Source organism: Ctenocephalides felis, unplaced genomic scaffold (genome assembly GCF_003426905.1).
Source record: "Ctenocephalides felis isolate EL2017-DRISC unplaced genomic scaffold, ASM342690v1 CF-g0.4_SCAFFOLD_00188, whole genome shotgun sequence".
NCBI classification, from domain to species: domain Eukaryota; kingdom Metazoa; phylum Arthropoda; class Insecta; order Siphonaptera; family Pulicidae; genus Ctenocephalides; species Ctenocephalides felis.
In genome coordinates this window covers 1-54,215 of record NW_020536342.1, presented here as the reverse complement: position 1 = coordinate 54,215, position 54,215 = coordinate 1, and the positions used below count along the sequence as shown (strand labels likewise).

The following is a 54,215-nucleotide window of genomic DNA, read 5'->3' as shown; positions in this document are numbered from 1 at the left end:
ATATGTAGGTTACGTGGTCACCGGAAGTGCTTACTGTTGGATTTGTAAACAGGTTGTAAACAAAAAATTAGTATATAAGAGTTAGACAAAAGTTAGACAGTCAGTCAAGCTTGGAGTCAAACTTGGAGTCAGACTCGGAGACAGACATAGAGTTAATCATACATAGTAATTAGTAAAATGTAGTCTTTGCTGATATGATAACCAAAAGGTTATAACAAATATTAATTGTAAAAATAGCGAATAATAAAGTATCATTCAAAGAAAGAAGTGTGTTTACAAATTACTATCAAATCGCTGTTCGTCCTAAAGGCATTTCACACTACCAGTGGACTCTGGGGAGTCCACATCACAAATATAATATTTCAACAACTATTCAAGTATTCACCGCTCGGGTCCAGCCTATCATTACAATTCCTGGTCGTACTGGTGATCCAGAACATACATCTAAAGGCATCACAAACCAGCCCAGGAGACTTTACAGCATACATCAAAGTATGGGCTAAATCATCTCTTTGACAAACTGAAAATAAACTTGTTAATGTTTTTGGAGGTTAACTGGGTCAAATGGACTACAGAAGGGTGTCTTTCATGTATTGGAAAAGAAAAAAATCGCCAAATTGCTCCATTGTTACTTACGTAGCGACCCATCTGATACTCAGAAACTTTATAATTTGTTTTAGCAACAGCGAACATGGCCATGTAATACCTTTGTTAACATATTTGCATATATATTTTATTAACTTGACAGAGTTACAAAATTCTACTTTGATGTGTGCTTGAAAAGTTTTGGATAATATTAGGAAGTACGGCACAATCCATCGGTTGTCAACATAAAAATCTTGTCCTTTTACTTTCACAACTACATATTGCCCACCATCCGCAACTGATTGCCTACGATTCAGCGGATAACCATCATTTCCAGTTATGGTTTCAGCAGTTAGATTTCTCGAGTTATTGTTGAAAACTCCGCAAAGTCCACATATTATATGTTTAGTAATTATTGCTTGCACATTTGGATCAACATTTTTATTAGGAATCTGAGCTGATATGACTGAATCAATATCTTCAGGCCTCATTTTGTCAATTAGCCAGACTAAGATGTGCGCATGAGGAAGACCACCCATTTGCCATTCAACAGAGTACATCCAGCAACGTACTTGGCCATATATATGATGCTTTATTATCAAATTCAACAAAGATTTTAAGTTTTGTTTAAAAAATCTGGCAGTAATATCATGACTATCTCCTAGAGTTTGGTCGTGTATCTATTCTTTCTTAATTTCTATCCATTGCGGGTTACCTGTGAATGTAATGAATAGATCAAGGCGACCATATTTCCTAAAGTATGTCATTGCATCTTGTGCGTATTCGTGCATGTGGCGCTAGGGCTCTCAATGTAGGTGGCCGCCAAAATTGTTATTTTTACAGTTTACATTGCATTCGCATTTCCATTGGCAATAATAGCATCACAAAGATGCATGTATTCTTCAGATCGAAGGCGCTGTTGGTTCAAACGGATGTATGTTAGTCGCTCAGTCTCAATTTTGAGGTACATGTCAACAGTAAACTGTTGAAAAAGTCGTTGACACATGAAAATGTGGATTATTTCACAATCACCATCAGCCTATGAATAAAAACTAGCATTAGCAATTTCAATTACTACTTTAGCCATGTCATAAAATTTCGAATGAACTGCGCATCTAATAATTTCGTTTTGTATACACGTCGGATTACTATTGTCGTAGAACCTATTTTTAATTTCTTCGACTCTTAAAATAAGTGAAATTAATTTTCTTCAAATTTCGGAATAGTATCAATGCATTATTATTATTATTAAATTTATGAAAATTTTGAACCGACATATTTGATAAAAAAAATTGGATAAATTTTCTATTAAATCGCTATTTTCCATAAACTAATTCACGTACATGGAATTATGTTTCAATGGAAATTAAAAATAAAATTAGCTACTATAAATTCTTCAATTAATTAATAAAAATTTCAAATGTAAAAATTGCTTGCTTATCTCTAGCGATTGAAGGATAGGGAGGATTGGCAATTTTAGTATCAATTGAAAATTTTCACTTACCAGTTCAGGATTCTCGGCGAATTTCTCTTCGCATTTTCACACACAATATTTTTCACTTTTAAATCAATTAATTAATATACTTCACTTTTGCATACAAAATAATGTGAATACAAAAATATTCACTTTTTACTTGCAATCACTTTTGAAATATTTTCTTGAATGTAAATTCTGCGTTAGACCTTTCCAAAATCAATCCCACAATTCTATTATTTGTGATTTATTTTTGGTTCCGAATTCTGAATGATAGAAATCAATGGAATTCTGCGATAGACCTTCCCGAATTCTATCCTACCGACTGCGCCAATTTTGTACCTGGTATTCGAGAATATAATAAAAAAACTTTATTTCTTAAAATTTCAATCTTTTATACAAATTACTTCAATTTTATAATATTATAATATAATGAAATATCTGGTATGTAACTGGCAAAAAATATATAGAGTAATCCTCCTTGAGTATAGAGATCTCGCATCATATACAGGTAGAAATATGCTCTATCAGCAAGGTGGTTCTTGTAACTAGATGTAAGGTAAGCAGTGTCGGCGGGATGAATCTCGTAACTATCGTTCAGCTTGCTCTGAATATGAATGCTGAGGAAAGAAAACGACCCAAAATACAAATAATAAATACAAACACTGAATGAAATTAATTGAGAAATTTATTCACAGTATTATTCACAAAATACACACACACAAAAATCACACGGAAAAACCAGTGAACATGGCAAATTATTAAAGTTTGCATACAGATTATTATATTCACATTATTTCCTACTTAATTATTGCAGGCATTATACAGAAGAGAAAAGCCACAGGGAATCAAAAGTTCATGTACGGGGTGTGATGAAGATTGTAAGTGTAGTCGGTTTGCATATACAGCAATTCATTTTATGGATTTTGCTACAAACCAAGACAAACTACTAATACATCACAGGTAAAATATAATTTTATTGATTTTTAATTTAATACCATGTGGACATGGGAGACTGACATTATAATACCGCATCTATTCATAGTCGTCTTGCCAAGTTAGTCGGACATTTTCACAGTACTTTACTAAAATATTTTGTACTTCTTTTGCGTGGTATTTGTCGCTTAGAATGAAGAGATTTTGATGTGTCTGTAGTACTGTTTCGCCATGAATCTGGTATAATATGTCTATCTTCTTCACTATCTAATGCTTCTTCTGGACAATAAAATAGTTGAGATGAGCAACTACTGCGCAAAAAATTGTGCATTGAGTATCATAATTTCGGTTATATCCTTGGCTGCTAAAAATTTATGCAGGAACACTTGAACATTATTCAAAACTTTATATATATCGAAGTCCTTTGATCAGCTTAAAAAACCATTCTGTGTTATCGCCGTTATTTCAATTTTGTGAGCCGTTTCAGAGGGAGAAATAGTGACCTTCACTGTACTTTTTCTGAAGAGGTACTAAAGCAGGTATAGCTGGTATTAATTTTGGTTTTGAGTTTGTGTTTTCTCTTTTCTTTAAATAGTTCAGTAGTGTTGGACAGTTTTTATAGTTGGCTGAATGAGATCCATTGCAGTTGCAGAATGTTGGATTGGGGGTATCATTTTTCTTAGACACCTCAGGCCAATTTGATGAATCTCCGTGCACTTTACTGCACATATAATGGGCACTGATCACTTTTTGGATTCTTTTTTCGGGTTTTAGAATTAAAATATACACGCAAATATTATATATTATTCCGTTTTTTGTCGAATTCATCTGAATAACTTTGACTAACTCCAATTGTGATTTTTTGAGATCCGCTTTGATGTCCGTTGGAGTGGCCCCTCAAAATCAGTATTTCAGATTGCGCCAATTTAGTCGTCACTCGTATTTTGCGGGAGTTTTGTCTTTCTGACAACGTTTTTAGATGTTGCTGCTTTGGATGATAAAGTAGCTCTTTTCTTTGTACTTCCTTCGAAGTTATTTTTCTGTGCCCTATTTTTGATGATTGTTTTGGCGGTTTCCATTAGTTCTTTGGTTTCCGTATCCGGATCTGAATCTGTGATCGATAGGCTGCAAATCTATTTGATAATTCCAGTTTAGATGGGTCGTCGGTGCTATTATTTGAATTTATCAGTTGTCGAAATTCGTTGCTTGTGTACGCTCTCTTATTAATTTTTTTCTTCCTTGAGCGACCCATTTTTTGAGACTGTTTTAATGGGTCGATTAATTGCTCATCGCACAATTTAAACATTTTGCACTGTCTTCCGCTATAGAGGGAATATGTATACGGGATTAACGGGATTAAGTAGTGTCACGTGAGATTTAATTATTTATAACATGGTTGGGCTGAAGACACTCTCATCCATTAAAGACGGGAAACCATACTTTTTTTTAATTTTACAATTTGATGGTCACTCTTCAACGTCCATCGATTCCACTCACCGAGCAAACCCAAATCATTCCCATGTTTAGTGCTAAATAACGCCAAACTATTCAGCTTATCTTATAACATATTAGTTCTTATGTGAGTTTTAATTACTTTCAATTTCGAAAAACTACGTGCACCACTTTGCTACACAAACAGGTAAAGTTATGAGTATTCAAGGCAATTTAAAAATTAGGGAATGCTAAATTATCGTACACTATATGATTAAGGATATCAAATTGTTTTCGGATATTACAATCGATTGTCTGAAAAATATCACGAAATGCAAAAAATTCTATTGAGTTTATATTTCTACTGTTGCCGTCCTTTAAAATAACTTCTAAATCACTGCAATGCTTTCTTAAAGCTCTGTATTATTTTCCTGTAATTCATTTAAAAAATCGATTTTTTAAAATCGATCCTTAATTGTTGAAAGCGATCGTTTGTCGAACACATTTCAACATCTAAAAGCACCTAAAACACAATACTTTTACATTTATCTAATGGAAATCTTGGCGATTCGTCGGAGAGCTTATAATCCAATGGTCGTTTTTTTCTTTCGTTGTCGCACTTCCGAACCACCTTTAAATTCTTGTTCTCCATCCACCTCTTTGCTCAGTTATTTTGCTGTTGTTAGAATATTCTTATAATATTTCGATGATCTTGCAAAAATATTTTTAAATTTTCCATAGATTCTAATGTAATATTGTGTAATATTTGTATTACAATTATAAATTCAGAGCTTCGTGTTGATATCCTTTAATGAAATTTTCATTGTTTACAATGTTACTTTACATTGTTAACTTTACATTACTTTGATATTGTAAACTTTACAATATCAAAAAGCTTCTCCTTTTTTTTTTTTATTTCCATCTAAATTACAACTGCCTGAGAAGGCATTCAGTAATTGTTGTGATTAGTTATTAAATAAGTTTTTAAAATACTACCCATTGGTAGTATTTTAAGTTAGTATAATAAATATGAATATATGACAATAATTGCAAGCAGATAATAAATATAAATATGTGAGAATAATTACAAGCACTATACTAGATATATAACTATGCTAAGTCTAGTGGATCTAATCTTCTTAGTCTCTTGACAGTGTTCGCAGAAAGTAGGTCCTTTGCTAGTTCATTTGGATGGTTCTCCAATCTTGACTTATATTTCGCAGCAAATCTGCTAATTTCTTCCGCTATTGTTTGTATGTTGCAGTCCTGATGAACGAGCCAATTGGGTACATACCTGGGAGCCTCCAGTATTTTTTAAGGATCTTGTTTTGAGCTCTCTGTAGGATGTTTATATTAGATCGACTGGCACTACCCCAGACTGAAATGCCGTAAGTCCAGATTGGTTTTAAGACGACTTTGTATACAAGAAGCTTGTTGTAGGTGGATAGTTTGGACTTCGGACCCAACAGCCAGTAAAGTTTTTTAAAATTCTCTTCAAGCTGGAAACGTTTTTTCATTATGTGATTTTTCCACGTAAGCCTTCTGTCCAAGTGAAACCCCAGGTATTTTACATGTTCAACCTGAGGTAGTTGAGCCCCATTGATAGAGACGGGCGGACATGTTTCCCTTCTTAACGCGAAGGTGATGTGAGATGATTTTCGATTGTTAATTTCAAGTTGCCAAAATTTGTGCCACATTTCTACTAAATTTAGATGCTGTTGCAGGGCGTTAGACGCAGCTGTAGGGCATTCGTGTTTCGATAGAATACAGATATCATCTGCAAAAGTGGCGATGTTGGTGTCAGCTGTGGTAGGCATGTCTGAAGTAAATAATAAAAATAATGTGGGACCCAAAACGCTTCCTTGTGGTACGCCTGAGTTTATTTGCTTCAGAGGAGAGTTGCAATGTGATATATTAATAAAAAACTGTCGGTTTGCCAGGTATGATTGAAGTAGTCGGTATAAATTAGCTGGAAGGTTTGTTTTTATCTTGTAGAGGAGACCGGTGTGCCACACCTTATCAAAAGCCTGTGAGACATCTAGAAATGCGGCTGAGCAATATTTTTTTTCTTGTAAAGATGAGTTGATTTCCTGGACTACTCTGTGAGTTTGTTCGATTGTTGAGTGGAGTTTCCTAAAGCCGAATTGATATTGCGGAATTGTGTTCTTGTCACTCAAAATTGCATGGATCTTCTTAAGCAGTAATTTTTTAAAAATTTTAGACAAGATGGGTAGTAAGCTAATTGGCCTGTAGGATTCCATCAGAGTGGGATCTTTACCAGGTTTTGGTATTAAAATTATTTTTGCAATTTTCCAGGCACACGGAAATACTTTTAGTCTGATAATGGAGTTGAACAGAATGGTTAGAATACTCAAGGCTTTTTGTGGGAGTTGTTTCAGCATATGTATCGTGATTTGATCATGCCCAGGGGCTTTGCCTGATTTTGACTTCGTTATTTCAAGTGCTACTTCAGAAAGAGTAAAACGAGTGTCTGAATGGTCGCCGTATGTTGGAGAATCTTTTAGATTATTGTGAATAAACTCTTCTTCTTGGGTGCTGCATTGCTGCGGCAGAGGGTGAAAAATTTGTTCGAAAAAGTTGGCAAACGAGTTGACTTTATCCTGTTCATTTTTGACCCATGTGTTGTTTCCTTTTTTAATAGCTGGAACAGGAATAATTGGTTGATTAAAATTTCTGGTGACTTTCCAGAGTGAGTAGTTTGTGTCTGAAGTAGCTGATAGATTTTTCAGTTTGGTTTCAAAGATCTTGTTGTTGTGTTCTCGAAGACAGGTTTTTAGTTCTTTGCAAGCTTTGTTTAATTTTGATTTGTCCATCGGTGATCTTGTGAGTTGCCATTGTTTCCGAAGTCTTCTTTTAATAGCCACTTTTTCTTTTATTTGTATTGGATAATCAATGTTGTAATTATTGTTCGGCGTGGGAGTTGAAATTAGAGCAGATCGTTGAAGAGATGTTGTTAGCAGGTCAACAGCAGCGTTGAGGTCACTCTCAGATTTTAATGGTATGTTGCAATTTAGATTGTTGTCTAAATACTCTCTAAATTTGTTCCAGCATGTAAACTTAGTAGTCAAGTATTTATTTAGATTGTTGATGGGTTTATGATTGAGTATATTCAAGAAAACGGGAGAGTGGTCGGAGTTTAAGTCCAGACATGTCGAAGATTTCAGCGAATTTCTTGGAAAACCTCTGGTGATGTAGAAATCCAGCAAATCTGGTATTCTTTGAAGATCAGATGGCCAGTAGGTTGGCTCGCCAGTAGATATGGGTAGTAGACTGAGTGATGCAACCGTATTGTAAAGTTCGCGTCCTCTGGGGTTTATGAGCCTTGATCCCCAGTACGTGTGCTTGGAATTGAAGTCGCCTCCAACAATAAATGTGTTGCCCAGCGCGTTGAAAAATGACTCAAATTGGCTTTTCAGGATTGTGTGTCTGGGGGGGCAATAGATTGATGATATAGTTATAAATTTATGAAGAAATTGTACGGAAATGTTTGTAGCTTGCAGAAAATGTTCACAAAAAGGTTCCATGATGTGGTGATTTATATTTGATTTTATTATTATTGCTGTCCCACCGTGAGCTTTATCGTCAGGGTGATTTGTATTATAGATGGAATATTGAGGTATCTTTATATAACTTCTGCTTGTGAAGTGTGTCTCTGAAATGAGAAGTATGTCTATGTTGTGTTGTATAATGAAATGTTTAACTTCTTGTAAGTGCTGTATTAAACCATTGGCGTTCCATGTGCAAATTTTAAAATTTGTGTCCATTATTTGTTATTGGGAAGAACGGTTGTCAGAAGTTTGAGCATGATGCCTATTTGGTCTACTAAGGTCTTTATCATAGATTTTAATTCATGTATGTCATTTTGATAACTTACATTTGTTTGATTGATGTTTGTAGATGATTCATGTTCTTGAGGATTTTGGTGATTATTTGCGTTTTGTTGGTTGTTAACTATTTGAGAAAAGGAAACATTTGGCCGTATTAGTGATGGTCTGCTACTTGTAGTAGGTTGTTGTGAGATTTCTTTTGTTCTTAGTGGTGGGAATCGCCGATGCTTTTCTGCTTGATATATTGGGCACCCTTTATAATTAGCTGGATGGTTTGAATCGCACAATGCACATCTTACGTTACTGTTAATTGGGTCCTTCCATGAGCAATCTGAAGTGAAATGATTACCGGCACATTTTACGCAACGTGGATCTTTTGTACAATAGTTTCTAGTATGTCCTAGACATTGGCACCTGCTGCATTGAGGAACTTCTCGAGAATGGCGCATGGGTTCGATTATAACTTTTGTTTTATATAAAAATTCAGTTGCGTATATTTTATTATTATTTTTGTCTTGCTGCAGTTCAACAACGAATATGTTTAGCGGAAGTTTAGTAGTACGCTGTCTTAGGTTGTAAATTCGTATGACCTTATGCCCAAGATCTGAGATTTCTTTTGACAAGATTTCGATGTCTGTACTGTGGTGAAGATTTTTGATTACAATTTTAAATGCCCTTTTTGTTTTTTCCTGGTATGAGTGAAGTTGAGTACCTTTGTCTTTCAATAATTTGAGGACAGTATTGTATGTGTGGGAATCCTTAGTATTAATTTTAACTTCCTTCAAACCAACGGTCTTGTATGAATAGAGTTTCTGAACATTATTTTCTAGCAGTTCTATTAGAGGTTTTATATCATTGACCCCATGCACAAAAATCGGTGGCGGAGTTACAACTTTTTCCACTGGAGGCGCTGAAGTTGAAGGCTGTTCGTCCATTTTGTCGTTTTCCGGAGCAACTGATTGTAATACATTATAATAGTTCTTGGTTGGTATCGGATCTAACCAATAATTTTTTGTGGTTGCCTTTTTTGTGACATTAGCGGTTTGTGCAGGTTCATTTTGCTGTCTTTTTTTACTCATGGCCAGTTTCCACTCTTGATATTGCGCGTTGAAACGCATGTCCCTGAAAGTTACTGGATATGGTTTGTGCGATTGCAGATTATTGTCACTTGGAAGCATTTCGATATCTTCTGACGTTTGCGAAGAAGTTCGCTGTTGATTCATTTGTGGTAGAATATGCGTTTCGACAAATTCTGCGTTAGTTGTAGAATCATCTTGAAGAATTTGTTGTGATTTAGTGATAAAATTTTCAGAAGTATTATTCATGATTTAAAACTTTGAAAAATTCACTGGTTGAATAACATTTATTTGACACGATGAAAATAATATTATAATTATAAATGTCACTGTGTTTATAAACAACGCCATGTCCCCCGCAATGGGGACACGTGATTGGCTGTATAAACTACGCAATGCGGGCACTGTCGCAGGTACTGACACAGGTAGAAAACACTATTGTTTACACTATCACTTGTTATGTAAATGACTGGTATCGGCTGAGCGATGTGAATCGTTCGAAGTCTGAACGAAGACTGTGAAAAAAAAAAAAAGCTTCTCCTAATTGATATCGGAAGGACCGAATTGCATTAATATGGCTGTGTCTATAGGGGTACTACATCTGGATGAGGGATCTGATAAAGACAGTTAGTGAGGTATATATAAATTTGAGTACTTAGTAAAATGCATTGCACTCACCAGTGAAAAACCAATTTTGCTTTTTAGCAAGAAAAACTGCTAGATCTTTTATGTGTTGATTCAGCCTATTAGCGTTACAAAAACTAATCTACTAATTACGGTACGGCAAGTTCTAGCAATTTGCCTTAAGGTACAATGCCATGCACCACTAGTTTTTCGATAAATTCTAGTGTAGACAAAAAGTAATTTACCTATCATAAGTGGGGACTACTATGATCGATGAGGGAATATAAAAAATAACAAACGCTAAACAATATTATTTATAGGTTAAACCCGTTGCACACGACGCCAGATTTCTTGGCTAGTGCATGCCACACTTTATCCTAGCATCGATAATATATACTATAATTTACGACCTTGCCAGCCACATTTCCCACTTATGCCAGCTATTCACAACGGCAGTATCCTTAACAAATTTCTTTGTATAACCATTTGCCTAGCAATGTCGGAAACAGATTTCAGAACAACTTCTGTTCTCGTTTTTTCTTGTAAGTTTTCAAAAATTTCAAAATTTTCAAAAAATTGTTTTAATTAAAAATGTTCAAACTCGAATTTTTCTAAAAACTAAATATTTTCAAAAAAATTCAAGATTTGCTCTAATTTTTTTAAAATTTTAATTTTTCGAAATATTTCAAAATTTAAGTATATTTAAATTTACATAAAACTTTTTCAAGACAAACTTTCCATAACCTTCTTATAATTTTATAACAATATGAATAATCCGATAAAGATATTGATTTCAGTATCTTTCAATGCTTTCACACATAGTTATCAAATCTGTTAAGTTTTTTTATAATTATTAGAGCTATTTTCATTCCATTTTTTAATTTTGAGTTTTGATGTATTACTTAAGTCATTAAGAATTTTTTATCAGGTGAATAATGTGAAGTTTGCCATCTTATTTTTGTTTACCGCTTTGCTGCTATCAATCTTTTAATTTTAAGACTAATAGTGGAAATTTTATTTTTAACTACTATTTTTATGTTTGTTGTTAAGGATTTGACCGCATTTTCATGATTTGTTAAAAATTATCAAGTTCAATATCATTGTTCAACTTGGAGTATGTAAATTGACTTTTAAGGTAACTTTTTTTTTCAATAATACTTCGATAAAATTCCCAGTAAGTATTGGTATTATGCAACGTCGGAGCTTGATTGAGTGGTTGGATGATAAATAAAAATATAAATAATTATGAGCCATGATCCCAGAAACTATGAAGGAATCCAAAAGGTCAGGTATTCTTGCTGGATCCAGTATGTAGGTGTTCCTGTGGAAATAGTTGTATAATTTTGTTGTTGAATAAATTTATTGAATTTTTAGTCCACGTGATTCACTAATCGTGACCACTTGTATGCTTGCTGTTGAAGTCTCTTTCAACTACAAATCTATTACGCACAGTTTCGAAAAATTCTTGAAAATGATGATTTTTCAAATTATGCCTCGGCTGAAATTACAATGTCATGTGGTAATTGTTTTACTTTAACCGAAGTTAGTTTAGACACAAGTCACATACATATAATATTATTCACTTATATCTTTACTTTACTTTCATTAATAAACCTAAATATGTGAGGATAACAATTTAAATTCTGTAATAATGATGACAAATTGAAGGGCTTGATTAGCGTTTTTGTGGGGTGCAGTTCCTCTAACAATTTTGTCATTTTTTCCTCAAATAGACTGCATTCTAGTATTATGTGTTCAGTTGATCCAATTGGTGCTCCATATTGACACGATTCTGATACTTTTACTCCTAGCCTTTTCAGATGTGCGGGTAAGTTGCCATCGTTAAATCTCAATCTCGTTAATGATACGATTGTACTTCTGTTTCCATTTACAAATTTCCGGAACCATGATTTCTTTTACAGCGATATGGTCCCCTTGTCTTCGACGAACTATTCCATTCTTCTTGCTATTTGTCAAATATTTTTTGTTCAAAATTAATCATATAGTAGTTATTCACTGTGGCTGCGTGGATTATTGTTCCACCCATTTTGCTATAGTGTACGCTTTTTTGTTGCTTCTAATACCAAGCTGGGATCTTATTCATAATAATTGATATGACATAACCATATGACCGTGCTCCAACAGATTTATTTAGTATAGTATATAAGTCTAGTTATTGTAGACTTCATATTGTAATGTTCAATTTGTGAAAATAGATTTTTCAGTTTGTCTAAGCAGCTTTTGCTATCAGTGACAATACCCGCTTTAGTGAATTTGATACTTTCGACGAATTCGATTGCTTTTTTTATGGCTATTAACTCTGCTGGCCAAACTGAAACAAAGTCTGGGAGCTAATATCCTATTCTGATATTTGTTTTTCAAAAAATATTGCACAGGCAGGTTTATTTTTTAAGTTTTGACCCATCTGCTAATATAAACGCCTATAGTTTGTAGGTGTGGAGATCATTGCATCTATACATAATCTCAAACATTTGTATTGGATTTTGCCTAGCTTCCTGCAATGTGAGGAATTATTGAAAACTAGACTTCTAAAATCGAATGGTGGTCTAATTAATGTTTTGTATAAGTTTAGAGCTGTTGTAGGGTGAGCTCTCTACTATGCTATATTAACAAATCTATTACCTATATTCGCAAAATATTTTTTGTTTCAACTTTTTTGATGACCTGATCTATATGTGCTTTAAAAGATAATCTTCTGTAGAAAGTGACACCCAAGAATTTAAAGGTTTCTTGTATTTTAATTCTGTGATATTCAGTCGTTAGTGATTCCTCTAGCTTTCTTCGCCTTGAAAAAACTCCTATTGAGCTCTTTTCATCTGATAATTCGAGTCCTTGCTTTGAGAGTCATCTATATCAGATACTTTTTAGAGATTTTCATAATAGTTTCAAATTTTGTTTACATTTTTATGGGTTGCATACCAATGTATAGGCTGCGACGCGGCGCCAACGCGCTTAAATATTTTGTCTAAGTAACATCGGCGTAGTACGATTGCTATAAAAAAAGTTAGTTTTCGAAAAAACATAAGAATATAAAAAAAATCAAAAACTGATTTTTATGAAATTTTGACGAAATAACTCCAGAACGCACGAACCGATTTCGACAATTTTGCATTCGTTGGAAAGGTCTCGGGCTCCGCAAGGTTTATAGCTAAGAAAATTAGTTGTGCATGACATCGTGCCTTAATGCAAGCTGCTGGAATTTTACGCACCGTAATTAAAAATTCGAGTAATGACATTAGTGAGAATTATCAGAATTATGCTTGGTTAAGTCAACGAGCAATTCTTGCCGCAAAGAATAATGATGTACACGCCCTGAATTTCACCATTCAATCAAAAATTGCTGGCGATTTGGTGACATACCAATGATTCTGACTGGTTTTCCGTTTGACTTCAAACGATTGCAATATCCAGTTCGCCTTGCGTTCGCAATAACATGTCGCAAGGCCAAACGCTTAGTGTTTGCGGGATAAATTTCATATAGATTATTTAGAAAATCATTGTTTTTCACATGGGCAGTTATACGTTGCCTGTTCACGAAATTGGAAAACCATCCGCTTTGTTTGTGTTAACGTCAGACCAAAAAACAAAAAATGTGGTTTACCAAAGATCACTTCCATAAATGAGTAATTTGCGGATTCACTTTCATTTACGTAGAGAAGTTCAACTAAAAAACACTTCATTTTTGTAATCAAAATGAATTCGTTACTGTTGTATAATAAAATCAAATTTTTCCTTTTAAAATATAAAACAAACAAAAAATTTCTTCATCTTTCTCACGAAACCATCTGGTGGCGAAACGGAGTTCGTCGGGTTTGCTAGTAATTTATAATATGATCATATTCATGAACACTTAGTGTTGAATTTTTTGCTACCATATTCAAGTGATGCTAAGTAAGAGTCGATGATTATGTCATCTAACCACTCATTTTCATATAAAGTAAAAAAATTATTCAATTTAATGGCATATTTACCAAAAAATTCTATAGTATACAATATATCCCTATTATACATGAAGCTTTTATATAGAAATGAAACTCTATAGCTACGTTAACAATTATTGTTAGGATACAAACCTATTTTTAGATATGTACTAGAGTCAGCAGAGTTATTTGATTAAGGAAAAGCATTTTTCCTACATCGGTAAAAATTGACCGGATTATTAGATTTTTTGTTCTATGTTTCCTTTGCATCTCTAATATCTACTGTCGTGGTGCTATGGCCCTTACTTAATTTTTCGGTTACTTTATTTACTGTGTTGGTTTTTTCATTTTTTTAAATATTGTTTTCCATGCTTAACTTTTTTTGACTTGCATTTCTTCTTCTTTGTCTAATATAACTTTTATTACTAAATCATTATTGTAAAGCGTCATCAAATGTTCAATTGTATCTATGAAATGTGACGGTTTCATATATTTATTACCATGGCAGATATTGTTCTTTAATGTATTAAAAAATAATTCGACAGCAGTATTTGAATACAAATGTTTTCTGTCATTATTTAGCATTAGACCTGACCACAAAGGTATAATTGGAATATACCTGTCCTTTACATAATTTAGGAAACCTGGAAAGCAAAAACGATTAGTAAATCCTTCTTTCGGCATAATCTTTTCGGCTTCGCATTTAATATGAAGGAAATCTTTATAAAATAGACTATTTCGTAAAAGATCTCGACATGGTTCACGATCATTCATTTCTGAAACATCAGTATCAGTCAAGATTGTCTTGTGTGACACTGAGTCATTATTTTAAAATAGATTTATTTCCTTGATTGCTAAATCTATTTGTACATTATAATATTTGCTACCTAAAATCCACACAATATGAGTGAACATTTTTCGAGCATGGTTTAAATCTCTACATCTTTTACCTAAAAGAAAAATAATTGACCTACAGCTAACGATATTATTTCCTGATTACCATTTGCATGATATGACAGTCTCTTTGTGAAATGACTGCAACATAAATGCAATGTTGTTTTCTGTAAAAAATTTAAAACTAATTATATACTTGGTTACAAAAGTAAATCTTTATTTCTTTAATTCTACAATATATTTATAATATACAAAATAAAATCCCGACTAGCAAGTGTACCGGTCAATTTGATATATAATAATCATATCAGTATATAAATCCCGCCTCTTATATAGGTAACAATTGATTATATAACAGGTACGTTCTTGTGACGATTTGCATGCGGTCGTATGCAGTCGTTTGCAGTCGTCGTCTGCGGTCGTATGCAATCGTATATAGTTGTATGCGTACGAGATGGATCCCGTAAGTAACTATTATCATTCAAATATATATATCACTTAGTATTATAATCAATCAAATTTGTATTATTGCAACCTTGGATTAATGCATGAATGCTTGCATAGCTGTGGTCGCAAACCACGCGTTTAAAAGAGATACAATTTGCTTTTTCGGTGAAATTGTCATTTCCCGTAACATCATAAGGATAAGGACTAGATCCACATTGTCGTCGGGATAGAATTCATTTTTCTTCCTTTCTTCAGACTTTGCCTGACGCATGCAAACTTGTGAAGGTAGATTGTATACTTTACCAAAATTTTCATATGATTCAGGAAATTCTGTTATCATATCTTCGAACTGCTCAAGACGACATGCTGCCGGTTTTTGATGTTTAAGTTTTTTTTTTAAATCATCTCTGTCTTTTCCTCTTAGTTGCCTACACCTAAGAATTGGATTAGTATCTGTACCATGATTAAGTATACCTTCAGGTATGATTAAAATTTCTTTAATCATTTTTTGATGAGGATCAACTTTAATGTGAGCATTAAATATCATGCAATTTCCAACTTTCTTCACTTCCTTTTTATTGCGTATCTTATAAATATTATGCCTTGCCTTACCTTAATATATTATTCCGGTCCGCGTGAAAAAACTCTATCTTAATACTACTTCTGTATAATCTTGATTATAAACGCACTGAACGTACTAATTACATTAAATTAATAATATGATTAAATATAAACTATTATTGGAAATTATCAACTACGTTATAATATTAATATTATATCTATTGATACGTCTCAGCGCGTTCTCAAATTCCAAATGAGCTAGTCTCGCGACTCAAGCCCGGCATGGGATCGCACACACACACAACACACGCGCGCAAACAACCACGCAGCATCCATGCTGCGTCCCCACTGCACGAATCCGTGCGGCGAATCCTGTTCGCGACGCACGCATGCGTTGGCTCTGTGCGCGACGCACACTGCGAGCAATTTGACGTTTAAGTAGATGTTTCGTTCGATGTAAGTTGGTGATTGCGAGTACAGTTTTCTGTTGTTGTTTTTTTATATAAGTGTTAGTGAAAGATTTGTTGAGTTATTAAAGCATAGTTAGTGAAAGTAAAGGTGGATGTTATTAATAACGATAAATATTTTAATAACATTTATTTATCTTGTATTTATATTTCAGCTTAGAAGAAAACTGATCGGTTTATGTTCAAACGTTTGATTTTCGGTCTCGAAATAAACACTTTATTTCCAGGATTGGTCTTTACAATGGGTGATCGCAGGCCAGACCCTAATATCATTATGATGACATATTGGCTCCTGAACGAAAATTCTACAAAGTCTTCTGCGAGAAAACGCCGTTATTGGATGGCGCCTTTATTTAAAACCCGAAATGATGTCCTCAGGCCACTAATATCCAACGAAAACACTGGTCATTTCAGAAATTTTATGAGAATGTCAGTGGAAGACTTCCAAATACTTATTGATATGGTAGGACCCAAAATTGGAAAAAAAGATACGTCATTTCGATGCTGCATATCTGTCAAGGAGCAATTGGCTGTTACTCTAAGATTTTTGGCTACTGGGGATAGTTACGCAAGCTTACAGTATTTGTTTCATATATCAAAGCAATCGATTTCAAAAATTATTCCTCGCGTTTGTGATGCTTTGATATCATCGTTGAAACAATACATAAAAGTAAGAATTATTATATATGGGCATATAATCCACACACACGCACACACACACATATATATATACCATATATATACATATATATATATATGTGTGTGTGTGTGTGTGTGTATGTATATACTTACATAAAAATAACAATTTATTTAAGATGCCAGAAACGGCAGAAGAGTGGCTTGAAATTGCCTCAGGATATGAACGACGCTGGAATTTCCCCAATTGTATTGGTGCAATAGACGGCAAGCACATAAGAATTGATTGCCCCATTAATAGTGGCTCTGATTATTACAATTATAAAGGGTTTTTCAGTATTGTTTTGTTTGCTGTGGTAGATGCTAACTACAATTTTATATTTGCAGACATAGGATGCCAAGGAAGAATTTCCGATGGAGGCGTTTTTAAAAACGCCCTCATATCTCAATATATTAACGATAATTTGTTAAACCTCCCAGAAGCGACGCTACTCCCAGGTAGTCTGCAGAAATGCCCGCATGTGTTTATTAGTGATAGGGCATTGCCTTTAACCACTAAAATTATGAAACCATTTGGGGGGTTTCACAGCAAAAATACAAAGGAAAGAATTTTTAATTATAGATTAAGTAGAGCTCGTCGGGTTGTAGAAAATGTATTCGGAATAATGTCCTCAGTTTTTAGAGTTTTAAGAAAGCCACTATGTTTGCAACCCGATAAAGCTCAGAAAATTGTATTCGCAACAGTTTTCCTACACAATTTTTTGAGGGCAAGTAAAACTTCCAACTTATTGTACACGCCGGTTGGATCCATAGATAGTGATATAATGGGTCACATTGTCGAAGGTGAATGGCGAGCAAATCACGAAACGGCACTAAATAATTTTGAACCAGTTGGAAGGCCAGCTTCTGCCTTAGCTAAAGATGTAAGAGAAGATTTTGCTAACTATTTTTTAAATGAAGGCGCAGTGACATGGCAAAATATGTACCAATAAAATGAACTTCTCTTATATATATAGAATATAAATTGTATTTTACAAGTGTAATTACAAAATGTGCATTAATAAAATAATATTTCACTATAAAACTATTTAATTAATAAATATTTACTGAAACATATAAACTATGGGCTAGTGTCCGGAAAAGTTATAAATTCGCTCAGGTTTTGTACCAAATTATCAGTAATTGGGTTCACCATTTTTGCTTTTCTCTCTTCAATGACTTTATTTTTTGCTTCACATAATACATCCATCAATTGTTTCTCCACATTCATCCTGACGTCCGGATCGAACCACTCCAAACTTTCGGCAATATATTGTACAGAATGGTTTTTTATGGTAGGTGGTTGTGGTTGTTGCAGTTGTTCCGGTTGTTTAGGTTTATTACATTCTGTTATATACTGCAATAATTGCGTTTTTATCAAAGTGTCCTGGTCATCTTCTGGCCTTTTTTTCTTTTTTTTTGTGGTGATACAAAGTCGTCATCTGATGATAATGTAGTTTCGCTATTCTGCAAAAAATGATACCGTGCAATTACATAAAGAAAATAAATGATTGAAATGATATATTTTTTTGAAGTGAAACTTCTTTATATGTGCGATTAGGGTGTAAATCAGAGTTAAATGCAACGAAAGTGCGTTACGACTAACCAATTCGTCATTGAGCAACGGAGTCGTTATTCGAAACATGTCGCGTATGTATTATCGTCTTGTACGGCAACTATGTGGATTACGGTATATCGAATGTCAACGCTACTATCATTAAGGTTATGTTGTCGACATGTAACTTTAATGAAAATAAACAAAAGCGTAATACAGTATCACTTGCTAATAATTATAATGAAAAACATTTAAAAATGTCGTGCTGTTTACTCGTAAGAAACGTAAGTTTTGTAGTTTATTATTCATAGTTGCTGTATTATATCTTTGAAGTAACTTCAATCGCAATTATTTTTATAGGCAAGATAAATTTCACTGTAGTATTTATTGCTGTAGATATGTATGTGTATAGGTTGTCTTTAGCTAATCAAGAAGAATATATACATCAGCAATTCCATAAAAAATAATCGTTGATATCGAAGGGATATTATAACAACTAATGTAGGCATCAGTGATGATATTGTTAACTCTGGTTAAAAAGGAAAGGAGTAGATATAGAATGTGACAACGATGATGAATAAAAATGAAACTATACTTAATATTAAAAAACGGAAAGGAATGGATCATTACTCAAGTCTCAAGGTAAAATCTTTGACAAAATATTATAAGAATACAATAAAACTCATAATCAACAGAGCTTTTCTGTTTGGCATTATTCAGCAGTTACCAGTATCAATGGATTGTTTACTGTTTCTAAAAACAAGGCACAAAAATGCCTCAGAACAATAGTACAAAAGACTTTCAAGCAGCAAGACTTTCAACAACAAATAAGTTTTAATTTTTTTTTTTTTTTTTTTTATTTTATTAATTATAACAATCAGAGTCAGAATGACTCTATGAGTTACAGAGATGGCATAATTAAAATAATATATAATAAATCAAAAAATTAAAAGTAAATAAAAAATAATAATAATTACAACTCATAATATAATTAAAACTAAAGGTGAAATTATAAAATAAACTAAATAATCCGTGAAACTGTTCCAATGAACAGCTCATTATTTTATGTCAAGTCCATGGGTATTATTCTCTTCAACCTTCTAGTAGACGGAGTCATAAGTAGAGGTGCTATAAGTTGATTTGGATGGATTTCTAGCTTGGAGTGATACAATGAACTTCTGCTGGTAATTACATCCTTAATAAAAGAAACATTGAGGTCGTCATGGATGATTTTATTGCTTACGTACCAGGGTGCGTCGGTGATCTGCCTTAAGATTTTGGATTGCATCCGCTGCATTAAGACAATATTGGACATGCTGGCGCAACCCCAAAGCTCTATACCGTATGTCCAAATGGGCTTTATTACAGATTTGTATATCAATAGTTTGTTTTCAAGCGATAGGATTGATTTGCGCCTCATTAGCCAATTCAGGTCTGCAATCTTCTGTTTGATATGCTTTATTTTAGCCATAATGTGGGTTTTCCATGTCAGTTTTCGATCCAAGTATATTCCCAGATATTTAACATTATCAGCTGGTGGAATTTTCAGGCAGTTGAAGTATACTTCAGGGCATGTTTGTTTGTTCAAAGAAAATGTAATGTGGCAAGACTTGCTCTCGTTAATAACAATGCGCCATTTTCTCGTCCATCGCTCGACAGCATATAAATGTAGCTGGAGCTTGATAGATGCAACGATAGGGTTGATATCAGAGGAAAGTATTGCAATGTCATCAGCGAATGTAGCAATTGATGTAGTTGGCAATGAAGGAAAATCGCTCGTAAATAGTAAATAAAGGAACGGACCCAGTACACTTCCTTGTGGAACGCCGGCACTTATCGGAAAAGAAGTAGAAGTTTCACAATTAACTCTGACTTTGAATGTTCTGTCTGTAAGGTATGACTTAAGAATTTCATAGTAGGATGATGGAAGGTTATATTTTATTTTTAAAAGTAATCCCTCATGCCACACTTTGTCAAATGCCTGCTTTACATCCAGAAACACGGCTGAACAGTATTCCTTGGCTTCGAAGGAGTTATTAATAATATTAACAAGTCTGTGACACTGTTGTGTTGTCGAATGTTGCTTACGAAAGCCAAATTGATGGTCTGGTATATTATTTGATTCTGATAATATATCTTGAAGTAAAAGTTTTTCGAAAATTTTTGAGGTAATAGGTAGAAGGCTAATAGGCCTATAAGATGAAACCAAATATGGATCCTTTCCAGTCTTTGGAATCATTTTAACTATAGAGGTTTTAAAGGATTTAGGCCAGAATTCCAGTCTTAATATAGCATTATATATGTATGTTAGACAAATAATACCTTTTTTAGGCAATTCTTTCAACATCCTCGACGAAATTAAGTCGATTCCTGGAGATTTTTTGTTTTTAAGTTTGTAAATTTCCCTGACAACCCTTCTCAGAGAGAAGAATTTTTTATTATTTCTAACAGGAATCGTTCGAAAAACCATGTCACAATCAGGAATTTGATTATCAGAAGATAAATTAGGCTGAAACACAGAGGATAAATACTTGGCAAAAACTTCAGTTTTATCCTTATCACTTCGTGACCAAGTCGAGTCGTTGTCAGCATCCCAACGAATTGGCGGGTTTCGCACACATGGTTTGAGTCGGTTTTTTACTGGTTTCCAAATAGAATTATCGAAGCGGTTAAGGCTGGCTACATAGTTGGTGAAATTAATATTGCTCATCTCCTTCAATCTATTCTTCAGCTTATTACTGATATTGTTAAAGTAGGTTTTATCTGATGGTAAATGGCTGTTATGCCATTTTCTTCTTGCTCTCCGTTTTTCAGCGATAAGCCTTTTGATTTCTAGGGAAGTAGATTGTCGATTGGATTGCACAGGTTTAGGCGTAGAGGATGAAGCAGCTTCAGTCAAAATGTTGTTGAAGTTTTCGATAGCTGTATTAACATCAGTTTGCGTTTTCAATCTCATTTGCAGATTGATTTTGTCCTCAACTTTTTTGCGATACATATCCCAATTTGTTTTCGCAGTGTGAAGGCATGGTGCTCGAGAAATATTAATTATAGATGAGCAGATACTGGCAATTACAGGAGTGTGGTCGGATGAAAGGTCAAAATTGGTTTCTATTTCAGTGTAATTTGTATTGATGCCATGAAAAATAAAGAAATCCAGTAGATCTGGTTTCTTTTTGGGATCTGAGGGCCAGTAAGTTGGAGTACCCGTCGACAGCGTTGCATAGTTATATTGGGAAATTACACTGTATAATTGTCTGCCCTTGGGATTAGTCAATCTTGAGCCCCAGAGAGGGTGCTTGCTATTGAAATCACCTCCCACTATGAACCTGGGTCCTAAAGATGAGAAGAAATCATAGAATTGAGAGCTGGTAATCGCATGACGTGGAGGGCAATATACTGCAGATAGTATGATGTTGCATGTAGCGAGTTTGACTTGGATTGATGTAGCTTGTAAGAAATCCTTGCTATATTTAGGAACCTCATAGTGAGATAAGTTGTATTTAATTAGTATAGCTGAACCACCATGAGCAGAGCCATCTGGATGCGGATTGTGATAAATGTTGTAGTAGGGAATGTACATATTGGAGTAATTAGTAAAGTGGGTTTCACTTACTAACAGCACGTCAATTTTGTTTTCTTCCAGAAAAATAATTAGTTCGTTCCTATGTTGTAGAAGTCCATTTGCATTCCAAGCACATATTCTAATAAATCTAGCCATTGATACTAGTTTCTTTTATTGATTAGTGTTGATAGCATGTTAATTATCATACTGTTCTGTTGCATTAGCTGGTTAAACATTGCTTTAAATTCCACTAGAAATTGAGAGATAGCTGAATTTTGATTTTCTGAATTGTTGACTGGGTTATGTGATTTTATAGCTTGCGCATACGATAAGTGCTCGGTGTTGGTGAGTCTGCCAAAGCGAGACCTGTCTGCGTAGCTTTGCGAAGCGGTAGGCTTGTTTTGATTGACAGAAAATTTACTGTTAATTCTATTTTTAGAATTAACTATCTGTTGATAAATGACGCAACCTTTGTAATTAGCTGGATGAGATTGAAAACAGTTTGCACAGACTGCTGGAGATTCACGCGACTTGGAACAAATTGAAGTGGGATGATCATCACCGCATTTTACACAAATAAACGGTCTATTACAATAGGATTTTGTATGGCCGAATAATTGGCAGCGACTGCATTGGGAAATTCCTGAATTATTAATCGGTGGATGAAAATGAATTATTTGGTTCAATATCTTGTTTATTTTGAAAATTTCAGTATTATTTTTGTCAGGTTCCAAGTCAATGTAAAACATATCAAGTGGGTTTTTATTTCTGTGATGCAACACATTAGTGATATTTCTAACTCTATGTCCCTTGGATTCAATTTCCTGCTTTAATTCGTTGATATCAGTTTTATAGTGGATGTACTTTAGTACAACACGATATGCCCTTTCCGATTTGATTTGGTATGTATGAAATACGATATCTCGAGTTCGAAGAAATTTGACAAAATTACGGTAATCTTCAACAGATTGAACGTTAAATCTAGTAACTTTATCTGGCAAAGTTTTAATCGTAAAAGTATTTTTTGTTAACACAGATTTCAGATCGTCTAACATTCCTTTAAAATCGTCAACTCCGTAAATAAAAACGGGAGGCGGCAATGCTTTTTTAACTGAAGCAGAGGTTTCAGTAACAGGTACTGGTTCTTTATTAGTAAGGACACTAAATCGATTACCTAATGCTATCGAATTATCAGTTTGAATATTCAAACGTCTTCTTTTAACGCCGGCAATCGGGACAATTTGCCATTTGTTTTTATTAGAATTGTTAGTATCCGTTTCAACTTCCATAACACTAGTTGAAGGTATGGGAGCATTAGTTGTTATGTTTGTTGACGGTGCGGGAGCATTAGTTATTATGTCTGTTGATGAACAGGTTGAATTTGCAGACTGATTGCGTAGATGTTCTGTAATAAATTCTGAGCTGGTATGTGAGTCGTCGGCAATTACATTTGCCGACTCCACAATTAAGTTATTCATTGCGAACCCCAAAGGGGTCCACAATTAAATTGTTGTACACTATGACACTCTTTGTATTAAACACTATTTAGTTTTTGTTCAATAAATATTACAATCACTTTATTATAAAAGTCCGTATGAACAATGTGTTTACATTAATTTTAATACACTGAAATGTACCCTTGCGGGTACATTCGATTGTTTTGATTTATAACACTTCGGTATTATGATTCAACTGATAACAATACCTTTTACAATAACGCACGAATTATACCTGAACCTGATAAGGTACGAAGTGCACTGCACGGTAGCTCGAAGCGAACTTTGAAATAAGTTTTAATGATATTTTTATTATTCTTACTATTATTCAAATATCAAAGCATACAATCCCTTGCTTGTCTGATCAAGATAAAGTATTATAAAGTTGTACATTTGGATAAATGATGAACGAATTGATATCTAGTCATTACTCTGTTACGCTATATGAGTAACATAAATATAAAACTATATCGAGTATTATAAAACTTATTCATTAGCAACTGCTTTACATTTCTAATGAAGATTGAAGTCTCTTAAATATTATATAGTATCTCAGTGATACTATTACTTATTTCTGGAGATGTCTATATCAAATTTTACTCGAAAGAATATCTAACATTGTTGATTTTTAGACAATAAACTAAATTCAACAAATAATAATTTATTCCAATCAACTTTCTCGAAAAATTTAGAATTATCTTAGCTTTAGTTCTCTCAAATCAACCATATAATATTCGAAGTATAATAGAAATGAATTTATTGTTTTGAAATAGTAGTATCGCATATACTAAGAGTTTTACTTCAATCGCGTGTGTATCTTACGCGCCTTCTTTTTTTCTTTACCTGTTGTACTTCAACTCTATTGATAGAGCCCTTCGGAGCATCTCGTTCGTGCAAAAAGGAAAAATAAGGGTATCCTAACCAATCTGAGTTATAAATTTCCTCAAAACCTTAAATTATACAATTTATTAACTCGAATGTATATTTCACTTAAGTTGTATAATTTGCAATATATTATTTATGATCTATGTTGAATTATACGAACATTCCGTTTTTCGAAGGTAGGTATTGATTACAGTTTACGTTCTCACTATATTAAAATACAATTGTAGCGTATTGATTAGATGAAATGAAATTAATATAATTTATGTCAATACATATGTTATGAATATTCATTGCAAATCGTCTTAATTGATTTTTAGTGAATCTCAATTGCTATAGATTAAGTTGATGAAGTGTAAGTTTCAAAAAGTTTATGTAATTTGCCTTTAGGCAAAATGCCACTTACAACTTGTGTATATTGATATAAAATCATGAAATATTGTCATTTGTTTATGTACAAACTAACCTTTGCCGGTGCCGAGCGAATCTTTAACTTTTTTCCTTTCCCTTCTGTAGGACCCCAAAAGACTCGTCATCTTTTGTTTTACTTCGCTCATAGTTTTTTGGAGCATGTTTGCGATTTCCTCCCAAGCATCGTCTTTGAGCTTCTTATTGCGATAATGCGGGTTTTTAGGGTTCCACAATAAGTTTTTCTCCTGGTACATCCTAATTAGAAAAATAACATCTTCTCTAATCATATCCATTTTAAAAATTGTAGTAAGTCAAATAGCTCAATGCCTTCACTGTACAACTGAACTTATACCATAGCACAGATCACATTACGTACAAGTTCAAAGAAGTAACGGATACGGATACAAAATGCAGGCTGACCAACAATTATCAGTTTTGAATAAAAATTATTAGATCTGTTCTAAATATAATTCCAAATGCTTGTTCAGAAAAGACTTTGAACAAAAATTCAGTCTGCATGTTAACAAGATTTTGAGCGATAATTTACGCTAATTGCAAATAATACAATATTACCATTTCTTGGAAACATTTAATTTATTTTTAATTATGAATATATCATGCGTAATATAATTAGTAAGAGTATATATGTATACTAGCTGACCCGGCGAACTTCATATCACATAAATAATCATTAATAAAATTTAATTAAATCTTGTATATGAAATAATTAACACATTTGGTTATGAATGCGAAGCTTTCATATATACTATATTTTAATTCTCAAAAATACCTATTTTTTATATTTCATATATAAAATATTTTATACATTTGCTTATGAATCGAATGTTTTGGAATCAAATGAAAGGCCTGAAATCAAATCATAAATCCGTTGGGATCATAGGTATTCGCGGGATCATCTTGTCCCTTGTATTTTTTTAATGATTTTTGCCCCAATTACATTATTTATTAGCTTTTTTACAACCAATCTTGTTCCATTGCATAGTATGGGCTGATTTAAATTACGTAGCATGATAATTGATCCTACTTTCAATTGTAAATTATGTGGTGGCAGCCCAGGCAATTTTAATGAATTTAGAAATTCTGTAGGATAGTTGAGTATGTCATCCTGATTTGTAGCGGTGTCTACAGATTCATAAGTAAAGCATTCTCCTGGAAGTAAACTTTGTATTGTTGCATTGAGATCATCGGCATCTTTGTTTTTCGCCGCCAATATTGCTCGTTCGCTCAGCCAATTGAGATCGTGTTATTAACCCGTTCGAGGCATTGCGACATTACCATTTCCAATATTTAGTCTGCTTTGAAATACGCGTTGTTGCAAAACCACTCGCATGTTTGTTGTTAACTGGAGTTTCTTAACATGACGCCACAGATTTGATGATTTTAAGCTTGCGTTTAGTTCGTCAGCAACACTTGATTGTGGTATAACTGGAAGAGTTTGGCGAAAATCACCTGACAACAAAATCATTGCTCCACCAAAAATATTTTGATTGTCACGTAAATCTTTCAATGTTCTGTCCAGTGCTTCCAGTGACCTCTTGTGGGTAATTGTACATTTATCCCAGATAATCAATTTGCATGTCTGAAGTATCTTGGCCATGGCGCTAGTTTTTCTGATATTGCAAACTGGTATTTCATCGATTTGCATATTAAGAGGTAACTTCAATGCTGAATGTGCAGTTCATTCACCTTCTAACAATGTTGCTGCTATTCCTGATGATGCCAATGCTAGAGCTACGTCATTTTGCGATCTGATCTTTGCCAATAGCAATGATAACAGGAATGCTTTTCCAGTACCACCAGGAGCATCAAGAAAAAAAAATCCCTCCAGATCCGCTTGTATCAAATCATCATATACAATCCTTTGATGATCGTTCAACTTTGGAACAGCTGTGCGAACTATTTCGGTCAATGTTTCAATATCATACTTTGGCTCTCTTCTTAACTCATGGTTAAATGCATATCGAACACAACGGTTTGGTGCTGTCAGGCCCAAATATGATAATACTTTATTTGCTATCAATAAACACATATCCTCTATCATGATCAAAGTTTTATTATAAATTTCTGCAGTAATTTGTAGTACCGGATTGAATGTTTGACAACGTGCACTATATAAAATATCATTAGACATGTCATCTCTGTATTTGAGCCACAAATCTTTCAGATTTGAGGGAAAACATGTTGGAATTATAATCGCAAACAATGTACACACATGATGCGGAGATGAGGATATGATGTCGTCCTTGAGCTTATTATCCCAATGGGAATCGTTTCCAAGCAACTGTAACATGTGACATGCTTCACGGTACGTTGCACATAGATATTCATCAACCGTTTTCAATTGTTGAAATAATGTCGGTCTAGGAACATTAATAAATAATAACCTAAGGCAGTATCACTCATCATTATTTGGATGTACTGTATAAATGGGCCCTATAGCACATGTAGCAAACACATTTGGATATCCTTCAACCGGTGTTCCTTTTTTACGACGTTGAAACGACTTTGATGAAGTGTTTCATGTGTAATAGCGCGGCATATCAGCTGAACTGTAATAACAATTCGAATCATTATTTGTTTAATAATTACAAAACGCGTTGCTAGTTATATGTAGGTTACGTGGTCACCGGAAGTGCTTACTGTTGGATTTTGTAAACAGGTTGTAAACAAAAAATTAGTATATAAGAGTTAGACAAAAGTTAGACAGTCAGTCAAGCTTGGAGTCAAACTTGGAGTCAGACTCGGAGACAGACATAGAGTTAATCATACATAGTAATTAGTAAAATGTAGTCTTTGCTGATATGATAACCAAAAGGTTATTAACAAATATTAATTGTAAAAATAGCGAATAATAAAGTATCATTCAAAGAAAGAAGTGTGTTTACAAATTACTATCAAATCGCTGTTCGTCCTAAAGGCATTTCACACTACCAGTGGACTCTGGGGAGTCCACATCACAAATATAATATTTCAACAACTATTCAAGTATTCACCGCTCGGGTCCAGCCTATCATTACAATTCCTGGTCGTACTGGTGATCCAGAACATACATCTAAAGGCATCACAAACCAGCCCAGGAGACTTTACAGCATACATCAAAGTATGGGCTAAATCATCTCTTTGACAAACTGAAAATAAACTTGTTAATGTTTTTGGAGGTTAACTGGGTCAAATGGACTACAGAAGGGTGTCTTTCATGTATTGGAAAAGAAAAAAATCGCCAAATTGCTCCATTGTTACTTACGTAGCGACCCATCTGATACTCAGAAACTTTATAATTTGTTTTAGCAACAGCGAACATGGCCATGTAATACCTTTGTTAACATATTTGCATATATATTTTATTAACTTGACAGAGTTACAAAATTCTACTTTGATGTGTGCTTGAAAAGTTTTGGATAATATTAGGAAGTACGGCACAATCCATCGGTTGTCAACATAAAAATCTTGTCCTTTTACTTTCACAACTACATATTGCCCACCATCCGCAACTGATTGCCTACGATTCAGCGGATAACCATCATTTCCAGTTATGGTTTCAGCAGTTAGATTTCTCGAGTTATTGTTGAAAACTCCGCAAAGTCCACATATTATATGTTTAGTAATTATTGCTTGCACATTTGGATCAACATTTTTATTAGGAATCTGAGCTGATATGACTGAATCAATATCTTCAGGCCTCATTTTGTCAATTAGCCAGACTAAGATGTGCGCATGAGGAAGACCACCCATTTGCCATTCAACAGAGTACATCCAGCAACGTACTTGGCCATATATATGATGCTTTATTATCAAATTCAACAAAGATTTTAAGTTTTGTTTAAAAATCTGGCAGTAATATCATGACTATCTCCTAGAGTTTGGTCGTGTATCTATTCTTTCTTAATTTCTATCCATTGCGGGTTACCTGTGAATGTAATGAATAGATCAAGGCGACCATATTTCCTAAAGTATGTCATTGCATCTTGTGCGTATTCGTGCATGTGGCGCTAGGGCTCTCAATGTAGGTGGCCGCCAAAATTGTTATTTTTACAGTTTACATTGCATTCGCATTTCCATTGGCAATAATAGCATCACAAAGATGCATGTATTCTTCAGATCGAAGGCGCTGTTGGTTCAAACGGATGTATGTTAGTCGCTCAGTCTCAATTTTGAGGTACATGTCAACAGTAAACTGTTGAAAAAGTCGTTGACACATGAAAATGTGGATTATTTCACAATCACCATCAGCCTATGAATAAAAACTAGCATTAGCAATTTCAATTACTACTTTAGCCATGTCATAAAATTTCGAATGAACTGCGCATCTAATAATTTCGTTTTGTATACACGTCGGATTACTATTGTCGTAGAACCTATTTTTAATTTCTTCGACTCTTAAAATAAGTGAAATTAATTTTCTTCAAATTTCGGAATAGTATCAATGCATTATTATTATTATAAATTTATGAAATTTTGAACCGACATATTTGATAAAAAAAATTGGATAAATTTTCTATTAAATCGCTATTTTCCATAAACTAATTCACGTACATGGAATTATGTTTCAATGGAAATTAAAAATAAAATTAGCTACTATAAATTCTTCAATTAATTAATAAAAATTTCAAATGTAAAAATTGCTTGCTTATCTCTAGCGATTGAAGGATAGGGAGGATTGGCAATTTTAGTATCAATTGAAAATTTTCACTTACCAGTTCAGGATTCTCGGCGAATTTCTCTTCGCATTTTCACACACAATATTTTTCACTTTTAAATCAATTAATTAATATACTTCACTTTTGCATACAAAATAATGTGAATACAAAAATATTCACTTTTTACTTGCAATCACTTTTGAAATATTTTCTTGAATGTAAATTCTGCGTTAGACCTTTCCAAAATCAATCCCACAATTCTATTATTTGTGATTTATTTTGGTTCCGAATTCTGAATGATAGAAATCAATGGAATTCTGCGATAGACCTTCCCGAATTCTATCCTACCGACTGCGCCAATTTTGTACCTGGTATTCGAGAATATAATAAAAAAACTTTATTTCTTAAAATTTCAATCTTTTATACACAATTACTTCAATTTTATAATATTATAATATAATGAAATATCTGGTATGTAACTGGCAAAAATATATAGAGTAATCCTCCTTGAGTATAGAGATCTCGCATCATATACAGGTAGAAATATGCTCTATCAGCAAGGTGGTTCTTGTAACTAGATGTAAGGTAAGCAGTGTCGGCGGGATGAATCTCGTAACTATCGTTCAGCTTGCTCTGAATATGAATGCTGAGGAAAGAAAACGACCCAAAATACAAATAATAAATACAAACACTGAATGAAATTAATTGAGAAATATTCACAGTATTATTCACAAAATACACACACACAAAAATCACACGGAAAAACCAGTGAACATGGCAAATTATTAAAGTTTGCATACAGATTATTATATTCACATTATTTCCTACTTAATTATTGCAGGCATTATACAGAAGAGAAAAGCCACAGGGAATCAAAAGTTCATGTACGGGGTGTGATGAAGATTGTAAGTGTAGTCGGTTTGCATATACAGCAATTCATTTTATGGATTTTGCTACAACCAAGACAAACTACTAATACATCACAGGTAAAATATAATTTTATTGATTTTTAATTTAATACCATGTGGACATGGGAGACTGACATTATAATACCGCATCTATTCATAGTCGTCTTGCCAAGTTAGTCGGACATTTTCACAGTACTTTACTAAAATATTTTGTACTTCTTTTGCGTGGTATTTGTCGCTTAGAATGAAGAGATTTTGATGTGTCTGTAGTACTGTTTCGCCATGAATCTGGTATAATATGTCTATCTTCTTCACTATCTAATGCTTCTTCTGGACAATAAAATAGTTGAGATGAGCAACTACTGCGCAAAAAATTGTGCATTGAGTATCATAATTTCGGTTATATCCTTGGCTGCTAAAATTTATGCAGGAACACTTGAACATTATTCAAAACTTTATATATATCGAAGTCCTTTGATCAGCTTAAAAAACCATTCTGTGTTATCGCCGTTATTTCAATTTTGTGAGCCGTTTCAGAGGGAGAAATAGTGACCTTCACTGTACTTTTTCTGAAGAGGTACTAAAGCAGGTATAGCTGGTATTAATTTTGGTTTTGAGTTTGTGTTTTCTCTTTTCTTTAAATAGTTCAGTAGTGTTGGACAGTTTTTATAGTTGGCTGAATGAGATCCATTGCAGTTGCAGAATGTTGGATTGGGGGTATCATTTTCTTAGACACCTCAGGCCAATTTGATGAATCTCCGTGCACTTTACTGCACATATAATGGGCACTGATCACTTTTTGGATTCTTTTTTCGGGTTTTAGAATTAAATATACACGCAAATATTATATATTATTCCGTTTTTTGTCGAATTCATCTGAATAACTTTGACTAACTCCAATTGTGATTTTTTGAGATCCGCTTTGATGTCCGTTGGAGTGGCCCCTCAAAATCAGTATTTCAGATTGCGCCAATTTAGTCGTCACTCGTATTTTGCGGGAGTTTTGTCTTTCTGACAACGTTTTTAGATGTTGCTGCTTTGGATGATAAAGTAGCTCTTTTCTTTGTACTTCCTTCGAAGTTATTTTTCTGTGCTCTATTTTTGATGATTGTATTGGCGGTTTCCATTAGTTCTTTGGTTTCCGTATCCGGATCTGAATCTGTGATCGATAGGCTGCAAATCTATTTGATAACTCCAGTTTAGATGGGTCGTCGGTGCTATTATTTGAATTTATCAGTTGTCGAAATTCGTTGCTTGTGTACGCTCTCTTATTAATTTTTTTCTTCCTTGAGCGACCCATTTTTTGAGACTGTTTTAATGGGTCGATTAATTGCTCATCGCACAATTTAAACATTTTGCACTGTCTTCCGCTATAGAGGGAATATGTATACGGGATTAACGGGATTAAGTAGTGTCACGTGAGATTTAATTATTTATAACATGGTTGGGCTGAAGACACTCTCATCCATTAAAGACGGGAAACCATACTTTTTTTTAATTTACAATTTGATGGTCACTCTTCAACGTCCATCGATTCCACTCACCGAGCAAACCCAAATCATTCCCATGTTTAGTGCTAAATAACGCCAAACTATTCAGCTTATCTTATAACATATTAGTTCTTATGTGAGTTTTAATTACTTTCAATTTCGAAAAACTACGTGCACCACTTTGCTACACAAACAGGTAAAGTTATGAGTATTCAAGGCAATTTAAAAATTAGGGAATGCTAAATTATCGTACACTATATGATTAAGGATATCAAATTGTTTTCGGCTATTACAATCGATTGTCTGAAAAATATCACGAAATGCAAAAAATTCTATTGAGTTTATATTTCTACTGTTGCCGTCCTTTAAAATAACTTCTAAATCACTGCAATGCTTTCTTAAAGCTCTGTATTATTTTCCTGCAATTTATTTGAAAAATCGATTTTTTAAAATCGATCCTTAATTGTTGAAAGCGATCGTTTGTCGAACACATTTCAACATCTAAAAGCACCTAAAACACAATAATTTTACATTTATCTAATGGAAATCTTGGCGATTCGTCGGAGAGCTTATAATCCAATGGTCGTTTTTTTCTTTCGTTGTCGCACTTCCGAACCACCTTTAAATTCTTGCACGTTGTTCCGAACCACCTTTAAATTCTTGTTCTCCATCCACCTATTTGCTCAGTTATTTTGCTGTTATTAGGATATTCTTATAATATTTCGATGATCTTGCAAAAATATTTTTAAATTTTCCATAGATTCTAATGTAAATTGTGTATATTGTATTACAATTATAAATTCAGAGCTTCGTGTTGATATCCTTTAATGAAATTTTCATTGTTTACAATGTTACTTTACATTGTTAACTTTACATTACTTTGATATTGTAAACTTTACAATATCAAAAAGCTTCTCCTATTGATATCGGAAGGACCGAATTGCATTAATATGGCTGTGCCTATAGGGGTACTACATCTGGATGAGGGATCTGATAAAGACAGTTAGTGAGGTATATATAAATTTGAGTACTTAGTAAAATGCATTGCACTCACCAGTGAAAAACCATCACCAGTGAAAAAACCAATTTTGCTTTTCAGCAAGGAAAAAAACTGTAGACTTTTATGTGTTGATTCAGCCTATTAGCGTTACAAAAACTAATCTACTAATTACGGTACGGCAAGTTCTAGCAATTTTGTAGACAAAAAGTAATTTACTATCATAAGTGGGGACTACTATGATCGATGAGGGAATATAAAAAATAACAAACGCTAAACAATATTATTTATAGGTTAAACCCGTTGCACACGACGCCAGATTTCTTGGCTAGTGCATGCCACACTTTATCTAGCATCGATAATATATACTATAATTTACGACCTTGCCAGCCACATTTCCCACTTATGCCAGCTATTCACAACGGCAGTATCCTTAACAAATTTCTTTGTATAACCATTTGCCTAGCAATGTGAAACAGATCGGAAACAGATTTCAGAACAACTTCTGTCTCGTTTTTCTTGTAAGTTTTCAAAAATTTCAAAATTTTCAAAAAATTGTTTTAATTAAAAATGTTCAAACTCGAATTTTTCTAAAAACTAAATATTTTCAAAAAAATTCAAGATTTGCTCTAATTTTTTTTAAATTTTAATTTTTCGAAATATTTCAAAATTTAAGTATATTTAAATTTACATAAAACTTTTACAAGACAAACTTTCCATAACCTTCTTATAATTTTATAACAATATGAATAATCCGATAAAGATATTGATTTCAGTATCTTTCAATGCTTTCACACATAGTTATCAAATCTGTTAAGTTTTTTATAATTATTAGAGCTATTTTCATTCCATTTTTTAATTTTGAGTTTTGATGTATTACTTAATTCATTAAGAATTTTTTATCAGGTGAATAATGTGAAGTTTGCCATCTTTTTTTGTTTACCGCTTTGATGCTATCAATCTTAATTTAAGACTAATAGTGGAAATTTTATTTTTAACTACTATTTTTATGTTTGTTGTTAAGGATTTGACCGCATTTTCATGTTTTGTTTAAAAATTATCAAGTTCAATATCATTGTTCAACTTGGAGTTTGTAAATTGACTTTTTTTTAACTTTTTTTTTTCAATAATACTTCGATATAAAATTCCCAGTAAGTATTGATATTATGCAACGTCGGAGCTTGATTGAGTGGTTGGATGATAAATAAAAATATAAATAATTATGAGCCATGATCCCAGAAACTATGAAGGAATCCAAAAGGTCAGGTATTCTTGCTGAATCCAGTATGTACTGTGGAAATAGTTGTATAATTTTGTTGTTGAATAAATTTATTGAATTTTTAGTCCTTGTGATTCACTAATCGTGACCACAATTTGTATGCTTGCTGTTGAAGTCTCTTCCAACTACAAATCTATTACCCACAGTTTCGAAAAATTCTTGAAAATGATGATTTTTCAAATTATGCCTCGGCTGAAATTACAATGTCATGTGGTAAGTGTTTTACTTTAACCGAAGTTAGTTTAGACACAAGTCACATACATATAATATTATTCACTTATATCTTTACTTTACTTTCATTAATAAACCTAAATATGTGAGGATAACAATTTAAATTCTGTAATAATGATGACAAATTGAAGGGCTTGATTAGCGTTTTTGTGGGGTGCAGTTCCTCTAACAATTTTGTCATTTTTTCCTCAAATAGACTGCATTCTAGTATTATGTGTTCAGTTGATCCAATTGGTGCTCCATATTGACACGATTCTGATACTTTTACTCCTAGCCTTTTCAGATGTGCGGGTAAGTTGCCATCGTTAAATCTCAATCTCGTTAATGATACGATTGTACTTCTGTTTCCATTTACAAATTTCCGGAACCATGATTTCTTTTACAGCGATATCGTCCCCTTGTCTCCGACGAACTATTCCATTCTTCTTGCTATTTGTCAAATATTTTTTGTTCAAAATTAATCATATAGTAGTTATTCACTGTGGCTGCGTGGATTATTGTTCCACCCATTTTGCTATAGTGTACGCTTTTTTGTTGCTTCTAATACCAAGCTGGGATCTTATTCATAATAATTTAACCATATGACCGTGCTCCAACAGATTTATTTAGTATAGTATATAAGTCTAGTTATTGTAGACTTCATATTGTAATGTTCAATTTGTGAAAATAGATTTTTCAGTTTGTCTAAGCAGCTTTTGCTATCAGTGACAATACCCGCTTTAGTGAATTTGATACTTTCGACGAATTCGATTGCTTTTTTATGGCTATTAACTCTGCTGGCCAAACTGAAACAAAGTCTGGGAGTTAATATCCTATTCTGATATTTGTTTTTCAAAAAATATTGCACAGGCAGGTTTATTTTTTAAGTTTTGACCCATCTGCTAATATAAACGCCTATAGTTTGTAGGTGTGGAGATCATTGCATCTATACATAATCTCAAACATTTGTATTGGATTTTGCCTAGCTTCCTGCAATGTGAGGAATTATTGAAAACTAGACTTCTAAAATCTAATGGTGGTCTAATTAATGTTTTGTATAAGTTTAGAGCTGTTGTAGGGTGAGCTCTCTACTATGCTATATTAACAAATCTATTACCTATATTCGCAAAATATTTTTTGTTTCAACTTTTTTGATGACCTGATCTATATGTGCTTTAAAAGATAATCTTCTGTAGAAAGTGACACCCAAGAATTTAAAGGTTTCTTGTATTTTAATTCTGTGATATTCAGTCGTTAGTGATTCCTCTAGCTTTCTTCGCCTTGAAAAAACTCCTATTGAGCTCTTTTCATCTGATAATTCGAGTCCTTGCTTTGAGAGTCATCTATATCAGATACTTTTTAGAGATTTTCATAATAGTTTCAAATTTTGTTTACATTTTTATGGGTTGCATACCAATGTATATTCGTTGATAGGCTGCGACGCGGCGCCAACGCGCTTAAATATTTTGTCTAAGTAACATCGGCGTAGTACGATTGCTATAAAAAAAGTTAGTTTTCGAAAAAACATAAGAATATAAAAAAAATCAAAAACTGATTTTTATGAAATTTTAAGAAAATGATAAAATTAAAAAAAAGTAATATTTGATACGGAAAGTTCCAGCAATTTGACTTCAAGCACTAGTTAAGATTATTGTTCATTCAATATTTTTGTGTTACTTGTAAAATTATAATTACATATCAATAACAACAATACTAAGAATAAAAAAATATAATTTATTTTAATATAAAAACTATCTACAGATTTACAATTGTTGACATATTATATTAGCCAAGCTCAATATAATGCAAGGAGAGATTTCTATACGAGCATTCACTCCGCAAAAGATGAGCTTGTATCTGGCGCCATTGACATTTTGCCTCCGTTGGCAGACCTGCGTCTAGTCGAGTGAGTGCATCTATTAATCTGTGGTCGTGTTCAAGTCACGTGTTCTGTGGGTTCATTAGTTGCTTCGTGCTGCGCATTAGTTTCAATGTATTTGTGTTTTGGCGTGTTTATGTTTTGGTGTTTTTTTCTATTTTATTTCAATTTAGTGCTTTGGTGGACAAATAATCAAATGGCATAAATTGGCGATAAAATTGTTTGCAGATTTTTGGTTAGTATTTTGATGAATTGTTAATTCAAGACGTGAAACAAAAATTTTGACAGCGTTCTATTTCGTATTCGCTTTGATTTTCAATGTGAAATATTCGTTAAAAATGTTGGTGCTTTCCATGCTTTTGTTGCAACACGCGGTTGATTTAATATAAAACACAATGTTTGTTTTATTTATGATTATTATGTACATACGCACTTACTTTATTTATTGATATCATTTCCAATTTCATAGAAACGCTATAACTAATGCATATTCTATTTTAACACTGTAGTTGACATTAATTTTTTTTCCTTTTGAGACTATTTTAAAATATTTTATTTCTATATATGAATTAGTATAATATTCTTAACTTTCAGGTGTCGGTGAAGAAATTTTATCCAACATAATGGAGAGCCATGTGAATGTTTTGCCGAACAAAATCATCCTACATTTTATAGCCATGCAAGGTACACTGAGTAATAATTTTTAGCAAGTAAGTACTTGCAAGTTATTTATTGCGTTGGATATAATCCTGATTAGTATTATCAAAAATGCTTAGTAATAGCAAAATTGTTTTACGAAACACTTAAATGCACATGTTTCCAGAATTTCATGAATGAAATTCTAGACATTTGATCTGCTTTTATTGTCCGAACCTACAAGTAAAAAGTATGTCTATATATTTATTAACAGTTATCAGCAAATGTTGTCTGTATAATTATGAGTTTAGCTGTTAGTTTACGATTCACAAATTTTATAATTGCTAACAAATATGGTTGTTGATGATATGCTGTTGATAATTTCAATTATTAAATTAAACTTTCTATGGAACAGATTAAACTTATGTAGCATTGTTTATGGTCCTTGGTCCAGTTCTCTTATTTGTTTGTCATTTTACTATCATCAATTTTTAATTTTGCAACTATTTTATATTTTCTTATGTTCAAAAGTAAACCTCACATGATTAACTTCATAATTTTTTTCTTCACATAGTCTCTACTATACTTAGACGGTACTCTGCTTTCTGGTCACCTCCTAAAATTAATATTAACAAAAACTTGACTTACTATGTAAAATTCTCATAATGTCTGAAATTTCTGTTATGTTTACATATTCCCACTTTAAGATATACTTTTGCACTGTAATAATTCTTTTGGAAAAAATTTGCTCGCTGCTATAGAGTTTATCGGAAGTTGTGATAGAATATTGTACTTATTCATTACTAAAGTATCCCAATAAATTTTGGCATATGTATATGTATGAATGTGGGTATATATGTGTATATATATATATATATATATATATATATAGATGCAGTTTTTAAAAATTTAAAAATCGAGTTTTACATTGTTTTCAATTGTTATGATTAGATGAAAAGTCCTGAATTGATTAAGGAATTTAAATTGAAGTGCGTTAACAGATACTCAATGTAATAAGTTTATAGTAATGATTTCTTTAAATGTTTCAAAAGAAAAAATATCGAATTTGAACTTGATACTTAATACTTGCTGTTTGCCACCAGCATGGAACTTATGAACCATTATTAGCTGACCTTGGGATCTTATATAGTAGATTTTTTATATTAACTATGATGGAAATAGCATCAATTTCAAATTCAATACAAATTGCTATTTGCTATTTAAGCGATCAATGAAAGCATTTACATACATTTAATCATATATCTATAGCTAGGGCATATCATTAATACAATCATGAATTTACTTGAAAAATTCATTTTAGAATCCATGAGTTTTCGTCTTTAAGCCTAATTCAGTGGAACAAATTTACATTCAAAAACTAAAGTATGTGAAATAATGCAAGTATGTAGCTTGTATAGTAGTTTAACTGTGTATTAATTTTTCATATAATAGTTGAAAATCATTTTATACGTGAAAATCAATAATCAATACTTAATCTTGCATGTACTTTAATTATTCTGAAGGAAAAAATATTGAGAGCATTTCATTTTTAGCAGATACATAATACCAAATTGCATTATTACTAAATACATTTCAGTTTTGGTATGAGATTTTGGAGAAACTCTTCATCCTTGCATATAAAAATACAATAAATTCCCAAAAATACTGTTTGTTAAGTTGCAAGCACTATTATTTTTATGCAGTAAAACAAGGCATATACTCCGGTGACCAAACAAATGAATCACATTCATAGAGCACTCACACATCTATGTTTCCTTTTGCGTAAAATACAAATGCCTATTGCTTAACTCTATATTTCTATTATATTCCTATTATAGCCTTGGATTCGAGTTCAAATCCATACTGCATATTTACTTTTGCTTGGTCAATAGGATCTCTGTTATTAAAAAACAGGCATTGATTATAAATTCAATACTTCTATAGCCTTGGGTTCGAGTAATTACGAAAAAACGATGCGGCCGAACTTTACCAAAAACTAATCAGTATGAATAACCGTTTAAGAACATATTTGCGAAATACATACATCTTATCAACTTTTAGTAAATCATTGTCGTTGTCTTCCGCTCTTTCGGCTTGCTGAATATCCTCGTTTTTAATGGTTATATTATCTGACTCGATTTCTTGCTTTACAACAAAACCTATATTTATTGAAAAAAAAAACATTTATAATACGATTTAAAAAGTTACTTCTTAATTCGAATAGTTGTAAGATAGTAGCTCTCCTTGAATCCTTGCCATTAATTCTTCTCATTTTCTGCGGCACTGGTCAAATACAAACGATCATCTAGTTTTAATAAATTGCATTTTTTGAGAATTGATTTAGAGGAACGTCGCAAATTTTGACTATGCAAATTAATTGGGTCAATGGGATCTCTGGAATTCAAAAAAGCATTAATTACAGATTCAATACTCCTACTCTTTGACTTGCAGAAATTCTGTATGTAAAATAAAGACCGAATCATTATTTGTGCAGTTGATAATACAATATGCGAATTATAAAATTTCGATGGCCATGGCTCACAGAATTTATCCTAGCCTAGGGAAAATGAATCTTGCTCCTCGATAACAATAAGATAAAAGAGAACACTTACACAGCCATCACTTCATTTTTTCATGAAGGAGCCGATTATACTAATCTATGTTTAAATCTTCTATAGTTTTCAACACCGCGTAAAGGAACAGATACTCGAGGTGGAAATACTTCTTTCACCAGCTTTCCTTCAGAGTACTTTTTTTATCTAGTGTGGTGGTTTTTGTAGTATTAAGAAATATTGTAAGTGCGAAACTATGTGAAATTTATAAATAGTAGATTTTTATGAAATCATTATGAAAATAAATATATTTGTATTGCATATTAAAATAATACATTTTTTTTATAAATTATATGTATTTAAACTAAAATAATATAAAACACAGATAAATAATAATATAAAATAAAAATTTCAAGGCTTACAATTTGCTGGATGATATTTATCATAAAAGCATGAAAAACAATAAAAATATATTGCAGTGAGCACGCTTTAAAAATTCTGCAGCATTACATAAACATTTGGCTCTACCTACAGATCCTGGAAAGCATATCTAGTGCTTCCTAATTTGCTCACAAACCATGCGTATCTGATCATTTTTTGAAATACAACAGCGGATAATTGGTGATGTATTAAAGAATGTATTTTCACTGTGTCTTCTTTCTATTCAATCCCCTTTCAATTTGCGTGATTTGATAACAATTTTGTATTTTCTCTATCCTCGTTCGTAAAATTATTATTGAATAAAGCTGTCTGTCTGACCATCCCATGAGTCAATTATCAGCAAAAACTTGTTATTTTCCACATAGGGCCCTAGAACATTGTTTATGTATGACACAAAATGTCCTTTTGTTAATTTTCCACTTTTAGAAGCGGTTAAAAAAACGTTTCCCAGTTCAGGCATGTTTTTTCCATTTTTGACGGTACTGTTTGGCCAAATTCGCCCGCTGGCTCACGCAAACATAAAAACACTTTAGGAAGCAGTTTACCTGATGCTGTCACAGAATACTGTGCAGTATATGTGTGAGTTAATTTAGTAAAAACTTCCCCACTAAAAAATATATTTCCGTTGCTTCAACTTCAAAAAGATTAAACTGCTATCAGAAAAGTCTTTTAAAAGTACAATCCTCCCTATATAAAATATTGGGTTCAAAGGTAAAAATATGTAAATTTTCAACGGAATGTTGGATAAGAGTGCTTTGGAAACTTTGGCTTTTATGATGAATGACGCCTTAATTCGTGTTGTCTAATTCTCTTATGGATATATTGTGATGTTTGGCCAATGTATTGTTTTTGACAATTTTTGCAAGAGATTGAATAAACTATGTTAGTATTAAATTTAGGAGGGGTGGTGGATTTAATTTTTGAAAACATTTCTTTAAAAGAATATAAAAGCTATTCCTGAAATAAAAATATCTTCTTCTTTGAGTAGTTTGGCAAAATAACCAAATAAGCCTTCAATGTAGGACATGCTGTGCAAAGTAGGTTTTATATTGCTGTTTTGGAACAATTTGGTGATGGATTAATAATTGTTAGATTTATGATAGACAAGTCTTTTATTGGTAATGGAGTTACTTTTTCTTCTTAGCCCTGAATATTTCATAGCTAATTCATCTGTGAACATTTTTCTTAAAACATTTATGGCATGATCACACTCATGCAACAAAATCAGCCTGTAATTTAAAAAATGCGTTTATAAAATTTAATTTTTTCTTTTTAAATAATTTCATATGTTTTATACCAGATCAGATTCCATTTTTTCCCATTTTTATCGCCCATTTTTTTCCACCACTTCGACATCATTTACAGTAGTCTTCAAAGGGAATAAAGTATCGGAAACATTTGTTTCCTTTTTGTGCAATGTACGGTGGATCGAATTGCTTTTTTGGTCGCTGGCCTTCTCCAAGATTATCAAACGATTTAGACTTAAATCAAGAGTTGCTGAAATCAAATAAAAATTATGTCAAAATAAATCAGATTGTCTTGGTCTGTCCCAATCCTGCATTATTTTATTCATGCTAGCCATTTTGCAGTCAACGCCTGGCAAGGCAACTCTAAAGAGAGCTGTAACAGAAATAGATGTTAGGAAAACATCATAAACAATGAGTCACATTTTACTCACATTCAATAATCAAGAAACGCTCTTTGAGCATCTGTACTTCTTTTAAAAAAATGCAATTGCAAGCAGCTTCCCGTCCTCTGCTTGGGAGAGCCTCCACTCCATGCATTGGACCATCTTCCATTCCATGCGATTGAGCTTCAGCAACTCCATGCGATTGAGATTTAGCCACACATCCGCCCGTAGTAGCTGCATTAAGAACAAATTTGTTTGAAAATATATAATATTTTATATGATCACGATTTTTTTTTATAACTCTTACGCTGAGGCCGGAATTGGACCTCAATAGCTTCCAGTCAACGAGGTCAGGAAGCCCTGCTACAGCTGCATCTGTACATTATAATATAAAAATATTATATAAAATATATTTTGAAATTGTAGTAATTTATTACCTTCACCATCCGAAGTGTCGCTTTCTGATTCAGGTATGACTGCAGCCTTTCTTTTCCTATGCCCCTTGCCTAATTCCTCTTGCGAGGCATATTCCGAATCATCTGCGTGCTTCCTTGCTGACATATATGTGTCTAGAACAAATATCGAAGTCAATAAAGCTTCCAACATTTCAATACTTCATATTTAAGTTATTTCTCACCATATAACCCGACAAAAGTTATTTTTCTTCTAATCCACTCCGACTTGTTCACTGACGTTTGCTTCGCAGCTAAAGACGAAATGCGATATTTCATACAGGCAGGGGGCCACCACACTTCAGTTATATTTTCAGAATAATTATTTTCCACTATCAACCATTTGGAAGGAACCTCCATTGTGTACTTAGTCGTCCGAACAACAGCAAAACTTTTCATTATGCTGTAAATAAATTAACAATGCCCAATATATAAATTGTATGTATACTTACGGGGCCATTCCCGCCACTTTATTGCTAACAAACATTTTCAATAGAGACGGATCTGTCTTTAACCACGCCAAGACAATGCTTGAGTCACACCATAGAAACGACTCCGAAATTGGGATTTTTGTGATCGTCATCATCTGCCTAAATAACTTTGCTAAGAGCAAAGCCGCAGATAATTCTAGCCGAGGCAACGTCACATTTTTTAATGGGGCTACTTTCGATTTCGAACAAAGTAACCTTGATGACAAGGTGCCATCTGCGTATGTTGCCCTTAGATAAATGCAGGCACCATATGCATACAATGAGGCGTCTGAAAATCCGTGACATTGAATTGTCACCGGAATTGACTTAAAAATATTTCGGGGAATACTGAGATTCTCTAGATCAGAGAGATGAACTTTAAAAACATTCCACCTATCTTGTAACTCTCGCGACAAAGTCTCGTCCCAACCAAGGTTTTGCCTCCACAACTCCTGCATTATCAACTTTGCAGTTACAGATATTGGAGATATGAGCCCAATTGGGTCATAAATCTGTGCAATTGTTGATAATACAGATCGTTTTGTGTCAACACCCTGTCTAATGTCTGCTTCTAAAACCTTAATATGCGCTATTTTAAAAACATCCTGTGAAGGATTCCACACAAGCCCTAAGGTTTTAACAGTGTCTGCTTCAGAAAACAAGGCCATAGCAGAGCTTTGACTTTCCTTTCGGATAGTTTGTAAAACTTCACGACAGTTCAAACCCCCCCTTCATCTAACAATTGTACAACTTCCCTTTGTATCTTAACCAACTCATCAGCAGTATCAGCACCTGTAATGATATCATCAACATAGCAGTCCGTATCTAGCACTTGTGCTGCCTGTGAAAATGTTGACGCATAATTTTGCGCCAGCATCTTCAAACAGCGCATTGCCAGGTACGGAGCACTAGCTGTGCTATATGTTACCGTGGTGAGTTTGAAAATCTTTAAGGTTTCCTGGGGTGACCCCCTCCATAAGATCAACTGATATAACTGATCAGTATCCTTAACTTTTATTTGGCGATACATTTTCACAATGTCTGGCACAAAAACAAACTGATGGCACCTGAATCGAACTAAGATAGAAAACAAATCCTGCTGCAATTTAGGGCCAGTGTGAAGAATATTATTCAACGAGACACCAGAGGAAGATTTCGCCGAAGCATCAAAAACTACTCTAATCTTATTGAAGTTATTATCCTTCACAACAGGGTGATGTGGCAAGAAATATAAATTATTTTGAATTACTTCATCCTGAGTAAGTGATATCTGCTCAGCGTGCCCTAGTTCAATGTATTCATTCACAAACCGTGAATATGCTGCAAACAAAATACTATCTTTAGAAAACCGCCTCTCTAAATTCAAAAACCTATGTTTTGCACCTAAATACGATGATCCTAGTTTCTCAATTTTGCCATCTACAAAGGGTAGAGCTACTTCAAATTGACCATTTTCAAGCCGTGAAACATTAGAGAGGAAATGATCCTCACATAACTTGTCAGACCCGGTCATTGTATAGTTAGAGGATACCTCCTCCAACCGCCAAAACCTGGTCAGACTGTTATGCAGGTCTTCATTAGAAATAAATCAAACATGCACATTTTCCTGAGTTTTTGAAGTATATACCCCTGAGATCAGCCAACCAAAGCAGCTCTTTCTTAGGATAGGTAGGTGGTTCCCTAAACGAATGCAACCTTGCTGTAGCACTTCAAAATATAACTCCACCCCTATCAACATGTCAACTGACCCTGGAACATTGAACATTGGGTCCGCTAAATCAACATTATCTGGAATCTTCCAGTTATCATAATCTATAAACGCAGAAGGCAGAGACTGGGTGATCCTGTCAACAGCTACAAAATTAATAGTACGAGCAAAGGACCCTAATCTAGATCTTATTGTCAACTTAACAGCCTTGTCACACAAAACAGTCTGCCCCTGTAACATACTCAATTTATGCAGAGATGAACTAACCGGGCATTTCAATTTTGCTAACAACGAGGAAGTTATTAAGTTGATTTGTGACCCACTCAACAACGCTCGCACCTTATGTTGGGTTCCGTCGGTGCCCATAACAATGAGAGAAACCGTAGATAATAATGTTTGCATCCCCGTATTATTTGCCATGCATACAGTACTACTTGAAGTGCTGGGCATTGGCTCAGGTTCTTCATGTAGCAAAGTATTATGCGATTCTTTGCACTTTGAACAATCATATCTAAATTTACATTTAGCCACATTATGTCGAGAAGCCAAACAACGAGAGCAAATCGAATTTTTATTAATAGAAAACTTACGTGCCTTTACATCCAGTGCCTTAAAAGTAGAGCATTTATCAGCACATGGTCCTCATTTTTGCAATAACTACACAGTTGTGTAGGTTTCTTAACAATTGTATGAACAGACTTGGTGGTTGGTTTGCTGTCTGTGCTACACGAATTCTCCAAGGCTGTTACCCGGAGTTCAAGAAATGTGAAGAACTCCACTTCCAACTCCACAAAGAAGGTAACTGCCCTGACGCCCGAGACAGATTCCAAGCCACTTTTGTCCCACTGTCAAGCTTCCTACACAACATATGCAATAAGATAATGTCCCAATGTGCTGCAGGCTCAAAGAAGGCTTTCAATGACTGAATTTGTTGTCTTGCACTATTCAAAAGAGCTCTCAACCTCTCATGACTGCCCTTTTGTATTACAGGTATGCTATCAATGCTCTGCAAGTGAGCATTGACAATTAAAAATTGATTATTGTAAGTTTTAATTACAAGATCATATGCTACTGCATAATTTTCATTTGTGACACTTATACTAGATATTAATTCTGAAGCTGATAAGGTGAGAGCACCTTTTAAATAGTGCAATTTCTGCACTGGCGCTAATTTTGAATTATTATGAATCGATGAATTAAAAATGTCAATAAAGGCTGTCCACTCACTATACTCAATAGTTGATTCTATCTCAGCTATCATATCAAAGTATAATTCCGAGTATTTAAGGTACTCATTAGTGTACACACCTGGAGACATGCTTTCAAGCTGGACGTACACCTCATCCCAGTTGTGGATACGTTCAACAAGCTTCTGCTTCTGAACAGAGAGAGCCTTTACATTGTCGCCCTCCTGGAATCCAGTAACATATTTGTTGATGGCATCAAATAAAGCCTTGATCATTTTATAGGTGCCTTCCAATGAATCCGCATCCGCCATTATACCAGACAGTTATACTATACTAAATTAATATTATTACAACACGTGCTACACAATGTACAAAAGCAATAAAGAAATCTTAACACTTATTACTAAGTCAATTAATACAGGAATAAGGTCAATAAACACTTATGTGTAATGTGCAACAATAGTGAGGTTACTGCAATGCATAGAATTTTGAATCACTCACGACCCCCGTGTTTTGAATTACACGAGTCAGCGTTGATCCTAATTTTTGTCTTCCACGTGGGATCCTAGTAACACGATATCCTCCCCAGCTTGTGTAGAAGCTTCTCGATTATAACTTGATCGTCGAGTTGTACGAAATTAGTGTTTGCATGAATACCTTTTTCTTGCGCTGCGAGCTGAATCCTAACCTCAAAATTTGGAACTCCCAAATCTTTGAGTGACGACGACGATTTCAGCGTCCGAACTGCTAGCTTGGTTAAGGATATTCTTGTTGCTCTGCTGTTTGTTTACGAACGACATAGACAACTTCAATGCCGCACGCGTAAACAAAACAATATACGCCGGTAATACTTCTTGTATATAAAAAAACTTTTCTCACCACAGTGTATAATAATTCTCAAAAATAAAGCTTGCACTGGTGACTATCCGTGAGAAAGACCAAATTATGGTATAAAGAAACACTGGATGGATTATAAGTTAATATATTTTATAAGATGTTTACTCCTCGGCGGTATATGTACAAGAGCGGCAAGTATTGCGGGGAAGTCATGTCAAAACGTGAACATTGCGTCTTGCATGACATGTCGCCAACATAACAGTAACGCGTCGTTCTGACAATACGAACGACGCGCGCGAAGTTTAAATACACAGTTAGAACTATGAATAATTCTGTCCACTCATCTTATATGTCTTACTCGTACATCTCTCTGCCTTGTCGATAGTAATGTTCCATTTATTCTACGGGTCCTCTGAATAAAAGCATTCATTTCGAGGCGTAACACCAATTGAATGGCCTTATCCATCCTCCTAGAACACTTTCTTCCCAAAACTCGGTTTTCATTTGGTTATGAAAACTTTCTAAAAACATGTTAGTATTTATTCCTAAACCTTTCCGATAACAATACGCCCAAGTAGTTGCTCGGTTGTAATAAAATTTCTTAAAATATGTAATAAATAATTTAGCATCGTCATCTTTCTTAAGTTCATTCAAATAAGAATTTAAATTGCTCCAAAAATCATCTTCATCTAAAATCATTTTTAATTCTATTGATTTCAGGTAAATGACTACACGTTTTTCTCAATTTACAATCTTTTGTGATACTGCTCTCTTCCAGCTCCTAGACATATGCCAGGAGCATAAATGTTTATGCTGTGGCGCACCCATGACAGATGACCCAGCATTAAAATAAGCTGTAGCGTACCTTTGTTTCAAGTATACCCACCACCTTATAAATTTCTTCGAAATATATTTTACACATCAACTCATTTTGCCTATTTGAAAAACAAAATGCGACTGGTATGCCGCTTCCAAATTCATCTACCACAAGCAGTGTTTGTAGCAGATACCCATATCCATTCGTCCCATGACTACCATCAATACAAACTCTGTCAGTACCAAAGTTCTTCAACATTCTACATTGCATTTTTGTCATGATTATTAATATATAATCTTCATCTTGAAGCCCCGTACTTAGCAGGTCCAACTTCTTTATGAAAAACAAATTATTTAAATGTTTTTGACGCCACGTGTCACTTGCCCTTGCAGTAGGGATGGCGCATTTGTTAACATTTCCAAACTTTCCAGGTATAGTGAATAACTGTAATGATAGTATGTAAAATGAAGAACTTTATATGTAATAAAAACAAACTTGTAAATACTGATAATTATTTTGTGGAAAGATATCTTTATCAGAATTCTGATACAAACTGGCACAAATGTCTACATTATTATAGTAACTTACATAAACTCCGGGACGTCTGCACAAAAATCTAATTTATTATAGTAGGGAAACTCGTGTTGCCAATGAAAGTTGCCATAGAGCAAAACTGTGGATTGCCTATGCCATGGGCTGGGACGGCTGAGTGGGACTGTCCAGTCACTAGACTCTAGTGGACCGTGGACCGTATTAACAAATGCGTCAAATGAACACAACTTTCACTACGTTTATTGTTTGAGTATTTTTTGAAAGCACCCCTAATCATTTTTTTCAGCTTTTCAATGCAACAATTAATGTCTTTTTTACTATATCAATGGCAAATTGAAATGTTTCAACATAATCCACAATAAATTTAGTAAAAACTCAATCAAAAAACTTTCTAAAAATTGTAACATTCTGGATACATAAAACATATGAATTCTTGAAATTTAAAAGAATAGCACATAACTATAAGTTAAAACATAATGCAAATGAATGATGAATTAGAATCAACATAAGTCAAATATAGAAATTATATAGAAATGATCATTAGCTAATCTTAAATCTAATTTTGATGTAACAAGACGAAACATAGATATTTGAAAAACAATACAAAAGTTAGAGAATATTTATTCAACATACATCATACATTCAAAATATATAAAGATACAATAAATAAAATAAATATTGTAAATATAAAATAATTTATTTTATTTAAATTTATTAATCGCACAAACATTTTTATTCTAACTTATTGTGCACCCATGGATGTTGTTCACCATTGGAATTGGAGATATATGTTGATCCCCCGTGTAAAACCCACAATTAGAATTTTGTCCTCTAGGAGCGACACATTTATTCTTATTCCATATAACTCGAGCTTTCACTCATTGCTATGTAGTGTCTGCTTGATAATTGATTGTTTCTCAAATTTTAAATATTATTCTTGTGGGTGTTGTGCAGGACCTTTGGCTGTCAGTTGACTGACGTTTCCATCCCTAACCACGTGGAGGCAGTCCTGATTTTCTAGCTTTAGTCTGGTTTATAGGTTGTAGTTTTAATTTTGTACTGCATTTCTGATTTTAATGGCTTGTGCTGCAAAACCAACAAGCCCCAGGTAATTGGCTTTGCTTTCCAGGTACACATCAAAGTTTGTGTTTCCTACTATTTCAAAGAGTTTTTGCATTCTTAATTCATCATATCTGTCGCACGACCAGCATGTGCGCGCTTGTCTCGCTTTGTCCACAGAAGGGACATTTGTCGTCTTCTGTGGCGCCCGTTGTGTAAAGTGTATGCCTAAACGAAATGAATGTACACGCACTCCCTACTGGGTTTAAACCACTTGTTTCTTGTAGCGTATGTTACGTCGCCAATTTAGCCGTGGGTTATCCTACCCATATTTGCCAATTTCCATCTTTTCTGCCATTCCAGCTTTATGGCTTCCTTTATCTTTTTAACCTCTAGATTGAGGGTTTCTTTGCTTGGGTTTGCTATTGAATTGTAATTATAATTATTCCAGCTAATTTTCTCATTTTTTACAAGGTTTATGATACTTTGCTGTGTAATCTCCAAGTCTAGTGGCATTTTGCCACTTATTGTTTGTAGTGCATTTATGGCGGTGGTCCGGCACGCCTTGGTGTGAGAGTCAGTAGTATTATTCTTTGCGCGGCGTTCAGGTCTCTAAGGTTGTGCGTGTGGGGCGACTTGTCGAACCACGCAGCAGCGCTATATGTTGCTATCGAAAATATCACTGCCTTGTACAGAGTGTCAAGGGTGCCTCTTTTAAGGCCCCATTCCTCCTTTGCAACCCTCCTGATTTTCAGGATGAAGCTGACTAGCTTCTCTCTTAGAAACTTGGTGTGCGCTATAAAGTTTAGCCTATTATCTATACGCACCAATCCTCAACAAATTTAAGCGCCATAGTACCAGTCTTCTCCAGATCATTTCTGGAGTTTCCTTTCATTACTAGCGCCAAGTCATCTGCGTATGCAATAGGTTCCACAGTTTCTCCTAGCTGAGCTAGGCCATCTAGAAGAACGTCCATGCAGAAGTTCCATGCAACAGGCCCAATTATTGATCCCTGTGGACATCCTTTCTACATGCTTCTCCCAACCTTTTTAGTGTTACTCTTTACATAGGCGCTTCGCCTTTTGAAGTAATCCTTGACTATATTTACCATATGGCTGCTGCAGTTTGCCTGCGTCAGCCTATGTGTGATGGCGGGCCACCACAGGTTATCGAAGGCACCTTCAATATCCACAAATAAAGCAAGAACATACTTCATATCTGTTGCCATGCATTTTCTAAAGATTAGCAGTGCGTCCTCCGTGGAGACGCCTGCTTTAAAGCCAAATTGTCGTGCATTGCACATGTTCATCTCTATGTAATTTGCCTTAATAAGCTCTACGAGTATTTTCTCGTAGATCTTTCCCATCACTGGCAGAAGGGCAATTGGGCGTAAGCCTTCTGTTTTCACTCCCTCGTTTGGGAATTAGACATAGGTTTGTCTGTTTCCAACCGGTACGAAAACTACCATCTTGGAAGCATTTGTTTAGTGTACTTAGGATTGCTTGTTTGTTGTGGCTCCATAATTTTGTGATTATTTCGCCAGTGAAGCCGTCTTCTCCTGGGGTTTTTTAACTTTTAGTTTTAGTAATGCCCGTTCTACGTCTACAGAGTCGATGCTTGGTTCGAGGTTCTGATTTTGATATTGACGCATAATTTCTCTAATTTTAATATGATCAGCATTCTCTTGCTGGTCATCTGTAGGCAAGCACTTTTTAAGAAGGACGTTCACAGTTTCTTCTCATGCTTTACTGAAGTTCCCGGAAGGGAGTTCTAGTGAGCATAGAGAAGCCTTCTTGTTTATTTTATCACATACGATTTTATATACTATACTCCAGAGATCTTCGTTACCAACGCTTGTCACAAAGTCTTTCCATGAGGTTGTTTTTTGTTTCCTAATTTCTCTGACATAGTCATTTCTTGCCCTTTTGTATGCCTGAATTTTGGTTGGTATGTCAAGACATAGTCTCTCGGCCCGCAAGAGACACTTTTTGGTTCTATTAGTTTCTCGCCTTAGACAAGTCAGCTCCTCCGACCACCATGGCATGACCTTGTTTCCGGCGTTCCTGTTGGGTATGCATTTATCACAGATTGATTTTTGTTTTTTATTAAATATCTTAACACTTTCGACTCGGGAGTCGGACTGCCAATCGGTACGCTGCGCTCGGAATATTATAGTGCTATACTTATCTCTCAACTCGGAATTTTTTTTTGTATCGGATTTTTTCAAAATGTGGTTATATTGCTTTTAAATATAGTTATTATGATAATAAAATAAAAAAATTTGAAAATTTCAAAAAATTGCACTCAAAACCATGCTATATTGTTTAAAAAATCATTTCTTCACAGATCTTTATTAGAATTATGGGGATCATGAGCTAATAAATTAATTTTGTTATATATTTATTTATAAAATTAATAAATCAATCAATAAATGAATGTAATAGTAAATTAATTTTTAAAAAATAAAAAAAAATGAAATGTAAGTTTAGTTTGCGACGAGTCGTCGCCGACACGATTTGCCGCCGGAGTGGCGGCATCCGAGCGCAACGGTAAAATGACTATGCCGCCGGAGCGGCGGCATCCGAGTCGAAAGGGTTAATAGCCCTATTTGGATCTAACCTCTGCAGAGACTCCAGACTTTGTTGGTCGAATTTCCTTTCCACCAGTTCCCCGAACCTTTCCCATTTTGCCCTTTTCGTATTATAGCCTGTGTGGATTTTTATTTGGCTTGTATTTGGCACTTCGAGCACCACTTCAAAAGTTAAAAGACTGTGATCACTGGCGGTCGCTATATCACTTACATTCCAGTTGATCACTTTTGAAGACATGTTTAATGTTGCCAGTGTTGCGTCTATGTTAGTGTCTCCGGCTTCGCTCTGATATGTGCTATTGTTGCTTGGCTCGTTTAAGACGGCTAGATTGTTGGAGGCGATCCACTCCTCCAACTCTTTGCCTCTGCTGTCCAGTGTTCTAGAGAACCACAGACCAGATTTTGCGTTAGCGACGGCTGTGACAATGATACGGCGGCCAGCCCGTTTCCTGAGGATTGCGTCCAGCTTACGGAGAAAGCTGTTTATGTCAACTTAGAACTGCATGTAGCCGTTTATGAGGTAGAAGCTTTCCTTATAAGTGCATATTTCTACGCACATTACATGATCGCATTCTAGCACCGACCTTTGAAAAATGTCGTATTCCCTATCTCTGACTACGATCGCACCCCAGGGATTGTTTGTTTCTCGTTGTAGCACTCAAAGGTTACACTCGCTGTAGTCCAGCTGAAGTGTAACCTTTTACTTTACCTTTTAAAGTGTACGGTTCTTGTTTACACAGTATATCAAGTCCCAATTGATGTAAGATAAACTCCAAATTAGCAGCTGCAGATTTGGATCTTTGGGCGTTTACTTGGGCTGCTTTCAATCCCATGAAATCTTGTTTTTATAGATTTTTATTTGCTTCCCGTATTCAGGACACAATTTCCAGGTCACTTTGTGGGCCGTATCTTGCCGCTTGTTTCTAATGCAGTTAACGCATTTTGCATCCTTGTCCATGGTGCAGTCACTCGAAGTGTGTTCACTGCTACCACATTTTTCGCACATTTTTTGCACTGCATAACCTTGCTATGTGACCGTATGCATGACATTTATAACATCTGGGTATTTTTATATATTCGCTTACCCGATATGTGCGCCAGGTCATGTAGATTCTGCCTTCATTTAGCAGTCTACTGGCGTACTTTCCTGGCAGTTGAATTATCCAATTCAATTTGCCAAACTTATTTTTAAATTTTGTTACAATTTTGGTGTTATTTTTCAGAAGTTTAGCTTCCGTTTTTTTTAAATATTCAAAGTTTTTTGCAACTAGACTGTCCAGAAAGTCTTTTTCTTTGCAGTCATTTTCTACGTCATATACAATTATTTGAGGTTGTAGCTTTTTGGACTCGTCAACAATTAATTTCTGTGCGGTTAGGTTAGATTTCTTTATTAATTCTACATCTTTTTTAGCCTGAACTTCGATGACAATTCCTTTGTTTCTAAGTTGTCTCATACTTTTAACTTTAACTTGCTTAATAATTTCTTTAAAGCCAGTTTTGATATTGTCCTTAAATTCGTCATGTTTTAAAGTGTCAGTTTTTCTGCACTCTGGCTTAATATATACAAATTCGCTTTTGCTTTTTTCTATTATTTGAGTACTAGCCTTGTTTGCTGCCTTTGCAGCTGCGTTTGCGTACGACATATTGGCGCCGTTTTTACATTTCTTATTATACATTCCATGTGCCTTCTCTCGGTCAACTATTTCTTTCTGGAGCATTATCTCCAGGTTTGACCACTTTTCCAATATAAATTTAATGGCACATTTATTAATCTTGTTGGGTTCGGTAAAGAGGAAGTTTTCTAGGCCTTCTCTTTCTTTTTTTATGCAAATCATTCTATCTGATAATAGACTGTTTTTGCTTATTTCAGGGGTTACTTCCCTTTTTGCCTTCTCTTCCTCTTCATGTTTGGTTTCTGCTTTTTGGGCAGTAACCTGTTTTGACAACGAGTTGTCAGTTTTAGGTTTTGTTGTTTTTTGAGAATTCATATTTGTTCCCACGAGTACGGGAGAATATTAGTCGGCCCATGTAGCGCTCCCAATGCCTGGGTGTCGGCTGGTGCCTCGGAGTTGGTTGCTCGTAGCTGTATTTCCTCACAGCCATTCATTCCTTCGGCGCGCGGCCTACCTTAGAGTTGAGAGTGTTTTTTTTTATAGAGGATCCTCCCTCGTGACCCGGGCGATTAAGCCAAGGACCCCGCTCTCCAGAGACATGACCTAGAGCTTGCGTTATATGTGCCGTTTTTATGTGGGATCAAAGTTGATCTCGCCCCACAACCTTCCTCCTTTACCCGGGCTTAGGACCGGCAGCAGTGCGCGAGGATATCTGCAGGTGGAGTTCTAGGAGCGACACTGTCGGGGGTACTATCATTACCGCCCTGGCCGCGGCGATAGTTTCCTTGCCCACCGCGGTAATTTCCGCGGCCGCCGCGTTTGTTTACGCGACGGCCGCGGTTGTTTCCTCTGCCGCCGCGGTTTTTTCCTCGGTCATCTCCGCCCCAACTCGCATCGTCTGTGGACTAAAATAATAATTAATAATATTATAATAGCTGATTGCTATGTATTTATGTATTATTATAAAAATTTAACATTGCCTTTTTGTAACTATACATTCTTACTTCTTTATCATAAAAAAATCCAGGAAGTACGCCTCCACGTTTCTATCTGTCTTCATATAGTACCGGCAGGAGAGATAATAAACGCTCCTCCTTTTCAATCTGCAATTTTATGTTGTCGAAGCATAAATTAATGCCCTTCATTCTGTAATCTATTATAAAAAAATGATAATGAAAAATCCCTAGAAATCAAAACACTAGAAAATATTTTCATTAAGAAGAGATGCCGAATGAATCCATCTGAGCATATATTTCTTACGATTACAATAACGCATATGAAATATATACATTTTAAAACTGAATTGTAAATTTAAAGTATAAACCTTTGAATATTTTTGAAAAATTTGAAAAAAAAAATGAAAATTTTGAAACCTTTGAAATATG

The 54,215-nt window shown here is 34.1% G+C and overlaps 2 protein-coding genes and 1 long non-coding RNA gene across 3 annotated transcripts; 2 read left to right on the top strand and 1 right to left on the bottom strand.

Annotated features, from left to right (window-relative positions):
• The first annotated feature begins 16,525 nt into the window (after positions 1 to 16,525).
• Positions 16,526 to 17,912, top strand: LOC113382090 (protein ANTAGONIST OF LIKE HETEROCHROMATIN PROTEIN 1-like). The gene is made up of 2 exons (XM_026620673.1): positions 16,526 to 16,954; positions 17,100 to 17,912. The coding sequence occupies exons 1-2, from the start codon at positions 16,526 to 16,528 to the stop codon at positions 17,910 to 17,912; spliced, it is 1,242 nt and encodes a 413-aa protein (XP_026476458.1).
• An 18,487-nt stretch (positions 17,913 to 36,399) lies between these two features.
• On the top strand, positions 36,400 to 39,626 carry LOC113381817. Its single transcript, XR_003367591.1, has 3 exons — positions 36,400 to 36,521; positions 36,881 to 36,996; positions 39,601 to 39,626. It is a non-coding gene; the product is annotated as an uncharacterized LOC113381817 (long non-coding RNA).
• Positions 39,627 to 43,185: 3,559 nt separating this feature from the next.
• Positions 43,186 to 43,980, bottom strand: LOC113381877. Its single transcript, XM_026620553.1, has one exon. The coding sequence runs from the start codon at positions 43,978 to 43,980 to the stop codon at positions 43,186 to 43,188; it is 795 nt and encodes a 264-aa protein (XP_026476338.1).
• Positions 43,981 to 54,215: the final 10,235 nt, after the last annotated feature.

What these genes read in the sequence shown, in the direction of transcription:
- LOC113382090 (XM_026620673.1), top strand. Translation starts at nt 16,526, where the DNA reads ATGGGTGATCGCAGGCCAGACCCTAATATCATTATGATGACATATTGG. An exon ending in CGTTGAAACAATACATAAAA is followed by an intron (nt 16,955 to 17,099) that starts GTAAGAATTATT and finishes AATTTATTTAAG; the next exon opens with ATGCCAGAAACGGCAGAAGA.
- LOC113381877 (XM_026620553.1), bottom strand. Translation starts at nt 43,980, where the DNA reads ATGACCGGGTCTGACAAGTTATGTGAGGATCATTTCCTCTCTAATGTT.